At 35.0% G+C, this 72,089-nt stretch overlaps 2 protein-coding genes across 2 annotated transcripts; both read right to left on the bottom strand.

Moving 5' to 3' along the window:
- Positions 1–41,739: 41,739 nt before the first annotated feature.
- Positions 41,740–43,614, bottom strand: LOC142231481 (uncharacterized). Its single transcript, XM_075302089.1, has one exon. It carries the CDS (start codon positions 43,612–43,614, stop codon positions 41,740–41,742), a length of 1,875 nt encoding a protein of 624 aa, XP_075158204.1.
- Positions 43,615–43,676: 62 nt separating this feature from the next.
- On the bottom strand, positions 43,677–46,979 carry LOC142231482 (uncharacterized). The gene has a single exon (XM_075302090.1). The coding sequence runs from the start codon at positions 46,977–46,979 to the stop codon at positions 43,677–43,679; it is 3,303 nt and encodes a 1,100-aa protein (XP_075158205.1).
- Between the last annotated feature and the right edge of the window lie 25,110 nt (positions 46,980–72,089).

A 72,089-nucleotide genomic window follows, 5' to 3' on the forward strand; every position in this document is an offset into this window, starting at 1 on the left:
TGAAACCACTTAGAGAAGTTTTGAAACCCTCAGAAATGTCACCAGCATTACTGAGGTGGGATAAAGCACCGCTGAAAAACTTTTTGGTGTTCGGTCGTAGCAGGAATCGAACCCACGACCTTGTGTATGCAAGGCGGGCATGCTAACCATTGCACCACGGTGGCTCCCGATGATGAAACCTGAGAAAACGAATACATAGTGAAAACATGTAGCAAGTAGTCAGTTGTTACCTCTTTACAAAAGTAAAATTTTCGGAAGAAACCTATGACAAAGTATATATAAGTTTCATTGACATTCAGAAACCGGTTTTCGCGATTAACCGAAAATGCCAGATTAACCGGTGTCGGTTTTAAAGTTTTGAAAAAGTCGAATTTTCGAATTCAAAAATTCAATTAAATCTCAATCTTCCTAGTTTTCTTATTTTTTTTTTGTATGATTTTAGTATTTCTTTATGATTCGTTTTTATAAGCAATTTCTCATATAAATTAAGATGACTACGCCGTACTATCCTACATCCACTTAGATAAACATTTTCATGGTTAGAGCATAGCAGTTGGAGAAGGTTTGAATTGAATATGAACTGCACTCCACGAATAATGATTGTCATGGTCCTAATGGAATATACCAAGAAATTTTTCTGTTTATTGTTTCGAATATTTTTTTCGTACCAACATACATCCTGTGTCAATGTCACATGTGTGTGTTTTTTCGGTAGTTTTGTATGAATGCTGCCAATGTTGAACGCCAATTTTTTGCTTCTTGGGGAGGTCTGCTACTCGAAAATGATGTTATTTTGATGATGATGCTAACGATTATGACAATGGCTAGGTAACTGGCTGATGATGAGATGATATGACGACGAGATGACACACGTCATATGTCTCACGCCTCCTCCACCACCTGTTTCGTCCCCCACTACAAACGTCATTGTGTCCTTACAGCAATTGTTGGTTGTCCTTGGTGTTGTGATGCCGTGTTGAGCTTACGATTGTTGTGGAGTGCTTTCCTTGCTACAGTTGATGTTTTGTAATCCCAATAATGATGATTATTTTTTCCCCTTACAAAGGTAAAAAATGATAATGGTAAAACACGTCTGCATATGGTTGAGTCGAACCATGTTTCTTTGGTGTTGTTCGTCGATGTTTCTTTTATTAGAGAGGAACATGTCCTTGTTGTCTCGTTGTCTTTTGTGGCAACATGTCGAGCGTTGGAATTGGCATACAGGCAATATCAACGAAAACAGTAGCAGCAGCACTCGTGGCACTCGCCGTATGTTATCCTCGTTAAGCTTATTATCAGAATTGCATATTTTGCTTATGGCCCTAGTATATCAGAGGAATTTTAAGGCATTTTTATCTGGAATATTTTATGCAGGATTGGATGCAGCATGCTTGCTTGTTTTTTGGGAAAAATATCATTAATTTTAATTTTAACACAATTCCCTTTGTAATGATGTGAAAATCTCTTAAGCACTCCTGTCAACGAACTGTCGCCGTTGAACGCTACGGCCACGTACAACATCCTCCCCTTCGGAGATCCTTGCCACCGTATATCTGTGGAAAGCTGAGAGCTGAAGATGAGGTTTCATCCTCATATCATCAAAGTTGACATATGAAATTCATCAGGCATTATGGTTGACATCTGTGTAGTTTTTTTTTTTTGCTTCTATCCGTGGCTCTTTTCTTGGTCGTGGTTTTGATATTTCATCGACAAAAAAACGTGACCGAAATATCTGAACATTGGAGAGTGTGGGAGTAGAATCCTGGCGCCACAAGGAGTACTGTTTAGGTGGTGTTATTGTTTTTCATGATTTTTGACCGTTAGAAGATACCTTATTGTTTTATTTTTTTCTTGCTTGTTTCCTTTTTGTTTTGTGATTTTGGAATTTTAATTTAATTTCATATGGATGTAATGGTGAAAATGACCGGAAGTATATGGTTCAGTTAAGTTCTTAATACTAAGTGAGTTTCTGTGGGTGTGTGTTAGAAGAGAGCAACAACATTATTTTGTATGAGGTGTGGTGTATATAGAGTGGAATATATAGTGGTCTCTGGCTGATATTGACAATGTTGATAAAATACTGAAATACACATTTTTAGTTACTTACTCGATATTGTCGTTTTATTTAAAGCTACTATTTGGTGCAATTAAATCCTAAGACTCAGGGCTATACGGCATATTAAACATAGTAACATTTGTTGGTGCAAATCGGTACCAATGTCTGAATTTCCCGAATACAAATACCGTCAACCGTCGAACGAAATTAATTAAATATTTGCTTTTTTTTAATACTTTAAATAACTGTTTTTATACTCACATTTCAGTAAAGAATTTTACAGCTAAAATGTTTCAGCTTAAATTAAAAAATCCTCAAATTATTAAAATTTCGTACGGTTTTATTGGACAATATGATAAAAGGAATTTGTATTATTATGTTATTGAAAAGAAAATGTCACACTGAAAGACGAATTTTCGTTGATAAAGAAGGACATTTTAAACAGACAAAGTTTTTTTTTACCATTAAAATATATTCTTACATAAAATATGTTACTTAAAGGGGAATTTCATTTGTATAGAATTTGTTTCGGAGGAAAGTATCCTTTCTCAAATCAGAGAACTGCAACCGGTGGCTTTTTTTCGTATTGCAATCTTACCCACAAAATGTCGGTGGCAGTGAGTAAGACACCAATTACCATGCGATCTTTTACATTGATACAAATGCGAGAATAAAAACACTATTAGTATATGAAAATGTTCGTATGCAGTGTCTTGCAATCTTAATCCAATCGACATCGTAACAACGCTCGGTAAAGAAAAAACGAGTGTGGCACTTAAGAGTGATTGCACTCAACAACAACAATTACTAGCAGTTGGCATTAGCTCAAGAGAATTGAGAGAGTACCAAATAAGAGAATACCAAACTGCTGAGATATGGGTAACCCAGTGCTGCCGCTAGTGAAAAATTGAGTGAAGTAGATTTTGGAAAAAAGTGGAGTAGATTGAATAAAATTGAAGTAGCATACATTTTTGAAAACAAAACAATAGAATTCATTTTATTATACCCTCCACCATAGGATAGGGGTATATTAACTTTGTCATTCCGTTTGTAACACATCGAAATATTGCTCTAAGACCCCATAAAGTATATATATTCTGAGTCGTGGTAAAATTCTGTGTCGATCTGAGCATGTCCGTCCGTCTGATGAAATCACGCTAACTTCCGAACGAAAGAAGCTATCATCTTGAAACTTGGCACAAGTACTTGTTATTGATGTTGGCCGGATGGTATTGCAAATGGGCCATATCGGTCCACTTTTACGTATAGCTCCCATATAAACGAGAAGCAAATTTCATCCGATCCAGCTGAAATTTGGTACATGGTGTAAGTATATGGTCTCTAACAACTATGCAAAAATTGGTCGACATCGGTTAATAATTCAATGATTAAAACCGCTATGTTCATCGTAATTAAAGGAATAGGAAAAACAATTATGTAATATGGGGAACGATTTTAAAATATGAAGAAGAACAAAAAGTGAAGCAGATTTTTGGAAGAAGGAGTGACGAAGTAAATTTTGTGAAAATGAAGCAAAATACTTCGATTGAAGTAGTAGCGGCAGCACTGGGGTAACCAAATTGTGTGATTGCTTTACTACAGTGTTTTCGAGAGACCAACACTCATACTAACAAAAACACCGACAGTCGTCGGTTGCATTGGATATTGGTGGTTGAATTTTTTTTACCAATTGGTGTTTTAAGATTGCAAATATTGGTGTTTACTACGAGTAAATACACTGGTCGGTTGCGGTAGATCGCAAAAAAAAACATTGTTTTGTTGCTAATTGCATTTTCCCTCACATCTTTCTCACATCCACGAGGTTTTTTAGTTCTTAACACCTTTTCCTGTAATACCAACAATGTAGAAGAAATTATACGATTTTATAAATGTTTAAAATTTTTTTTACCTTTCGCCTGGACGGAGAATCGAACCGCGGACCATGCACTTTGTAAGCCTACACACTAACCACTGAGCTATGTACCTGTTATGGTCACCAATAGATAAATATCCATATAAGTTATATTTAGCATAGCTTGCGGCGCCCACGAACCGAATAAACAAAGTTTATATAACAGAAACAAATATTTAGTTTGGCACCGTGGAGCAGTGGTTGCTACGTCCGGCTTGCATGCCAAGGGTTATGGGTTCGATCCCTGCTTCGACCAAAGTTTTTTTTGTTTTGTTTTTTTTTACATATATTCCAGATATGTTCGGAAGATTCCGAAAAAATGTTCAACATTACATTGAAGTATATTAAATTTTGAACTGTAAAATGTGTCTTATTAAAGACCTAAATTCAGAAAAGAATAGTGTTTGATATAAACGAAATGGACTGTGTTGTTGTTTCAAAAAAAACTTTTTTATTTAAAAAATAAACATTTTGTAACAAACGAATTTTTTTGGTGTTAAAAGTTTAAAATTTTCGAAGCAATTCAAAAAACTCTAACAAAAGAAAAACGTTTTCGGTACTCGTTTTCCAAACGTTTTTTTCTTTGCGTGTGACTTTAAATTAATAAATTGTTAGTCATAACCGAGCCACATGTGACTCAAAACCTAACTCATTTCCCATGTAAAATCCTATTCAGTTTTAACACGTGTTGTCATTGGAACGAGTCAGTTGTCACTCATCCTTGCATAAGTTTCAGTTAACCAAAAGTTAACTCAAAATGAATTAGCTTTTGGATGATAATATATAAGCGCATTTAAAGTTAGCTAATAACTGATTAGTTTATGGTGAGCTCTCACCATTCATTTTATTCTGAAATAATCAAAAACATATTCAGTCTTTGTAACCATATTACAAGAAATAAAATGTAAAATATAATATAACGCAAATATAAGTTCTATTAATATAAGGCTTGATTGCTGTTGTTGTAACAGTTTGTTGTGATTTCATCCATTTTTATGCTTTTTGGTACTTAAGGAACTCTGCGTTTAAGTTGTTGATCTGGTGGTGAGTCGGGTAGGTTTAGCTTGGCAAGCGAAAAGATGTCGCGTGTCACGTGGCACTTAGCTTGAGTGTCCGATCCCACGGCGGCGGGTTCTTTGTAGCGGATTGGCCCAATGGTTCCAATTCATCGGCCAGCGGCTGCCACATCAGTGTATGAGTTTTGCCTTAATTTCTTTCGCTTTCATTTTCTTTGAGATTTTGTTGTAGACGTTGATTGCAAGTGGGTTTCATCAGGAACTCCAAAAGGCTTGAAAGCATATGTCAATAGTTTCCCTGGATCTTTACCTCCATTACAAACAATTTTATCTAATAGATAACAATAATCTACACCCAGAAAAAAGTGCCTTCGAAACTAAAGGAAAAATTTTTCATCAATATAGTTTATCCATTTTATTTCCATTAAGGTAAATTTTTGTGAGAAATAATAAAATTTACTCGTTTCAGTAAAAAAATCCTATACTGTAAGCAGTTAGGAATAGTTCATTAACTAGAATAAGGCATGGAATTTTACTCATACTATTTTCTTCGCTGGGTATAAGAATTTACTACTGAACAAGAAAATTTTATTCACCGATAACAAAGCATTCGTAAAAATAAACAAAAACCGAACTAAAACCAAGTTTCCTCAAAATTAGTAAAATTTCTTATAAAATGATAATTGCGACTTAATTTATAATAGAAAGTTTTTCATACATACGAACAACACTTGGCATAGAAAAATATTTTAGTTCATTCGTAATTCATTCGAAACACACTTGTTAGAATATAGGAAATTTTCCTATATTTCTATTGTCTACCTGTAATCGATACCTGTCATCGCAATCTATGTGTTTGCGCGTGGGTGTAATCGATATGTTTGCGCGTGGGTTGTTTTTTTAGTTGGAATCGCGTTGTTGTGGTATACGGAAAGATTGTTAAAAAATAATATTGTAAAATAATATAATAAATAACAAATAAAATATATAAAATATTTATTATTTTAAATTAGTGAGAAAAATTTTCGTTTTTTGAAAATAAATCTATCAATGTTCGTGATGGTATATAAAGAAAGAAAACACCAGCAGAATAACAACCCTTTCATTTGTCTTCATTTTGGAATCTTCAATTATCAGGTAATATTCAGTGACGCTAACCTTTTGTAACAAAAATGGTTTATGATTTTTTATATTTGTAGATATTGAAATTGTAAAAGGAGGACAAAATCGTTAGGCAGCAACTTACTAAAAGTGAAAAGTACAAGAAGAAGAAAAAGTGCGTTTTACAGTTGATAATATCACATGGAAATTGGAAACAGCGGAATAATAAACTAATATTTCAAGGAGATTCGATGCTGTTGATTCTTAATAAATATATTCAATATATTAATAAAACATGTCTTTTATTGAAGATAAAATTGTTTATATAAATAAATAAAATTGTATTTAAAAACGAAGGTAAGCAGTTCGAATTATGAAGTAAAAGTTTTACCACAAATGTGTAAGATTTGTCCAAATGAATGAAAAAATTTCAATAAAATCATTCCATATATGAATTCAAATCAGTTAAATTTTTTCATTCTGTAGTATAGTGGTACATAAATATAGGAAAATGTTAACTAATATATGGAATGCATTATACCTAATTTCTACGAAAATCACATCGTTCAAACAAATAAAAATGTCTTTGGCGCTATACGAAGTTCAACTTTCTTCACAATGAGTTCATTTTAACTTAAAGAAGGGGTCACTTTTTTCTGGGTGTATATAAGAAAATAATAAATTGATTTACTACCATACCCAATAAACATCAAACGGTCCATTAAAATTTTTGTTGGGAGTTTCCATTTATTCCTTCAATGTTACCCCAATTCTACATAAAAATTTTCAATTATTAAGTTGCATTTTAGTTATGTATTTAAGTTTTACTTACAGCAATCTATCGGAAAAAAATTTTTCTGTAATCAAAAGCTAATCTGAAATGTATATAAAAAATCCAAATGACATTTATGGCCGTAAATATATTTGTTTGTTTACTTATTTGATTTTTTCTATGACTTTAGTTTGCTTACAGAGGCATCAGTTTTGAGTGGGTAAAAAGGTAACTCATTTCTGATCGAGAAGAAGTGAGTTTACACAATATTCAATTGTCTCAAGGCTGCATAATTATTGAGTTAACTAGAAGTCACCTCAAATTAGTTAGTAATAAGTTAGTTTGTTTTTGAGTGAGTTCAGAAAATTCCTACAGGGAACCCTGTGAAAACCCCCTCACACATAAGTGTTTCTTAGAATGGGTGGTTCACTTTGATCGTTTCCCTCATCTTCACAAGTGGAAAGAGAAAGTAATAAACTTAAATATAAACACTATGCTGGAGATTATTGATATTTTGGTACATAGGACGTATTTGTTCCATATGCATTTGTTTTGATTAGAACGCCTCAGACAAAGATTATAGATTTGAGGAAGATAGGAAATTGGCTTGCATCATTCCAAATGTTGCATTTATCAGATTAGTTTAATACATGTTTGTAATCTTTCAGTTGTTTTTCGTTTTTAATTTTTAAATGAAAAATGTAATTTTCTTAATGAAACAATGTTAAATTTTAGGCAACAACAAAAAAGAATATACATTTTCCCCTTTATGGAAATTTATTTCGTGCTCTTAATTTATTTTTATTTGCATTTTAATGCTATGTCAATAACATACTTGTCGTATAAAGGGTGATACGGTCAAAATTTGGTCAAGGGAAAACGCGTGTAAATCGGTGAAATCGTTTATTTAAAAAATCAAATTAAATTTCTTTTTCAAGTTCAATTAGTATAAAATTCAGGAAAAGTATTCAGTTAGGCTTTCGCTTTTCCAAATCCGAATTGCCGGGCCTCACGCTTGACACCTGCCATCAGATTTTGTACAGCCACCTTGTCCACCTTCTTCGCCGCAGAAAGCCAGTTTGCCTTGAACTGCTGCTCGTCCTTAGCAGTTTTTTTGGTCTTCTTTAGGTTCCGTTTGACAATAGCCTAGTATTTCTCAATTGGGCGGAGCTCTGGCGTGTTGGGAGGGTTCTTGTCCTTGGGAACCACCTGCACGTTGTTGGCGGCGTACCACTCCGTGTTTCTTCAGGAAAGGCAGCAGACGTTTATTCAAACACTCTTTCACGTAAATTTCTTGGTTGACAGTCCCGGAAGCTATGAAAATGCTGCTTTTCAAGCCACAGGTACAGATGGCTTGCCAAACCAGATATTTCTTTGCGAACTTTGACAGTTTTATGTGCTTGAAAATATCTGCTACCTTTCCCCTTTATTTTGCCGTATAAAACTCCTGTCCCTGAAGCTGCTTGTAGTCGGCTTTGACGTAGGTTTCGTCGTTCATTACCACGCAGTCAAACTTCGTCAGCATCGTCGTTAACAGCCTCTGGGATCGCGCTTTGGCCGTCGTATTTTCTTTATCATCGCGATTTGGAGTCACTACCTTCTTGTAAGTCGATAGTCCGGCTCGTTTTTTGGCTCGATGCACGGTTGTAGACGATACACCCAGCTTATTTGCGGCATCTCGGAGAGAGAGGTTAGGGTTTCGCTTGAAACTATCGGCAACTCTCTTTGTCGCCTCAGCGGCTTCCGGTTTTCGATTTCCCGCCGATCCAGACTTCCTGGCTATCGACAAACGTTCCCCAAACAATTTAATTACATTTGTAACGGTTGATTTCGCAACTTTTAGCGATTTTGCCAGCTTTGCGTGCGAGTAGCTCGGATTTTCGCGATGCGCGAGCAAAATTTTGATACGCTACTCTTCTTGCTTGGACGGCATTTTGACAACTGAAGAGTGAATTCCAAAATCAAAATAGGAGCAACATTCTACACACACACCTTCAAAATGAGGGGTGTTCAGGTTTTTTAAATGCAAAATTGAAAGAAATACGTCAAGTTTATATTGACTAAATTTTGACCGTGTGGTAAATGGTTTGATGTGCTAGTAGCCAATCTCCAATCTTCTGTAATCTATAATCTTTGGCCTCAGAGATTCCATGTTCAATGCATATTTGTTTTGAACATTCGGTATTAGAGAACAAAAACAACTTTACAAACAACAACAAAAACTACTTTATTGTTTTTCAAAATAGTCCCTATTAGGATTTGTAAACGTTTGCATGCGTTTGAATAAGTTCTCGAAGCACTTTTGCCACTCTGATTGAGGTATCTCCAAAACCTGCATTCTGAACGCATCAACCGCTTCTTCCCTTTTATTTCTGGCGAATTTGTTGTTGGCGAAGTCATTGGGTATCATGTCATTACTGATTTTGGACGACCTTCGGGAAATTTATCTTGGAATGAACTACTACCTCGGTTGAATTCATCATACCATCGATTAAAACTGGTATTTGACGGAGTTTCATCGCCAAAAATTGAATTCATCGATATACTGTTGTTGAGTTTTCAAATAATGGCATGACAATTTACACGATGTAATTCCAGTTTTTGGGCGAAATGAATCGTTGCTGTAAACCACACAAATAGTGCTCGTTCTGAGTACGTATGATCTCAAAAATATTAAGCTTTACGGGCTAAAGTGAATTTGCTATATATTGGATGAAAAAAACTCATATCTACTTGAAGAAAATGGTCGATGTAAAGCTTAAAACGTGTCCTCATGTGGTGTTTGATACAAATCAAGCAAAAACAAAGTGGGCTTACTGTGGGAAAAAATGCTACAAAAGAAAGAACACAGGGAGCATTTTTTTTAAAGAACAAAGTAGAATATTGTACATTGTTTATAGAAAAAATTAGGTTTCACAAAATGAAACGGAAACGTTCACGAAAAATCAAAACTGAAGTTTCACGGTTTCGTCCAAGGGCGTTCACGATTTCATGAAGGGCTTTTGTTTTTCTGTGGCCTTGAAAAGTCTTAACATATTCGTTAGACGTTCTTATGACAACTCCGCGGGTGGTTCAATGCGGTAAGGCGACTGTTAGCGCGTGTGGTTCGGTAGCGTTTTTTTTATATATATTAACTTTGTCATTCCGTTTGTAAAACATCGAAATATTGCTCTAAGACCCCTTAAAGTATATATGTTCTGGGTCGTGGTGAAATTCTGAGTCGATCTGAGCATGTCCGTCCGTCCGTCCGTCCGTCCGTCTGTTCAAATCACGCTAACTTCCGAACGAAACAAGCTATCGACTTGAAACTTGGCACAAGTAGTAGTTATTGATGTAGGTCATAATTATATATAGCTCGGATGGTTATGCAAATGGGCCATATCGGTCCACTTTTACGTATAGCCCCCATATAAACGGACCCCCAAATTTGGCATGCGAGGCCTCTAAGAGAAGCAAATTTCATCCGATCCGGCTGAAATTCGGTACATGGTGTTAGTATATGGTCTCTAACAACCATGCAAAAATTGGTCCACATCGGTCCATAATTATATATAGCCCACATATAAACCGATCCCCCGATTTGGCTTGCGAGGCCGCTAAGAGAAGCAAATTTCATCCGATCCGGCTGAAATTTGGTACATGGTGTTAGTATATGGTCTCTCACAACCATGCAAAAATTGGTCCACATCGGTCCATAATTATATATAGCCCCCATATAAACCGATCACCAGATTTGACCTCCGGAGCCTCTTGGAAGACAAAACTGCATCTGATTCAGTTGAAATTTGGTACGTGGTGTTAATATATGGCCTCAAACTCCCATGCAAAAATTGGTCGATATCGGTCCATAATTGTATATAGGCCCCATATAAACCTATCCCCAGATTTGACCTCCAGAGCCCCTTGGAAGAGCAAAATTCTTCCCATTCTGTTGAAATTTGGTACGCGATGTTAGTATATGGTATCCAACAACCATGCAGGAATTGTTTCCTATCAGTCCATAATTATATATAGCTCCCATATAAACCGATCCCCAGATTTGACCTCCGGTGCCTTTTGGAGAAGCAAAATTCATCCGATCTGGTTGAAATTTGGTACGTGGTGGTAGTATATGATATTTAACAACCATGCCAAAAGTGGTCCATATCAGTCCATAATCATACATAGCCCCATATAAAACGATCCCGTGATTTGGTTTTGGAGCCTCTTGGAGGAGCAAATTTCATCCGAGTGAGTTGAAATTTGATACATTGTGGTAGTATATGGTCGTTAACAACCATGCGTAACTAGGTCCATATCGGTCTATAGTTATATATGGCCCTCAGATAAATCGATCCCCAATCACACAAAAATTGGTCCATATCAAGTTCATAATTTTATATAGCCCCCATATAAGCGACCCCCATATTTCAATTCTGGCTTTCTACGTACCGCGCGAAAAGTCCATATCGATTCGTAATTATTTGTAGACTTAACTATACATAACTTTTTTGTCTAATATATACCACGTATGGACTAACTTACAATTTAGAAAACGATGTTAACAAGTTTTAAGATTCAACAACCCAAGTAATTCGATTGTGGATGACAGTCTTTCGTAGAAGTTTCTACGCAATCCATGGTGGAGGGTACATAAGATTCGGCCTGGCCGAACTTACGGCCGTATGTACTTGTTTTTTTATAAATTCGTAACCATTACGTTTTCAGATCATGAACGCTAGTTGTTGTTTTGACATGATGTCTCTTTATAGACTATACATCACAGGATCATTTCTGTAGTCAGTCTTTAATTACTTTCATTGCAAAATGGTGTCAGTTTATCGTTGTCAGATTGATACCGTCTGTTCTCCGTTTGACACCATATGTGTGTTGATTCACTTTCATTGACGGATCGTTTTGAAATGAGCACTGAGAAAAGAAAACAAGAATCTTGCGATATAATAGAGATATATGCTCGTTAGTTTTTTTTTACTTTTATAAATTCTATCCAACAAACAAGAGCTCAAGGAAACTGTTCCATAATTGCGGATTTGGTAGCTAAAACAAAATTTCCTACACCCGACATAGAGAAAAACACCTCAACTTTCAAAGTAAAACCATATTTATATCTTTATATATACTATGGTTGCAGAATTAGTTCCAAAAACCGAAATTTGCAGCCGCAGTGTCAAGCAAATAAATTTACTACCCGTAATCCATAGTGATTGGTACCGCTAGATCTTTCGTAAAGAAAGCAAAAAACATAGAAAAGACCCTAAATATGTTTTGCACCAAAAGTCACGGTGGTAGTTTTGTCAATGTTTCAATTGAATGTTCAGATTTGAAATATATTGAAAAACTTATTCTGGCAGCAAAGGTTCGACAAAAACGCCGCGTGTCCATATTTCAATAGAAATATACCGAAAATGAAAAAGTCTAAAAACCGTAAAAAGGATATAAATTTTTCCCCGTTAAAAACTTTAAAAAAGCCAGATCTATCGAGAACAAAGCTAAATTGACAACTCTGGTAATGGATAATTAAGATTAAGCTCGGCCGAACTTGTACACGTAATAGACTACTGCATGTCTATTGCCTTCTCCTACAAATATTTAAATTTTAAAGTATTTAAAAAGAGATTTTAAATTAATTTTCTTTGAGTACGAACCTCATTTTTCAATCAAGGTACTTTGTTGTGCTATATTATGGATAGTTCAGCAACAATGTGTCCTTTTTGATATTAATTTATATGAGACAAGATTGCAGTCAAGAAATTCAATCACCATTTCTAAACAAATGACTCTCTAAACTCTCGTAAAACCCATATGTGGTCGCAAGCAATCAATTCAACTTTAAAGTTTTACCCAGGGACACGATGAGCATCCCAAAGACAACAAACCTTGCCTTGGCTATGAACTTCATAGTGCATCGTCAAAAATCTTTACAGGAAAATTCAATTATAAATCTTTTGTTGTTATCCTTGAGAGTACCATAATTAATTGTCCTTAGAAGCATCCCAAGGAGAGAAGAGCAAGGATACTTTCCTAGCCATAAATCCAAGACACGTAAGGTAAATAACTAAATTACCCTTTGTTGCAGAGAACAAGGAATGCATCTATATTTTGCAATAAATGCAAGGTAAACTTAATTCCATTTACTCTGTCATTTTTCCAGTAAAGTGGTTTTCTCCATTAACACATTTTTAAAGCATAAAAATGTCCACATTTAATCGAAGCTAGGATAAGCAGGACATTGTGTAAACACTCGATTTAAGAATATCGTAAAACGTTTTGTTGTGGCCAAAACCCCTCACCGAGTATCCCAGTCCAAGTTTCCCATCCTCTAATGACAGACCGTTTGTTTCATTTATTGGCTAAAATAACGACTTTTTGCAGTAAACCAAAATAAAAAATGGCCATTAGCATACTGTTAAGCCAGCTATAGCAAGCAAGTATGTTAAGACCAAACGACAAAGGACATGCATAACCTTTCGCCGCACTAGGGCAGATATCTAAAAAGGCGTGAAATTAATTTACATAATTTTACGCTCTTTGATCGCTCCAAATTGCCTTCTCCTTCATGGCCATGCATTTTGTTGGCTGCTTCGCCCTTCGTTTTGCCCTCGAATTGGCCATGAGATGATGACGATGATATTGCCCAGGGCCATGAACTGGCTTAGCCAGGCTATTGCAATCGGTTTGGGGATACTTTATGCTCTTTGGTGTTGTCGCTCTGCTTTGCATCGTTTTTGTTTTTTTTTTTTGGTTTTTGGTTTTTGGTTTGGTTTAGATTTTGCTTTGGCAATGGTGTCAAGTGAAATTTACGCCTCCCCGTACGCCAATACGTTTTATGCATGAAATGTATGCTAAATGCTGGAGCCGTTAAGCTGTGAACTCAAGTTGCACTTGAACACTTGAGATACCTAAAATGTCACTTTACAACCTCTTGGGGAGTCGAACAATGCCAAATGAACTCGAAGACAATGGGCTATTAAAAGTCGACAATTTGAGTGTTAAATATCCTTGGGTCGATTATAAATACTTCATGGGATATAATAAAAAAATGTAAATAATAAAAATTCGCACATGTATATTCCGGTACTTCTTGGGGACATAGGAAAATCCAGTAATCTTTGATTTCTATCGCAAATATCCAATGCTGAGACTATCGATATTTTTGCAGCTCCAGTATATTGTCTGTAATGGAATTATATAGTTCAACTTTAAATCAGAGAAAGTAATTTTTCTCATTAAACAGTTTAATTTTCATCTGTGAATTTATTTTTTTGAAACATTTGAAAGATATTCAAAACCTTTCTATTACACAGAAAAAAATTTTGCGAAAATTTTTCCAATTAAATTCTTACTTGACTTTAAAAAAAATATTAAATTAAAAATTTGATTGATTCAAAAAACGTTTTAATTGAAATAAAAATCAATCACACAAATTAACAGTATCAATTTTTTTTAATTGGATCAATTATTTTTTTAATTTCGTTATTGAAGACAAAAAATATTTTTTTGTTTATAGCAAAGACCACACAGAAAAAAATATCACCAAAATATTTCCAATTAAAAAGTTAATTGAAGTTGAAAATTTTTTCAATTAATAAATTAATTGATACAATTAACTTTTTAATCATGATAGAAACATTAAGTTAATTAAGTCAATGATTGAAATTTTTAAAATGTTTAATTAAAAAATTAATTGATACAATTAACTTTTTAATCAAATTCGGAAGACTAATTCAGTTAAAAAAGTGCTGATTTTTTTTTACTTTTTTAATTAAAAATGTATTTCAAACAATCATTTGTTAATCCAAATAAAAACTCTAAGCCAATCTAACTAAGTAATTAAAAATAGTTACCCTTTTTAATTAATAAATTAATTGCGTTTTGCAATCAACATCACTTAAATTTTTAATTGAATCAATTAAAAAATTTGGACAAACTTCATGTTTGCCCAAATTTTTATGAATTTAATTATTTTTTTTTATTTATGAATTTTTATGAATTACACATTAATGAATTACATTTTTGAATTAATGAATTATGAATTAAATTGTACTCTCTATTTTGCTTTGAATCATAAATGTGAATTATTTTCAATAACTTTTAGTAAAATCTTACTAAATTATTATCGATAAAAATCTATTGTGAATTTTTCCTAAATGAATTTGGTACTCTAAGCTCTCATCGGTTTAAGACGCTTTCTTTTGTATTCACTTTCCCTCCAACTTTCAAACGATGAGCATCAAAAACCATTTCTCCTCTCCTTTACTTTCTTCTCTATTTTCAATAAAACATTGTATTATCCTAAACTAAAACATCTCTGTGTTATCATTTATTTTCTTTCCGGTTGGTTACTTCCTCATAACATTGTTGATTGTTTCTCATTGCTTTGAGAAATAATCAACAAACCCACCCTCATACAGTCCACTTGCTTTCTACAGGGGTATTTCACCAAACAACAAATCACCTGGTTGCTCCACTTCTCTGCTTTGAAATCCCCCCAACCCTCTCCAAAATTAATTGAATTTTGCTGAAAAAATCAATTAATTTTTTAATCAAGAATTTTTTCTATGCCCAATTAAAACTGTGATTGATACTATCATTTTCGTGATTGAAGACATTTCAATTAAAAAATTAATTGGATCAATTAATTTGGTGATTGAATCAGAGAAAAAAATTTTTGTGTGCATAGAGAGAAGTAGATGGGAGATTGGCTGCTGAGAATATCAAACCATTTACGGTGCTAGGTCCATACTTTTCGTTTATCGAACCAAACGCGTATACGATAAGTAACATATTGGCATAGCATTAACATGCAAATACAAAGAAATTAAGTGCAGGAAATAAATTTCCATAAACGGGAAAATGCATTTTTTTGTTGTTGCCTAAAATTTAACATTGTTTCATTAAGAAAATTAAGTTTTTCATTTAAAAAATAAAAATAAAAAACAAATAAAAAAATTACAAACATGTATGGAACAGCACCGTCAATGCAACATTTGGTGTGACGTAGGTCAATTTCTTCTCATCTCTATTGTTTTTGGTGTGTAGGTAAATATTTGTATACTGTGCGCCACACTATGCAACACCGGAGACGAGATAGACATATGGTGTAATTGGCAATATTGCCATATGAATCGATATAGCCATGCCCGTTTTTCTGTGAACACATTTTTATAATCAAAGTCCAGGTCGCAGTCTTAATTCAATCGACTTCGAATTTGGCATAAGTTTCTGTTTTGGTCCCAGAATCCATAGTTTTACCATAATTTGTTTGAAATTTTGCACAAGGAGAACAACTAATACTATAGTCTAGTATGCCAAATTTTACTGAAGTCGATTCAGATTTAGATATAGCTCCCATATATATCATTCGCCTGATATGCACTTATATGGCCCCGGAAGCCAAAGTTTTACCACAATTTGGTTGAAATTTTGCACAAGGAGAACAATTAGTACTGTAAGTCAAGAGTAATAACTTTTATTGAAATTGGTTCAGATTTAGATATAGCTCCCACATATAATTCTCTCGCCCGATTTTCCGTCATATGACCACAGAAATCAAAGTTGTAATCCGATTTACGTGAAATTATGAACAGGGAGTAAAATTAATATAGCAACTATGCATGTCCAATTGGATTGAAATCGGTTCAGATTTAGATATAGCTACCATATATATCGTTTTCCGATTAGGACAAAAATGGTCCAAAATACCAACATTTTCCTTGTAAAATCGCCACTTAACAGGTTGGCTGATAAGTCCCCGGTCTGACACATAGATGGCGTCGCTAGTATTAAATGCATATTATTTTTATACAGTACCAACCTTCAAATGATTCGTGTCAAAATTTGACGCCTGTAAGTCAATTAGTTTGTGAGATAGAGCGTCTTTTGTAAAGCAACGTTTGTTATTGTTGAAAAAATGGAAAAAAAGGAATTTTGTGTTTTGATAAATACTGTTTTCTGAAGGGTAAAAATACGATGGAAGCATGCAAAATTCAAGCGTGGTGAAATGAGCACGGAGGACGGTGAAAGCAGTGGACGCCCGAAAGAGGTGGTTACCGACGAAAACATCAAAAAAATCCACAAAATGATTTTGAATGACCGTAAACTGAATTTGATCGAGATTCCAGAGACCTTAAAGATATCAAAGGAACATGTTGGTCATATCATTCATCAATATTTGGATATGCGGAAGCTCTGTGCAAAATGATTATGATTATGATTCTGAGCGGTGTTTGCAGCTGTTAACTCGTAATACACCCGAGTTTTTCCGTCGATATGTGACAATGGATGAAACATGGCTCCATCACTACACTTCATAGTCCAATCGACAGTCGGCTGAGTGGACAGCGACCGGTGAACCGTCTCCGAAGCGTGGAAAGACTCAAAAGTCCGCTGGCAAAGTAATGGCCTCTGTTTTTTGGCATGCGCATAGAATAATTTTTATCGATTATTTTGAGAAGGGAAAAATCATCAACAGTGACTATTATATGGCGTTATTGGAGCGTTTGAAGGTCGAAATCGCGGCAAAACGGTCCCATATGAAGAAGAAAAAAGTGTTGTTCCACCTAGACAACGCACCGTGCCACAAGTCATTGAGAAGGATGGCAAAAATTCATGAATTGGTCTTCGAATTGCTTCCCGACTCACCATATTCTCCAGATCCGGCCCCCAGCGACTTTTTCTTGTTCTCAGACCTCAAAAGGATGCTCTCAGGGAAAAAAAATTTGGCTGCAATGAAGAGGCGATCGCAGAAACTGATGCCTATTTTGAGACAAAACCGAGGAAGTACTACCAAAATGGTATCAAAAAATTGGAAGGTCCTTATAAAGGTCCTTATAATCTTGAAGGGAACTATGTTAAATAATAAAAATGAATTTTGACAAAAAAATGTGCTTTTCTTTGTTAGACCGGGGACTTATCAGCCAACCTGTTACTAAGTAGAAAACATTATACTTGTAATACACATTTACACCCTCAAAAAATCGCTTCTGTAATATATACCCCAAACACATTTTGCTTCAAGTATATATATTTTCAGGATTGGTCCAAACAAAATATTGTTTGTATTGTTCAAACATATTATGTTTCACCTTGGGACATACACTGGTAGAAAAAATTTTTAATGAAATTTTCTTTGTGTGGATATTTTTTTAAGGCGGCAATTGGTTACTTCCATTATTTTACTTGCAGCATACTCTCTAACATAGGTCTCTCTTTCTAAACACCTATATGTTTATAGGCTATTTTTAAATTAATATATGTTTGCATCTGAGCATATTATGTTTACAAACCTTTTATGTCCCAAACATAATATGTTCTAACATATTAACATATATGTTCCAAACATGTTATGCTAGTTTATGAACATTATATGCTTGCACTTAAAAATATTGTGTTAAAAAAATTGAGTTCCAAACATATAATTTTTACACACAACATATGGAAAACAGGCTTTTTCGTCCGTGTATCGACCAGTAAATCATAAATACACTTTTTTGAAGTTGCCTCAAAATTGGTTCAGATTTAAATGCATATTTAAATCTGAATATATTTTTAATAAAACTAAACATTTAATTTAAATTCAAGAACAATTGTCCAGATTAAGTCTGATTTAAATGTGTGTATTTGGGACATAAACCTCTATATATAGCACCAAACATATTTGACTATTTGATATTGTATCGAAAATGTGGATCTACAAAGTTGTGCAGGGTATAATATAGTCGGCCCCGCCCTACTTAAGTCTTTCCTTACTTGTTTTTGTAATATAATCCTTAAATTTTAAATTGAATATCTTTAATGTGTAGGCATTAAGTCTAAAACAAATTCCTTATTAAAAAACACACACACATACACTTTTCGGTTATTGTATGTAGTGGTTTTTTATACTTCACTTTAATTAAAACTTAACAAGGTCTTTTCACATTTTGTCCGCTTGGTCGTTACTCATATGGAATTGGGTTGAATTTTAGAAATGGAATCAACCATCAACCATCAGTACTCGCACATACGCACACACTCATCTAGAGGATGAATTTAATTTTTATTTTATTAGAACCACAACTTATGTAGGACACAAAGTGGATTTTGAGCAGGGACCTTTTGTCTGCTAAGCCGTCAACATCTTTTCGGACTCTTGGCCAGACATGGATGTACCCCCAAACATTGCCAGCTGTGGTCTGGCTGGAAGCGGGACACTTGGCGTATTATCCCCGCATTAACACCGGACAACCAACAACCCATTCGAGAACAAAGGATACAAAGTCCTTTTTCCAGTGGTACTTCATGTAGTGTGTGACTTATTTTAGCTTTGGGACATTTCCGCACTTACCAACCAAATTGAACTGAACCCCCGGCATGGAAAAAGGCAACACTCACATACAGACATGGCAATTCAAACAAACAAAAAAAACTCATCAAATTGCGTTGAAATTAACAAAAAAAATCAAGAAAGGGTGGAGAGGAAGGAAGAATGTTGACCAGAGTTGGAGTTTATTTTAAAATCGAATGCGTGTTGTGTTTAGGTGGACTATGAGAAATAGCCGAAATTACATATGCATGCTGTAAAGGACATCCTTTATATTCAAGGACACACGCACTCACACAAATTCACATTGTGTAAAAAAAAAACAAAAGGAGCCAACATGTGTTAGTCTACCGGATGATGGGAGTAGGGTTTCTGGACCATCTTCTACTTTGTATGCCGTAAATCTGATTAACATTTTTAGAATTTGCCTTTTAATGTGATTTCTGATCAAAAATGTTTTACATTCGGATGTGTCCATATGTCCCATAGAATATGGCAAAAGGGTATTACCTCGATGCCTTAACCCATTGTGTATTCTATGGGTGGTGGAGTACTGACCACCACCCACCACTATCTGCACCCACTATGGTGCGGGTAATATTCAAATAATGTTACGCATGATTCTGGTTGGGGCTACATTTGCCTCGAACAAATTTTGGGTTTGGGTTATGTGGGTCCAGTGATTCATTGTCGTTGTCATATTATTTTATTTTTGTTATTGTTTTGTTAATTAAATGAAAAATTCGCATTCATATTCAAATGCCTTCCTGTGATGGACCACCACATTCATTCATTCATTCATTACGGCTTTTGTCATTGCAAGTCTTTGATGACAAATTGAAAAAGGCCCATTAAGCAAAGTCATATCAAATAAATTCTTCCATTGCCTATGCTTCCTATATGGATGGATATTTATATTTTTTTGGAAAAAAAATTGAATATTGGGTGGTCGAAAAAGTCTTTTCGTAGTTAGTCAATAGATTTAGTTGGTCGTGATTTCTATATTTTAAAGAAATTTGTTCTTAATATTGGGCAAATTGGGTGTCCTCAAATAACAAAATATTTCATATTACGTCAGTATTTTTGTTTTCAATGAAAAATAGAACATTTGGAAAACGGATATATTTTCTGAAGAAAGAAACATTAAGAGGCGTATTTAGGTGCACTCTTAATGTTTCGTAGTAAAAATTTAATATAATATTATGCAATGCCACACGTCCTACGATGTTGTATGAAAAATTTATGTTAGTCCTCCCCAAAGTTGTATAGCATGTAAGAAAAGATGGAAAAAACGTTTGCTATTAAAGTTGTTTGTTACACCCAGAGAAGAAATACGATCACCTCAAAAAAATTTGCAGAAAATTTATTTTAGAAATAACATTTTTTATAGAAATAAATTTTTCAGATAATTTTCTATATAAATAAAAATTTCAGATAATTTTCTGTAGAAATAAAATTTTGCAGAAAATGTTCTAGAAATTAAATTTTCAGAAAATTTCCTATAAAAATAATATTATTTTTTTTACATTCAAATACGCTTTTTTGTAGTGTATAAGGATAGTGTTTAATGCTTGACCTAGCTTCCATATTAAAAGGTTGAATAAATTGCCGGCAGCTTAGTCATCATCAACGCAATCCAAGGGAGCAACATCCTCAGCCACTCCATGATTCGAATCATTGGTGAAACAAATCGTGTAACTAAACTCTCTGCATCTAAAATTTTTTATTATCAAAATGCGTACTCTGCTAAGGAAGTTCTTTATCGAAAAATTTTGTTCAGCGACGTAGCTCATTTTTTGCTTCAATATGCACATTAATAGCTAGAATTGTCGATTTTGGAGTGAAAATCAGCCAAAAGCTCTGATAAACCTACCAAGTCACAGTTTTGTTTCTCTGCCTGTATCTTTAAACGACGTTTCTTCAAATACACTTGTGTGTGCATTATACATTGGTTTATAAATAGATCTTCTTCGCTGTATTCGTTACTTGTGATGTATTGGCTTTCAACACAAATGGTCTGTGTTTCGATTCAGTGCCCGGAAAAAGGTAAAATTTAAAAAGACTTAAAAAATGGATATATGTAATGCAAGAGAGAAAATGGTAAGAGAACAAAACTGTGACTTGGGTGGTTTAGCAGAGCTTTTGTGCCCATTGAACTAAAAATAAGCTACGTCGCTGAACAAAATTGTTCAAAAAAAACTTTCTTAGCAAAGCACGCACTTTGCAAATAAAATTCAATAATTTGCAAAATATAGACAAAACTGAAGATAATTGAAAGTGAAATAAAACACGAAACGTGCGTCAGCAGTTTAAACCAGTGTTGTCACTTCGATGAGTTTGTTTAGTTCTTACCATCTTTTTCTGTAATACGAACGATATATAACAAAAAATTATCCGATTTTATAAATTGTTTCAATGAAGTCGTGTTGTCGTTATAATTAAGTGATTTGACTTAAAAATGGGTATCATAACATGAAAGAACAAATTTTTGGACTAAGGACAACTTGACTTTAATAATTCAGAAAAATTCTTTAAAATTAATGAAACTATCTTTAAATTTGTTGCATTTTTGCATCTTGACTACAAGGCAAAAATCATTAAAAAATAGGATATGTTTTTCAATACTTTATTTTAAAGACATTTTTTACTTGAAACATAGCATAATTTCTACTGGAAGTCTTGTTTTTAACGGACATTTTATAGCATATGAAAAAAAGCTGAAAAAGCGAAAAATTGAAATGTGCTTCGTAAAGTCAAGTACACAAAACCCCATTTAAAAGAGAATTGTGTCTTAAAAGCATCCTTACTTGTATTCTCCGCTTCTTTGGTTCGGAATCAATACCAAAATTGTTAAAGTGAAGACACAATCTTTGGAACCGGACATGCTTTTTGTTCAGTGTATAGTGCCCTTTCGTTAGTTCTTCTTTTGTAAGAGTTTTGCCGCTGGTTTGTAAGCCAACACACTACACCCTCACAAAAAATCGCTTCTGTAACATATACTCCCAAACATATTTTGCTTCAAGCATATACATTTTTGGGTATTGCCCAAACATTTATATGTTTGATCTCTTCCAAAATATAATATGTTTGAAAGCATATTGGTCTAAGCAATATATGTTTGGGTAGTCTAAGTTCCAAACATTTTGTATTTTTGCATCCAAATTCAATAATGTTGTCTTCCAAAAAACAATATGTTATTATGTGAACATATAATATGTTTGGAAGCATTTTGCACCCAAAAATACTATATGCTTAAAAAAATTCTCCCAAACAAAAAATTTTCAAAATTTTATTTATTTATTTATATATTTACAATCATAATGAATTATGAAAATAAACAGGTAATATAGGTGTTAACAACATAGGTTTTCGACCTGAATGCTCAAAATTTTGTTTCTGCCCAATTGTATATTCCCCCACATCTTTCTCACTTCCACGACATTTTTTAGTTCTTAGCACCTTTTTCTGTAATACAAACATTGTAGAAGAAATTATTCAATTGTATGATTTTTTTTTATTTTAATTTTACCTTTTGCCGGACGGGGATTCGAACAGCGGACCACACAGTTTGTAAGGATCAAAGAAGTAGCTGATCAATTGCCCAAGGAAAAATAAAATGTTAATTTTGTAATAACAAGCAACAACCACCAACTTAATTCAATATCGCTCCCTGTTAAATAGCGCTCCAAGCTACTAAACACATATATATTTATAGGCTATTTCTAAATTAATATAGCATATTATATTTACAAACATTTTATGTCCCAAACATAATATGTTCTAACATATTAACATATATGTCCCAAACATGTTATGCTAGTTTATGAACATTATATGCTTGCACTCAAAAATATTGTGTTTAAAAATTTGTGTTCCAAACATATAATGTTTATAGCCAAACATATGAAAAACAGTCTTCTCAGTCCATTTCGTTTATATCAAGCATTTTTCTTTTCTGACTTTAAGTCTTTTATAAAACACACTTTACAATTTCGTAGTAAAAATTTAATATAATAGAATGTAATGCTGAACACCTTTTCGGGAACTTCCGAACGAATCTGGAATATATGTTAAAAAATATATTAAAAAAAAAATGGTGTTGTTCGAAGCAGGGATCGAACCCAGGACCCCTGTCAATTAATGCGGACGACAAACCACTGCTCCACGCTGCCAACAAATGTATGTTAAGCATGTAACAATATCTGACCTGTGTAGACCAAAAGTGATTCCTTTTATTAATACCGGTAATCAAAATCATATCTTGAGGTCCGGGTTCGAATCCTGCTGGGTTCCAAAAGTGGTCGGAAGATTCCGGAAAGATGTTCGACATTACATTTTTATTATGACACTTCAAAATGTGCCTTATTAAAGATGTATAGTGAGAAAAGAACAGTGCTTGATATAAACGAAATGGACAAATTGATACAAATTTTGTATCAAAAAATTTCTTGGTGATAAAAGTTTGAAATTTTGAAGAAATTCGAAATATTTGGTTTTCATATACAAATGAAAACTATTAACAAAAATCTTCTAAAGAGAATATCTGTAATCAATTAAACTGTACTAGAAACTGTATAAAAAATAAATCTCTTCCCATTGAATGTTATTCCTTTTCCTTTTTTATCATTTATATATGGGATTTAATTTTGGCATTTTGAAAAGTCACTGAAGCAAACATTAATGCTAATTAAGAGTGTCCAGGACATACTTACAGTGGGATGGTAAATTATTTTTTATGAAAGCCTTGGAGAGAGGAGATTGTGGCATTGGCGGGTAGTGCGTGCTCATTATAAACAACACCGAAAATGTTAATGAAGGTTTCCATTGGATAGGAAAGGACCTCTGCGTGAACCAAGCATCAAGAAAAAAACTGAACATCTGCAAATAAAGGGAACATAAAAAATAGACATCATCAGTCAGGCAAATGGCAAGCTAGTCAATTCATCCTCCAGTCATTCAGTCAGCCAGTCAGTTAACAAGTGGTCACTTTGATGTGGTGCAGTCTGTGGTAAACGCGTAATTTATTTTCATCTGACTGGTGGCCGGCTATGGACTGGAAGCTTATGATGTTGTTTTTATTGCTCGGACTTAATTCTTGACTAATTTCAATTATGTTCCTTTGGCAATCATTTTGAAAATATGCTTTCAATTTGTTTCCTTAAGAAATTAGAAAAAAAACCAAGAAAACTGCAAATAAACGACATCACACACACGCACACATCAGAAGACCCAACAAATGTTGGTGAAGTCTTCTTTGATGATACGCATGTTTGTGACTTTGATATGGAAATTTGTTTGCATTCACTTTGAGAGAATTTAGAGAGGTGGCCACAGTAATGTCCAGTCCAGGCAGCATATTACCATTCCTCTACCCCAGGACACTTGGCAAATGTTAATTTCTTTAAAATCTTCTCATTGACTTACCACGATTTAGTTTGGAGGATGAGTAAACTTATGTGTTGTAAGTTTTCTTTTTTGGGGGGGAAAATTTTAAGAATCTGACCAAATGCAGTCATGCATGGATAACACATTCAAATGAATGCCACTCACATGAATCCTTTGCTATTCGCATTCATATGTGTGTGTGGTTTGTGTAACTGGTAATTTGGTCCTTGTGACCATAAAAACAAAATGAATATAACCCAAGAATTCATTTTAATGGTCATAGTACCAAATAATTGAGTAAAACCTTTTCCTCTTCACATGCCTTAAGCTTGGGCCACGTTCTGGTCGAAATGATTCAAGTGAGTGATTTTGTCTAAGATTTGCCATATTTTTGTTTTTGAAGCTAAGACCCCTTGACTAATGGCTGATAATGCCGGTATTAGAGAGGGAAATCTTATAAATGTTTGTTATTCTTAAAAAGAGTCAGTTCCTTTCTTTACACGCACACATACTCACACGCAGGCACTCGCACATTAAGATCCTTGTGTAGTCTGCCATTGAGTTTCAATCAAGCAGTCCAGATACCGTCTTGAATTTATGTGTAGTTGGATAGTTTGTCCTTGCTATGTGTGTACTTTCTACGAAATATTTGTGAATTCCATCGTTGGTCCTTATAAGTATGTGTATGTGTAAATTTGTGTTTAGCAAAACATATGTGTATGTATTTGTAGTTAAAGTTTTTATAACCCTTGAATGCACATGCAAACAAATAGCCAAAGCGTTCATCTGACAACCAGGAAACATGTTCTATAGTCCGATACATGGAAAAATGTTGGATAATATCCATTTAAGAGGATAACCGAAATTCTATTTCTTTTATTGTTATACTAGGGAGATACGAAGATTTTAGTATTACCTTAAAAAACATCAATCTTTGAAAACGAAATTCAAGTCAAATAAGATTTACTCCAAAACAATTTTAGGAGAACTTAAAACCCCGGGACATTCTGCGTACGTCCCTGCCCTTCACCATGGATGAAATATAACAAATTTTTTGGATTTGGTGAAACATCCTTAAAAAATCGTTTCAAATTTTACGGTTTTTCATGTTAAATTTAAAGTTTCCACATATGGAGACAACATCATACTCTGCATTTACAAACATTGTTTTATTTTGAATTCTAGAGGTATCTAAGCTGATGAAATTCCGAATACGGTTGCCTTTTCTAATTCGGTATTGGGTAACCCTAGTGTTACAATCTTCCAACCAGAGATGGTGTGAGTAGCTATTTTTTGGGTTCTCTACTGTCAAAAAGTTGTAAACGTCATATACCTTTAGATTTGATTTCTAACTCTTTTTATTAAGAAAATATTTTGAAAGAATGACAACGCCATATTGAATTTTAGAAATTTTTAAATAATATTTTGAAATTCTAACTCAAAAGTAAATTGTAATTTTTTCCAGAATCAGGGATTTGAAAAAAAATGTAACCCATTTTAAAATTTTTGAAACTGTGAAAAATTGTTGTAGCAAAATACAAACCACCTGGATATAGATTTATATACAACCCCGATTTTCATATAAGTTTCGACCAAAAACCCAAAAGTTTTTCAACAATGGATTATCCCCTTTCAGTAATGCTAGTTATATTTCAGAATGTTTCAAAGGTTCTCTAAAATGTAGCTCGTTTGTCATTGAGATAAACCAAGAATCGGGCACCACTCAGTGGTAAGAGAGAAGTTTACCACTGTGGTGTCACAATGGACTGAATAGTCTAAGTGAGCCTGAAATTTCGGTTGCCACTATACCTAACTTAAAGTGATCATATTATACTCCTTTTCTATAAGAAAAGGACATTTGTAAATAGAAAAATTTTAAAAAATTTTAAATAAGTGGTTCTAATATGCTATACTACGTATTTTACGAAGTTTGACGACGTACATGTAAAATACGTCGTAAATGTATGTCAACTTGGAGCTTTAAACTATAAAGTTTACGTAGACAATAAGCGTATACACTGAAAAAACAGTGAACCCACCAGAAGAAAACACTTAGTTTGTTTTTTGAAATTTTTTAATATTTTTAGAAAATTTTAACTAAACAGTATTACAAACACATCGCGCCGATATCACAAAATTAGTGACATACGAAGTTCATGATGGGCACATTTGTAATAAAATTTACAAATTTAAGGAAATAATAAACTATTTTGTGAGATGTACGAATTTTGTAAAACTTTTTAATTCATTTGTATATAATTTTTTCCCGTTTTTTAGTTAATTTAACTAACGTACGCAAAAAATTATTATAGTAAAGAAAACTTTCTCCACACGGAGGAAATAGTGTGTTTTTTATATGTTTGGATACAAAAATAAGATGTTTGGGACAAAACAAATTTAACACAATATGTGTGGGTACAAGAATATTGTGTTTGAAAACTGGTATACTATGTTTGCAATAGATATGTTAATATGTTACAACATAATATGTTTACGTGAATACATTTTTTATACCCTTCACCACTACTGTGGTACAGGGTATAATAAGTTTGTGCATTTGTATGTAACGCCAAGAAGGAAAAGTCTGAGACCCATCGTTTAGTATACCGATCGTCTTAGAATTAAATTCTGAGTCGATTTAGCGATGTCCGTCTGTCTGTCTGTCCGTCTGTCTGTCTGTTGATGTATTTTTGTGTGCAAAGTACAGCTCGCAGTTTTAGTCCGATTGTCCTAAAATTTGGTATAAGGTCCTGTTTCGGCTCAAAGACGATCCCTATTGCTTTTGGAAAAAATCGGTTGAGATTTAGATATAGCTGCCATATATATTTTTCACCGATCTGGTCATAATTGGCGTGTATATCAACCGATCTTCCTCAAATTCCGTACATCCGAATATTTTATGAGTCTCGAAAAACTTGCAAAATATAAGCCAAATCGGTTCAGATTTAGATATAGCTCCCATATATAGCTTTCGCCCGATTTACACTCATTTGCCCACAGAGGCCAATTTTTTGCTCCGATTTAGTTGAAATTTTGCACAGGGAGTAGAATTAGCATTGTAGCTATGCCTGTCAAATTTGGTTGAAATCGGTTCAGATTTAGATATATCTCCCATATATATGTTTTTCTGATTTCGACAAAAATGGTCAAAATACCAACATTTCCCTTGTAAAATCGCCACAGCTTAGTCGAAAAGTTGTAAAAATGACTCTAATTTTCCTAAACTTCTAATGCATATATATCGAGCGATAAATCATAAATAAACTTTTGCGAAGTTTTCTTAAAATTGCTCCAGATTTAAATGTTTCCCATATTTTTTTACTAACATTGTGTTCCACCCTAGTGCATTAGCCGACTTAAATTTTGAGTCTATTGATTTTGTAAAAGTCTATCAAATTCTGTCCAAATCGAGTGATATTTAAATGTATGTGTTTGGGACAAACCTTTAAATATAGCCCCCAACACATTTGACGGATGTATTATGGTATCGAAAATTTGGATATACAAAGTGGTGCAGGGTATAATATAGTCGGCCCCGCCCGACTTTAGTCTTTCCTTACTTGTTTTTTACTAACATTGTGTTCCACCCTAGTCCATTAGCCGACTTAAATTTTGAGTCTATAGATTTTGTAAAAGTCTATTAAAATCTGTCCAAATCGAGTTATATTTAAATGTATGTATTTGGAACAAACCTTTATATATACCACCCAACACATTTGACAGATGTGATATGGTATCGAAAATTTAGATCTATAAAGTGGTGCAGGGTATAATATAGTCGGCCCCTCCCGACTTTAGACTTTCCTTACTTGTTAATACAAAAAATGTTTGCACAGAAGCATATAAATCTTACAACGAACGTCCAAACACGATAATAATTTGAATATTAAAATGAGTATTCGGAGAGAATATCCATTCGGAACCAAGATAAAATACATTTAAAAAACAAGTAAGGAAAGTCTACAGTCGGGCGGGGCCGACTATATTATACCCTACACCACTTTTTAGATCTAAATCTTCGATACCACATCACATCCGTCAAATGTGTTGGGGGCTATATATAAAGGTTTGTCCCAAATACATACATTTAAATATCACTCGATCTGGACAGAATTTTATACACTTCTACAAAATCTACAGAGTCAAAATTTAAGTCGGTTAGTAAAAAAATATGGGAAACATTTAAATCTGAAGCAATTTTAAGGAAAACTTCGCAAAAGTTTATTATTGATTTATCGCTCGATATACATGTATTAGATGTTTAGAAAATTAGAGTAAATTTTACAACTTTTCGACTAAGAAGTGGCGATTTTACAAGGAAAATGTTGGTATTTTGACCATTTTTGTCGAAATCAGAAAAACATATATATGGGAGCTATATCTAAATCTGAACCGATTTCAATCAAATTTGGCACACATGACTATATTACTAATTGTACTCCTAGTGCAAAATTTCAACCAAATTGGGCCAAAACTCTGGCTTCTGGGGCCATATAAGCCCATATCGGGCGAAAAATATATATGGAAGCTATATCTAAATCTGAACTGATTTCAATCACATTTAGCACACATGACTATACTACCAATTGTACTCCTTGTGCAAAATTTCAAGCTAATCGGGATAAAACTCTGGCTTCTTGGTCCATATAAGTGCATATCGGGCGAAAGATATATATGGGAGCTATATCTAAATCTGAATCGATTTCAATAAAATTTGGCATACTTGACAACACTACTAATTCTACTCCCTGTGCAAAATTTCAACCAAATTGGGGTAGTACACTGGCTTCTGGGACCGTATTAGTCCATATCGGGCGAAAGATATATATGGGAGTTATATCTAAATCTGAACCGATTTCTTCCAAAAACAATAGGGATTTTTTCTGAGCCAAAACACATACTTGTGCCAAATTTGAAGTCGAGTGGACTAAAACTGCGACCTAGACTTTGATTACATAAATGTGTTCACGGACAGACGGACATGGCAATATCGACTTAGGAGCCCACCCTGAGCATTTTTGTCAAATACACCATGTACACTCTGGTTCATATGGATAAAGGCAGGGTAGTTTTTGTACATTTCGGTAATTTGACCTCAAAATTCTGCACATATTTTTTTAAAATCACTTTTTTAGAACTTTTTGGATAGTTTCCAAAGCGATATGGCAACTACCAACTGTTCTGTTTTAAGGTAGCGGTACTTCGAAAGACAAAAGAAAGACAATGTCAAAAACAGACGCTATATAAGCGGTTCAGTTGAATGCAGTGGTTATTTCAGCTAGTTTAAAGTTTTTTGTGAAAAAAAAATAATTTTAAGACTGTTTTTAAGTTAATAAAGTCAGTAGGACAAGCTTTTGTTAAAAATGGGCAAAGGAAAAGCCTTGACAGTGGTGGAGAAAACCAAAATTGATGTGCTTCATTCAGAGGGGTACTCAAATCGTCAAATCGAAAAAAAAATGTCCATCTTGTGTTGACAATTACATAAAAAATCCAAGTGACTATGGGAAAAATTATAAAGGATCAATCAAAAGCAACATCAGCAGCAGAAAGACGGCGTATCATCCGATGTGCTTCTAATTCGGGAAAAAAAAAATTCCAAAAATTAAACACGAAGTCGGCGTTCAAGCTAGCAAATCCGCCGTTCGTCGAGTAATTTTGAGTGCCCGACACTTGAAACGTTTGAAATTGGTCAAAAATAGAGGTCTGCACAATTCCATTTGTAAATGCAGAGTACACGTGTACTTGCTAAATGAGTACATCTATTTGATAGAGTCGCAAAACAATTGGTACACATTTTAATGTACACCAAAAGCCACGAGTAACTTCTTGTTGCTACTCTGATGTCTTCACTACCAACAAACACATATTCCTCTTTCTCTCTTATTGAAGTGTACTTAGAGTGATCACGTCGAGTATGTTGCGAGAACAAAACTTCATAGAGTACTCCATGTACCACGTGCAGTTTCAGAAATACAAGAAAACAGTTACTCTTCATAATATATGTTTTCGGATTGATATAAAGAACGGCAAACGTTAAGGTAAGTGTGTGACATACATAAATATATGAAATATGTGACATACATACATATCTATGATTAATAATAATGGAAAGTTTTGCTTCGCACATAACTTAGAAATACTTGTGGTACCACGTGAAGCGAAGAGAATCCATGTTGTACTTTTTCTCAAGTACTTACATTTTTATTGTTCCTTTTTTTCGGAACACATATTGTTTCGGATAAGTACTTGGTAGTATTTGACAAGCAAGTGTTCTCTTCACTTCACTACTTGCGCTCTGAGAGAAGGATAGTGTATGTACTATATTCGACAGCGAATTGCATACATGTAGTGAAAAGTTATTCGATGCAGACCTCTAGTCAAAAAGCCTCCATTAAATTTTGCACGAAAAAACCAACGACTCGAGTTTTCAAGAGATCACATGGCATGGACGGTAGGCCAATGACAATTGCAAACTGACTGGAAAATGGTGATATTTACCGACGAAAAAAAGTTTAATCTTGACGGTCCTGATGGATATAATTATTATTTCCATGATTTAAGAAAAGAAAAACGTTATTTGACCCGTCATCATAGCAGACAAGGAGGTGTTATGGTGTGGGGGGCAATCAGCTACTTTGGAACCATCGAATTAAGCTTCCAGAGCACAAAAATGAATGGAAATACTTACAAAGAAATATTAGAAACAGCTTTTCCAAAGTTTAGCGATTTGTTTGAACCTCTTCCTTGGATTCTACAACAAGATAATGCACCAATACATACCGCCCGACAAGTAAAATCATTCATTGAAAGCCAAAATGTGCAGTTATTGAAATGGCCGCCTTATTCCCCAGACCTAAATATAATTGAAAATGCTTGGGGATGGCTTTCACGGAAAGTATATGAAGGAGGAAAACAATAAAGATAAAGAATCGCTCATTATAGGCATAAAATCTGCTTGGGAGGAAATATCCCTGGATTACCTAAAGGCATTATACACCTCTCTTCCGAACCGAATTTTCGAAACAATTTCCCAACATGGAGGCTACACACATTATTAAATATAATATTTAGTTTCTAATTAAACTCATCTTTATGAATAAGTCATAAAAACGTTAATAAAATTAACGTTTCAACCAATTTTCTGTATTGCCTTTATTTATATGAGCCAATATTTTCCTTTATTTAATTCATAAATTTGATCTAACTTAAGTTATTGGGTAAGTAAAAAGATATTTTGAATTGAATTGAACATTGTCGAATAGAAAAATATCCATATCACACATTTTCGGATATGTTCCTTGCGTTTAGAAGGGTTTTCGTAAGCACAAACAATTTATTTCAAAAATTTTAGCATGCCTTTATTAAAGTGAACCGCAGTGTATCTATCTCGTCTCCTTCTGGGTGTTGCAAACATATGCTAACTTATATTACCCTTATATTACCTAACTTATAATACCCTGTTCCACAGTGTGGCGTAGGGTATAAAGAGCATGAGTTTTGTTTATCATTTTTGTATTATGGGCACAATTTTTTTCTTGTTTCGTCACAACAAATCGAAACGTAGGACCTTAGTCCAAATTATTTTTCATGTTATGGTACCCATTTTGAAGTAAAATCACTTAATTATAAGGACAACACTACTTCATGGAAAAGTTTATCGACTTTTGAAGAAGGAAAAAAAAATTGACATTAGAGAAATGCGTCTTCTAAGCTAAGCAAAATTTGTATTCTTAATTTAAGGACATGAAATCACGACAATATTTTTTTCAGTTGTGACAGTAAAATGAAAACAGTGGGAAACAGTGAATAATTAAACAGTAAGATCTATAAAAACAAAGTTTAGTTCCTCTTTATTATTAAGTAGTCTAAGAGGAGTTGACGGATACTTTCGAAAATAAAGGTGGACATTGAGTTCGAGTTTTGCCACTAAAATTATTTCTCATTTTAGCGGAAAAACTCGAATCGGTATAAATTTTTTCGGCAAATTGTATTATAACTTGGTGGGGAATGATCCAAAGCAACAATTTAATAAGTTTATTTCCTTTAAAATAAATTATTAAAGAAAGCAAACAATTAATTGTTCACACCTAAATACATTTATGTGTTGGTTGTAAAATTATTGTTTAGAATTTAAATATAATATGCCTTTGAATGGTTATCGTAACTTTAGGATTCGATGGAAAAATATTTATATATACTCGACTTCACGTTCTTCTTTTGTAAGAGTTTTCGAATTTCTTCGAAAATTCAAACTTGTATACAAAAACCTTTTTTGTTACAAAATTTTTATTTTTGCAATAAAAAAATAATATTTGATTTGAACTCAGTCCATTTCGTTTATATCAAGCACTGTTCTTTTCTGACTTTAAGTCTTTTATAAGACACACTTTACAGTTTCGTAGTAAAAATTGAATATAGTATTATGTAATGTTGAACGCCTTTTCGGGATCTTCTGAACGTATCTGGAATATATGTAAAAAAATGAAAAAAAAAATAAAATTTTGGTGTTCAGTCGAAGCAGGGATCGAACCCAGGACCCTTGGCATCCAAGGCGGACGTAACAACCATTGCTCCACGTCACCAACAAATGTATGTTTCTGTTAAACAATATTATGTTTGCATCGGCTCGTGGGCGCCGCAAGCTATGCTATATAAATTTAACTTATAACGATGGTTTGGTTAGGTTAGGTGGCAGCCCGATGTATCAGGCTCACTTAGACTATTCAGTCCATTGTCATACCACATTGCTGAACTTCTCTCTTATCACTGAGTGCTGCCCGATTCCATGTTAAGCTCAGTGACAAGGGACCTCATTTTTATAGCGAGTTCGAACGGCGTTCCACATTGCAGTGAAACCACTTAGAGAAGCTTTGAAACCCTCAGAAATGTCACCAGCATTACTGAGGTGGGATAATCCACCGCTGAAAAACGTTTTCGTGTTCGGTCGAAGCAGGAACAGCTACGTAGCCCAGTCGAAAGTGTGCTGGCTTACAAACTGTGGTCCGCTGTTCGAATCCCCGTCCGGCAATAGGTAAAATTTAAAAAAAATTATAAAACTTAATAATTTCTTCTACAATATTTGTATTACAGAAAAAGGCGTGAAGAACTAAAAAAATTGGTGGAAGTGAGAAAGATGTGTGGGAATGTACAATTTACGCAGAAAAAAATTTTTGAGCACGATCTTCGTTGGGAGAAAATTATTCTAAGCATACACCCAGAAAAAAGTGCCTTCGAAACTAAAGGAAAAATTTTTCATCAATATAGTTTATCCATTTTATTTCCATTAAGGTAAAATTTTGTGAGAAATAATAAAATTTACTGGTTTCAGTAAAAAAATCCTACACTGTAAGCAGTTAGGAATAGTTCATTAACTAGAATAAGGCATGGAATTTTACTCATACTGTTTTCTTCGCTGGGTATAAGAATTTACTACTGAACAAGAAAATTTTATTCACCGATAACAAAGCATTCGTAAAAATAAACAAAACCCGAACTAAAACCAAGTTTCCTCAAAATTAGTAAAATTTCTTATAAAATGATAATTGCGACTTCCTTTATAATAGAAAGGTTTTCATACATACGAACAACACTTGGCATAGAAAAATATTTTAGTTCATTCGTACTAAGAAGTATGCAATCCTTTCAAAACTTAAGGAAACACACTTGTTAGAATATAGGAAATTTTCCTAAATTTCTATTGTCTACCTGTAATCGATACCTGTCATCGTAATCGATGTGTTTGCGCGTGGGTGTAATCGATATGTTTGCGCGTGGGTTGTTTTTTTAGTTTGAATCGCGTTGTTGTGGTATACGGAGAGATTTTTAAAAAATAATATAATAAATAACAAATAAAATATATAAAATATTTGTTATTTTAAATTAGTGAGGAAAATTTTCGTTTTTTGAAAATAAATCTATCAATGTTCGTGATGGTGTATAAAGAAAGAAAACACCAGCAGAATAACAACCTTTTCATTTGTCTTCATTTTGGAATCTTCAATTATTTGGAATAATTTGGAATTCAATTATCAGGTAATATTCAGTGACGCTAACCTTTTGTAACAAAAATGGTTTATGATTTTTTATATTTGTAGGTATTGAAATTGTAAAAGGAGGACAAAATCGTTAGGCAGCAACTTATTAAAAGTGAAAAGTACAAGAAGAAGAAAAAGTGCGTTTTACAGTTGATAATATCACATGGTTGATTCTTAATAAATATATTCAATATATTAATAAAACATGTCTTTTATTGAAGATAAAATTGCTTATATAAATAAATAAAATTGTATTTAAAAACGAAGGTAAGCAGTTCTAATTATGAAGTAAAAGTTTTACCACAAATGTGTAAGATTTGTCCAAATGAATGAAATATTTCAATAAAATCATTTCATATATGAATTCAAATCAGTTAAATTTTTTCATTCTGTAGTATAGTGGTACATAAATATAGGAAAATGTTAACTAATATATGGAATGCATTATACCTAATTTCTACGATAATCACATCGTTCAAACAAATAAAAATGTCTTTGGCGCTATACGAAGTTCAACTTTCTTCACAATGAGTTCATTTTAAATTAAAGAAGGGGTCACTTTTTTCTGGGTGTATAATATGTTTGGTTCAAAATGCTTCCAAACACATTATATGTTCACATAATAACATATAGCTTTTTGGAAGACAACATTATTGAATTTGGATGGAAAAATACAAAATGTTTGGAACATAGACTACCCAAGGTTAGGTTAGGTTAGGTGGCAGCCCGATGTATCGGGCTCACATAGACAATTCAGTCCATTGTGATACCACATTGGTGAACTTCTCTCTTATCACTGAGTGCTGCCCGATCCCATGACAAGGGACCCCCTTTTTATAGCCGACAAGGGACCCCCTTTTTATAGCCGAGTGCGAACGGCGTTTCACATTATAGTGAAACCACTTAGAGAAGCTTTGAAACCCTCAGAAATGTCACCAGCATTACTGAGGTGGGATAATCCACCGCTGAAAAACTTTTTGGTGTTCGGTCGAAGCAGGAATCGAACCCACAATCTTGTGTATGCAAGGCGGGCATGCTAACCATTGCACCACGGTGGCTCCCTACCCAAACATATTATATTGTTTAGACCAATATGCTTTCAAACATATTATATATTGGAAGAAATCAAATATATAAATGTTTGGGCAATACACAAAAATGTACATGCTTGAAGCAAAATGTGTTTGGGAGTATATGTTACAGAAGCGATTTTTTTTTGAGGGTGCATATATAATAATTCCATGAACTAAAATAAAGTTAAATTGGCTTTAGTGAAATAGATAGTTCACTTTTTTTTTTGAGTGTAGACTCGTGATTGCACATGCAGCTCTTGTATACACGCCCAAAATTTTTTAAACAAACAAATGTCGTTTATCATTTGCTTTTCGCAAAATACATTTAGTTTGAAGAAAAGTACAGATTTTTTTATCATACATGTTGCCTTTTTGAAAGGATGTGAAAACAATTTAATAAACTCTTACTTAAATTTTCTAACAAATTTTAATACGATCTTTTTGGACATGAAATTTGTAACAATTTTTTTGGTGATAAAGGTTTAAACGTTTCGGATAAATTCAAAGATTGTAAAAAGGAACAACATTTTCGATATCAATTTTTCCACCGTTTTTTTTTTCTTTGCGTGTCCCATGGTTAGGACACGCCAAATTGAGCCTGTTCACCGTAAATACCGTATATGCCGAATTAACACAACTTTTAGATCTTGAATTATTGTAGCTTATCGCCGAATCCAAAACCAAAGGTGTCAAATCATATTATCTTGGCGACCACCTTATATCGCAACCACATGAGATAACACGGCCATTGAATTTTTCGCCCACGAGAGTCAGGTTTTCGTTAAGCTTTGACTTTAATTCATTGTGCTTGAAAAATTGAGAAATGGCAACTGAAATGTCGAAAACACCATGATTTTTTGGTATAGTTCACATTCAATATGGGCCATAAAAATGTAATATTGTGGTTAGACAAAAGATTTGATGTCCTTAAAATACGAATGCGTTTTTTGCTTAGCATAGAAGACTCATTTCTCTGATATAAAGTTTGTCCGAACGACGATGAACTTTTCTACAAAGTCGTTTTTTTCCTTTCAATTAGGTGATCCAAATTAAAAATGGGTATCTTAAAATGAAAGAAAATTTTAACGTTTTTCAAAACTTTATTTTAAAGACGATTTTTACTTGTGACATAGCATAATTTCGACTTGAAGTCGAGTCTGAATTTGAAAATTGAAGTTGTCGTTAACACGTTTTTAAAGGACTTTAATTGCGCATAAAGAAAACACAAAAAACAAGTATATACAGCACTAAGTTCGGCCGGGCCGAATCTTAAATACCCACCACCATGAACCAAATATTAGGGTTTCGTTTGAAATTTCAGGAGGGCTTGAGGACTTGAGGACACTTCCCGAAGATAAATTTAAAGATTTCACCTATGAGGACTATATCAGATTCTGGATTTATAAGAACCATTTTTGTTTGAGTTTTAGAGGAATCATTAACATCTCTTGTAAGTGTGCAAGAAAATTATAAAATAATGTCTTGATTTGAAATCTTAAATCTGTAGAAGTAAAATCTGGAAATTTTACATTGAGTTTCAAGCAATTTTCATGATCACTGCGCCTTCTACACCCTCAAGAAGTGAAGTCGATCTATATGGAGGCATTACCAAATGGACCGATAAAAACTTAATCCGATACATGTTTTTGTGAGCCTAAAATACCAGAATATTTACAATTTAAGGCAAATCAGATAAAAACTACGGTTTCTAGAAACCCAAGGAGTTAAATCGGGAGATCGTTCTTATGGGGGCTATACTAAAATATGGACCGATACTCACCATTTTCGGCACACCTCTTTATGACCCGAAAATACCTCTAGATTTACAATTTCAGGCAAATAGGATAAAAACTTCGGATTCTAGAAGCTCAAGAAGTAAAATCGGGAAATCGGTCTATATGGGGGCTATACCAGAATATGGACCGATACTCACCATTTTCGGCACATCTCTTTATGGTCCTAAAATACCTCTAAATTTCCAATTTCAGACAAATTGAATAAAAACTACGGTTTCTATAAGCCCAAGACCTCAAATCGGGAGGTCGTTTTATATGGGGACGATACCAAAACATGGACCGATACTCACAATTTTTGGCACACGTATTTGTTGTCCTACAGTACCTCTAGATTTCCAATTTCAGGTAAATTGAATAAAAACTGCGGTTTTTATAAGCCCAAGAAGTAAAATCGGGAGATCGATCTATATGGGGGCTATACCAAAACATGGACCGATACTCACCATTTTTGGCACACCTCTTGATGGTCATAAAATACCTCTAGATTTCAAATTTCAGGAAATTGGATAAAAACTACGATTTCTATAAGCCCAAGACCCCAAATCGGGAGGTCGGTTTATATGGGGACTATATCAAAACCTCGACCGATATAGCCCATCTTCGAACTTGACCTGCCTGCAGACAAAAGACGAGTTTGTGCAAAATTTCAGCACGATAGCTTCATTATTGAAGACTGTAGCGTGATTACAACAGACAGACAGACAGACAGACGGACAGACGGACATCGTTATATCGTCTTAGAATTTCTCCCTGATCAAGAATATATATACTTTATATAGTCGGAAATCGATATTTCGAAGTGTTACAAACGGAATGACAAACATATTATACCCCCGTCACCATTCTATGGTGGTGGGTATAAAAACGAATAAATTACAATTTGCTGCCTAGAATCAAGTACGCAAAACTTAAATTTAAAAGACAATTCTGTCTTAAAAGTATCCTTACGTCAATTCTCCGCATATTTGGCTTGGAGTCAACACCAAAATCCCGCGCATGCTTTTTTTAAGTGTACATACTATAGCTACAAACTAATCCTAATTTTCGACATTCTAGTATTCTTTCTATAGAAAGGATAGTTGTTGTTCAAATCTATATAGTTGACTTTTTTATACAAATTCATTTTTACAAACACCTTAAACACAAGAATTGCCTTACCAAAGTGTAGAACTATTAGTATTTATGTGTTTTCGTATTGGATAAATCCCTGATGGTGTTATTTGTGCAATTTGTATGCTTGAAAGCATTTTACGACTTTCTAAAAACTTTCCTTAGCCCAACATCGGAGAGGAGGACACAACAAAGCAACTAAACTATATTAAGGATCTCGTGTCAAACTATCCAAGAATTTAGTGTTATTCCATACCCATCTCCATCCTTCCCACTGCGTCCAATGAAACCTTTGTGCCGTTATCATGGTTTTGAAGTCTTAGGAATTTTCAATTTTCTTAAATCGTGTTTCCTTGAAGTCTTGGGTTTTGTGGTTTCATTTGTGAATGCGATGCCCAGTGCAGGTGAAGGAAATGGTCCAAGTTATTCTTGGCCAAGAAATCGGACCTTAGTCATGTTCCAATTGAAATACGATTACATGACCAAAACACGCAATAAGTGAAGGCTTAAGAGGTCAGCTTAACAATGGTATTCCTTGGTATTCCTATGTATTCTGGGGCATTTGACTATATTTGTTTGGGATTTTGAGGAACCATTTGGCCATTGGCATGTATGAATCTTGATACTTAATTTGTTATTGCTTGTGCATATTACATTTTGAGAAACCTTTGGAGTATAAATTGAAGTATTGTTTATTTTCACCATTGCTTAAGGATAGTTTGTGTGTGTAAATTCTAACAGAAACCAACTTCTTGCAATAAGGTTTGGATCACATATGCGGTATGAGGAATTAGTCTGGTATGAATGCTATAAATTCTATAAATCAAGACGATTTATCAAGGGTTTTGATAAAAATTAAATACAAACTAGAAATTAATATATAAAATCAACTAAAAACTAAGTTTATAGTTTGTAGGATAAGAGTTAACTGGTAGTTAATTTCGTTAGTAAAATATCGACATATTGTTGTGAAATCTCATGGAATATATTTATTATTATCACCCAACACTCAAACAAGTTTATACAGCAGTAAGTACGGCCAGACCGGGTCTTAAATACCCACCACCATGAATAAAATATAACAATTACCTTTGAAACCTCTTCTTCGTAGCGTGTTACTTGATAATATATAGCTGGTTACTTGATAATGTATAGAATGATAATATACAGAAATGATTTCAAATCTAAAATCTATAGATTTGGAAATTGTACTTTCAGTTTCAAGCAACTTTCATAACACTAGGTCACAAATAATAAAATTTTCTCTGTTATTTGTTTCATACTTTTTCCCATTGATTTTGACCCACTAAACATGAAAATGAGTTTTAAAAAATTTTCTGTCGATTGGTTTTCGCGATACAAATTTTTGAACTTTTTTTTTTTAATTTTTGGAGGAACACTTACAATTTTGAGCATATCTTTCGTCTTCTTTGACCTATTTGATCCAACTACTACTCAAATTAAAGAAAATTGAGCCGTCTACAACTCATTCTCAGCCGCCAACATCCAAACTACTTACCCGATTTGAAAATTTTCTGAGAATGAGTTGTAGACGGCTCGATTTTCTTTAATTTGTGTAGTAGTAGGACCAAATAGGTCAAAGAAGACGAAAGATATGCTCAAAGTTGTAAGTGTACTCCCAAAAATTAAAAAAAAATAAAAAAAATTTTATCTCGAAAACCAATCGACAGAAAATTTTTTAAAACTCATTTTCGTGTTTAGTAGGTCAAAAACAATGAGAAAATTATTCTAGAACCAATTCACAAAACGACTGTTGGCTAGTGTAATCAGTGCGCCTTCTATACCCTGGAGCGATAAAAACTAAATCCGTTACATTTTCCGGCAAATCGGATAAAGCCTACGGTTTATATAAGCCCAAGGAGTTAAATAGGAAAATCAGTCTATATGGGTGCTATGCAAAAAATATGCACCGATTGTGGTTCTGAAACCCCTACAGAATTTAGAACCCAAATCGGAGGGGGGTATATCAAAATTTACAGGAGATCGGTCAATGGACCCATAACCCCATTTTTGACACACCTATTTGTGGTTCTAATACATCTAGATTTCAGGTAAATCGGATAGAAAATAAGGTTTCTAGAAGCCCAAGACCCCAAATCGGGGGGTTGGTTTATATGGGGGTGAAAAGGCGGGGAGTTAAATAAAATAATTTATCAATGAGGGGGGAAATAAATAAAAACACAATTAAATTTCGGGTTTTAAAAAGAAATAAATTAAAATTTAATTTATTGGCGGGGGTATTCGTACCTTCGGGTATTTGAGCGAGAGAGTAAGTAAGTGAAAGTTTCGATAAGTCATTTGTCATTTTTTCAGATATCGTTATAATTCCGGGGTGTATTTTACAATTCATGAAACTTAAATCTAACAGGGTGTCAACCTGAACATCCCGCCCCCCTTGCAGGAATGCAACATAGGGGCAAGCAGGAGCTAGGGGACAATAAAAAAACGAGAATTCAATCTACATATCAATGGACATACAAATACAAAAAACATAAATAAATAAATTCAATGGGACCCAGAATGGACGTGTATCACAATCGTAGCAGGTCCACTGCCGGTGTTGGGGCTAACAGTGGAAGTGTTGACCGGATTGTGACCACAAGTGCATCGTCCGCCGGCGGCTCGAGGTTGATGCGATTCCGGATTTGTCGACATCCTATTGGCTGCATTGGTGTTGCTACGAGCATCTAGCGAGCGCCTTTGGTGGGTGTCTCGTCGTGGGGTTTTCTTCCTAGGTTTAGCTTTTTCCGTGGCCTTCCTAGAATTCTGGGGTCGGCTAGCGACGGCACTGGGGGGATTTTCACGCTTCCCAACAAACCTCGGGTGGAGCATCGTATGGTGCTCACCACAGCATTCCATACATCTTTCACGGCTCTTGCAATTCAAGCGTTTATGGGACTCCGCCAAGCAGTTGAAGCAAAAGCCGAGCTTCATCACTGTTCTCCGACGTTTCGCCGAATCCATCGCACGGAAACGAGGACAGAGACGAAGTACGTGAGGCTGCAAACATATCTTACACCGCACCTCACTACCCTTCTTCGTGCGTTGGGTGACGTCTTTATCTGCCTCAGGGCGTTCATTTGTGAGACGACGTGATGGGCCAGACATGTCTGGAAATACGAAAAATGGGGACAGCACACACACAAAGAAAATACAATGTTATTAATTTTGTCCATCAACAGGTAGTAGTACGAGTTTGACAACGGGCCTTGTAATAGTACAATTTCCAACCCTGATGTCAACAACTCGCACTTTGTTGTCGGGGCCTAAGTAGATCTTTTCGATTCTACCTACTTTCCACTCTGGTGGAGGCAAATTATCTTTCCTGATTACTACCAGGTCACCAACGGCAAAATCTCTTTGAGGAAATTTCCACTTATTTCGCTTATGGAGTTCAACGAGATATTCCTCTTTCCACCGTTTGGCGAAAGAGTGATAAAGGACCTTAAGTTTCTGCCATCTATTCACATAACTTAACGACTCAATTGTCGTGTCGGGCTCCGGTGGGGAGAGAAGGGCAGAACCTATAAGGAAGTGTCCTGGGGTCAAAGGAGCCAAATCGTTTGGATTATCGCTCATAGGACTAAGGGCCCTAGAATTAAGGCATGCCTCGATTCTAGCTAGCATTGTGCTGAACTCTTCAAAAGTAAACTTCTGAGCGTGAGACACTTTCTTAAGATGAGTCTTGAAACTCTTAACTCCTGCCTCCCAAAGACCACCCATATGTGGCGCACCAGGGGGAATAAATTTCCATTCTAATAATTGGAAGGCGTTAAGCGAAATAAGATTTTGCTTCACTTCAGCGAGAAATCGGGCTTGGTCTCTACCAAGAACATTAGAAGCTCCTACAAAAGATGTCCCATTATCCGAAAACATCTTAGAAGGGCAGCCTCTTCGGGAGAAAAATCGGGTGAATGCAGCAATAAAACAATCAGTCGACATGTCATTTGTCGCTTCCAAATGAATTGCCTTAGTCGCAAAGCAGACAAACACAAGCACATATCCCTTAGTGATACGGCAACCTCTACCAATGTAGGTCTTTATATCAAAGGGGCCTGCAAAGTCGACTCCAGTACATGTAAACGGGCGAGACAGCGTAGTTCTCTCAGGGGGAAGAGCGGCCATAATTTGGTCTACAGTTTTCTTCCGAAACAATACACATGTACGGCAATTATGGATGATTGTTCTGACGAGATTCTTCAGTCTGGGAACCCAAAATTCTAATCTCATCAATCTCAACATTAATGAATTTTCACCATGTACCGTATTCCTGTGAATATACTCCAGGTACAATTTGGTAAACCGGGCATCATAGGGTAGAATTTTGGGGAATCTCTCGTCATAGGTGAGAGTAGGGGAACGCGCAAGTCTACCATTCATCCGCATAAATCCAACAGAATCTATAAACGGATTGAAATTCAACAGAGGGCTCTTTCGAGATAACTGCGCATTGTTCTCCAGCGCCACATATTCAGGGAAATGTCGACGCTGGCAGAGGACAACAAGACGACCTTTCACAAAGTTGATCTCACCCTGTTCCAAGTTGAAGGATGAATGCGTCTGTGTCGATTTAAACTTCGGGTGTATTCGATGAAAGAATCTGAATACATATGACAAAACTCTTAGGGCTCTGGATAAATCAGAGAAACGGGCCAAAATATCCTCAGGAGGGGATAATTGGTTCAAATTGACTTGAATCGGTTTAGTTTCAAGATTCGTCATGATTCTAAACGTAGATTTTGGCCATTCGGAGCGAGGGCGACATAACCAAGCGGGACCTTTCCACCAAAGGTTATTCGTTAGAAGATCGCGCGCTGACGAACCTCTCGAGGCTATATCGGCGGGATTATCGTGTGATAGAACATGATGCCAATTACTAGTACCGATTTTCGTAGAGATGTTAGCTACTCGATTCGCAACAAACGTAGGCCAGTGGCACGGGGGCTTCTGAAGCCACGACAAAACTATCGTCGAATCAGTCCAATAGAATGTCTCAATTTCTGGGAGACTCAGCTCGGAGCGAATAGTCTCAACCATATCAGCCAATAGAGTTGCACCGCAGAGCTCTAAACGGGGCAAGGATTCAACCTTGATTGGCGCTACCTTAGTTCGTGCTGCGAGCAGATGCGTGACATAATCACCAGGGGCGTTTTAATTCGGACGTATAGTGAAGCCGCATATGCTTTCTCAGAAGCATCACAAAATGCATGAAGCTGAACTTCATGGTCTGGGCTGAAACCAACCCATCGGGGGATCTCTATCCGTTCGATTTCACTATAATCGTCCAAAAACGCAAACCATCTATTCAGAGTCATGGGTTTCAAACATTCGTCCCAATCTGTTTTGTCCTTCCAAATTTGTTGCATTATAATCTTAGCAACTATTATCTTAGGGGCCAGCCAACCTGCTGGATCGAACAATTTAGCTATCTCAGACAAAACAGCTCGTTTGGTGACGGAAGATCTAGTAGGGGCTGAAACCAACTTGAAAAAGAAAACATCTTTTCCAGCGTTCCAACGTAAACCCAGAGTCTTGGCGGTACTTTCATTGGAAATATTCAAAAAGTCATTATCCAATAAATATTCGGGGGGTAAATCTAACAAAAGACCCTGCACATTAGAAGTCCATTTTCTTAGATTAAACCCAGCAGAACCTAGAACTTCCATAAGTTCATCACGGCTCTTCATGGCATCATCTAAACTGTGAGCTCCTGCCAAAATGTCATCGACATACATCTGCGAACGTATTATCTCCGCAGCAGTCGGGAACTCACCCTCGACGTCATCAGCAAGTCTAAGTAGGGTCCGAATAGCAAGATATGGGGCACAGTTCACACCAAATGTGACCGTGTTCAATTCGAACTCTTGGATTATATCATCAGGGGCTAGACGGAAAACAATTCGCTGATATGACGCCTGATCGGGATGAATCAGAATTTGTCTATACATCTTCTCGATGTCGGCATTGAAGACAAATCTAAATAATCTCCATCGGAGAATCAAAACAATTAGATTTGCTTGTAGAACGGGTCCAGTATACAATACGTTATTAAGACTAACGCCATTAGAAGTGACACTGGAAGCATTAAACACCACACGTAATTTAGTGGTGGCGCTGTCAGGCTTGAAAACAGCGTGATGGGGTAAATAATACACAGTATTAGAAGAATTTACCTTATTCTCATCAATCATGGTCATATGTCCCAAATCAGCGTACTCTTGTAGTACCCTGTCATACTGAATCTTCAGCTCGGGATTTCTCATTAACCGCGACTCATTTCGCTTAAATTGAGAAATGGCATTATTCCGGGACAAACCAAGTTGCAAATTCTTGGGGTATTCACGCTTAAAAGGCAGTGAAACAACATATCGACCATTATCATTACGATAAGTCGTTCGTAGGTATAATTCCTCACACCATCTATCCTCTTCTGACATAGTGCATACTTTCGGTACATCTTCGATTTCCCAAAACCTAGCAAGTTGATCATTCAACTCTATGTGGCTGTAAAATGATACCACCGACTGTAGGGGCTTGGTTTGGGAGACTTTGCTAGTCACGATCCAACCGAAAACTGATTTCTGGGCAATAAGATCACCATTAGGGTGCTTATGAACATCAGTATGCATTATCCGAGAATATATATCACCACCCAGTAAAAGGTCCATATGAGAACACTTTAGATCACACATCGTGACTTCGGGCAGATCTACATCTAGTAGCTGTGACAATGAATAAGTAGGCAAACGACCAGTTAACTTGTCAACCACATACGCATCTGTCGACAACTCAAAAGTTGGGTCAATAGGGGAGCACAAAGAGATCCTACAAACATTAGTAGACTTCGCCGATATCGTGCCGTTTAGGCCAACAATATTCGCAGAAGTAACTGGGAATATCGGCAAAGCAAGTTTCCTTTGCAACTTTCGGGAAATAAAAGTTGCTTGCGAGGCAGGATCGATCAATGCTCTAGCAGAACACTTCACGCCATGACAACACAAATCTACCACAGTAGTTCCCAAAAGAACTGTAGAAAACTGTGATGTTTCCATAGCAGTTGCAAAAGTTTGCAACGAACGGGCAGCCTCTGATGTAGAAGGAACATCGTCAGAAGCTGATCGGGCTGGATTTCCCATATTGCGGGTCATTCCAGGTCGTGAGCTCGAATCTCGACTTACTTGTGCTGAGGATTCCCTTCTATGCAAGTGAGAATGATGTTTTTGTTTGCAGAAGAAACATATATTTGAGCTCTTACAATTGCTAAAAGTGTGCGACGAAGCTAGACAATTTGTGCAACATTTGAGTCGCTTGACTGTTTCCAATCGATTGTTAACCGACATTTGAAGAAATTCTTCGCATAATCGTAGGGGATGCGATTCGGAACAAGGAGGACATTTCTGCTGAGAATTAGATGGTATAATCGTAGAGAAGCTCTTAAAACTTCTATTACCATTATTATTAGTAATTGACTTTCTCTTTGGGCTAGTAGGTTTTCTTACATAACTCGGACCAGAAGACGTCGAAATATTATGGGCGCCTTTAATGTCAAAGACGGACTCAAGGGTCTGATACCGAGCAGTCAAAAACTTATCCATTGTTTCCCATTTAGGTAGGTCAGAACTTGACCCTTGAGATTGCTCCCAATGTCCTAGGGTAACTTCAGGAAGACGGGTGGAACATATGAAAACAAATATAACGTCCCAATTCTTCGTATCAATGCCCAAAAGAGACAAATTAGTTATGCAGTCGCTCATAGTACGCTGCAATTGCTTAATAGAGGGTCCAGATTCCTTTAAAACGGGTGCAAGATTGAATAAAATCTTGAGTTGGGCGTTTACAAGAACCCTTTTGTTCTCATAACGATCGACTAAATTTTGCCAAGCCATCTGAAAACCCTCATTAGTAATCGGACATGTTTTGATAATATCGCGGGCTTCACCTTCCGTCTTTTGCATCAGATAATACATTTTCTGAATATTACTGATATGTTCATTATCTTTATATAGGGCAGAGAACATGTCTCTGAACGTAGGCCAAGATTTATAATCACCAGAAAAAATCTCAGTATCACAAGGGGGAAGGTGAATTGGAAGGGATGAACTAGAAGACTTCTTCTTCGCATTGAGCTTTTCAATTAAAGACTCAATAAGGGCTAGTCCACGCACATACGTCTTATATGTTGCGATATATTTTGCCTTAACTTTGGCAATATCATCACTAGAACCCATAGTGTCACACAATTCCTCATAAATTTCACGGAAATTCTCCCAAAGTCGAATAATTTCCTGTTTATGAATGTTGAGGCTGTGGACGGTGTGATCATCCTCCTTGAGCGAAGTCACGAACATATCCAAATCAATTAAGCGGTCTGCACTTTTAATCAAATTCTTGATATCAGACATTATTATTTTCAATAAAATTCAAATTTTGAGTAAAAAGTTTAATTTGGTATGAAAACGGGGTTGCAGAACTCAATTCCAACAACAAACGTAAATAGGGTTCAAAAAAATTCAAAAAAGTTATGATTTTTTTTTATTATTGGCAATAAACAAATATTTAATGCCTTTGAATATTTTTCGTAAATTAAAAAATATTTAAATTTTGGTCTTACCAACACCACTGTGCAACAAAACTACGTATTAGTATACGATACAATGTGCAAGAATCAAAAATATTTCAAACGGGCGAAACTACGGGGTTAGTTCGATATCAATTTAATTTATTATACAAAATAGTCACAATTGCCTCTTACTTGCAATATTTTTCAATAATTAATTAATTAAAATAATTAATTTTAATATTTGTTTTTCAATGTAAAATAATTTTCAAAATTATTTAATGAACAACTTTTGTTCCTATCGAGCCCACTGTGCAATGTTCAGTTACAACCAGAGAATGAAGCCGACCCTATTTTGTCGGCGGCGGCTAACACTCAATTTTTTCCTCCGGCGGCGGCGGCTTGACGGCTAAGCCGATAAAAAATTGTTTGTTCGGCGGCGCAAGATTATCTATTATAAAATCAATTTGAAGTTTTCCGAATTGTAATGAGATTAGTTGTACAACCAATCCTACAATCAAATTTACATATCATTCAAATTTTTTGAGCTAAATTTTTGTAAAACTATTATAGCAACTTGATACTAATTGATTGAAGGTGGAAAGTTAAAAATTTTGGCAAAAACTATAACAAATATTATTAAATTTTTCTGATATAAATCAATATTTTAGATTAATTGGCGGCTAAATTTGAGTCGAGATGAGTCGACATATTCGGCGGCGGCGTCGACTGCTAAAAACGGGTCGGCGACGGCTAAAATCGGCGGCGCGACTCGGCGGCTTCATTCTCTGGTTACAACTCACTCGAACATGTAATGCAACCTGTAGTACAATTGAATGCAACACACACGTATGTACGTATAACAGTCAACCACACTACTGGATATGAGAGACGGGAGTGGGGGTAATAAAGCAAGCTGTTGGTTTTGTTTGGTTGTTAGAAACCAAAGCTTATGGGCAAATGAAACACAACAACAACACACAGGCAAAGGAAAGAGTGACTTTGTATTTATTATTTCGTTTATTTCTTTTGTTATTCTTGCACTTTTGTTTACTTTATTTTCACCACTAATAAATGTCAACAACCTTACCTTGGTATGATGAATATTATAGGGGAAAACAATGGTGATAGCCAATAATTTAGGGGGTAAAAAATACCAAAATAACCAATCGATTTTCGGGCTCTAAAAAGAGAAGCTCAATGATAAATTATTTTATTTTAAATCTCGGGCGGTTTTATCCGGTTCGAAGGACCAATGAAAAGGCGGGGAGTTAAATAAAATAATTTATCAATGAGGGGGGAAATAAATAAAAACACAATTAAATTTCGGGTTTTAAAAAGAAATAAATTAAAATTTAATTTATTGGCGGGGGTATTCGTACCTTCGGGTATTTGAGCGAGAGAGTAAGTAAGTGAAAGTTTCGATAAGTCATTTGTCATTTTTTCAGATATCGTTATAATTCAGGGGTGTATTTTACAATTCATGAAACTTAAATCTAACAGGGTGTCAACCTGAACAGGGGGCTATACGAAAACATGGACCGATATAGCCCATCTTCGAACTTGACCTGCTTGGAGACAAAAAACGAGTTTGTGCAATAATTAAGCAAGATAGATTTATTATTGAAGGCTGTAGCGTCATGACAACAAATATCCAGACAGACGTTATATCGCTTTAGAATTTCTCCCTGATCGAGAATATATATACTTTATATAGTCGGAAATCGATATTTCGATGTGTTACAAACGGAATGACCATCTTATTATACCCCCACCACCCTACTATGGTGGTGGGTACCAAAAAGTGAACCCTTCAACGGGATCGGATGATGGTTAGGTTAGGTTAGGTGGCAGCCCGATGTATCAGGCTCACTTAGACTATTCAGTCCATTGTGATACCACATTGGTAAACTTCTCTCTTATCACTGAGTGCTGCCCGATTCCATGTTAAGCTCAATGACAAGGGACCTCCTTTTTATAGCCGAGTCCGAACGGCGTTCCACATTACAGTGAAACCATTTAGAGAAGCTTTGAAACCCTCAGAAATGTCACCAGCATTACTGAGGTGGGATAATCCACCGCTGAAAAACTTTTTGGTGTTCGGTCGAAGCAGGAATCGAACCCACGACCTCGTGTATGCAAGGCGGGCATGCTAACCATTGCACCACGGTGGGTCGGATGATAACAGGCGCCGGAAGTCAAATCTGACCGTCGGTATTTATTGAAGCTATACCTTAAAGTGGTCCGATATGGTCAATTTGCAATACCATCCAAACTACATCAATAAATCAATTTAATTAAATTCAAGATAAATATTGTGGACTTCTGGCCTTGTAAACTTTAAAGGGTGATACGGTCAAAATTTGGACAATATAAACTTGACGTATTTCTTTCAATTTTGCATTTAAAAAACCTGAACACCCCTCATTTTGAAGGTGTGTGTGTGTAGAATGTTGCTCCTATTTTGATTTTGGAATTCACTCTTCAGTTGTCAAAATGCCGTCCAAGCAAGAAGAGCAGCGTATCAAAATTTTGCTCGCGCATGGCGAAAATCCGAGCTACTCGCACGCAAAGCTGGAAAAATCGCTAAAAGTTGCCAAATCAACCGTTACAAATGTAATTAAAGTGTTTGGGGAACGTTTGTCGACAGCCAGGAAGTCTGGATCGGGGGGAAATCGAAAACCGGAAGCCGCTGAGACGACAAAGAGAGTTGCCGGTAGTTTCAAGCGAAATCCTAACCTCTCTCTCCGAGATGCCGCAAATAAGCTGGGTGTATCGTCTACAACCGTGCATCGAGCCAAAAAACGAGCCAGACTATCGACTTACAAGAAGGTAGTGACTCCAAATCGCGGTGGTAAACAAAATACGACGGCCAAAGCGCGATCCCGGAGGCTGTACACGACGATGCTGACGAAGTTTGACTGCGTGGTAATGGACGACGAAACCTACGTCAAAGCCGACTACAAACAGCTTCCGGGACAGGAGTTTTATACGGCAAAAGGAAGGGCAAAGGTAGCAGATATTTTCAAGCACATAAAACTGTCAAAGTTCGCAAAGAAATATCTGGTTGGGCAAGCCATCTGTACCTGTGGCTTGAAAAGCAGCATTTTCATAGCTTCCGGGACTGTCAACCAAGAAATTTACGTGAAAGAGTGTTTGAATAAACGTCTGCTGCCTTTCCTGAAGAAACACGGTTGTTCCGTACTGTTTTGGCCGGATTTGGCATCTTGCCATTACGGTAAAAAGGCCATGTAGTGGTACGCCGCCAACAACGTGCAGGTGGTTCCCAAGGACAAGAACCCTCCCAACACGCCAGAGCTCCGCCCAATTGAGAAATACTGGGCTATCGTCAAGCGGAACCTAAAGAAGACAAAAAACGGCTAAGGACGAGCAGCAGTTCAAAGCAAACTGGCTTTCTGCGGCGAAGAAGGTGGACAAGGTGGCTGTACAAAATCTGATGGCAGGTGTCAAGCTTGAGGCCCGGCAATTCGGATTTGGAAAAGCGAAAGCCTAACTGAACCTTTTTCCTGAATTGTATACTAATTGAACTTGAAAAAGAAATTTAATTTGATTTTTTAAATAAGCGATTTCACCGATTTACACGCGTATTCCCTTGACCAAATTTTGACCATATCACCCTTTATTGTCATCAGCCTAATCTTTATAAAATTATAAAAAATACAAACCAAGAAATCCCTAACATATGCCGATACATGATCATGTATACGCAGTCCATAAACGTACATATTGAAATACTTCTTTAACCCCATTCTGTTCGTCGTACGGGTTCCTGTATACACCTCTAACCCGTACAAAATTTTAGGCATTGAATAGCTATGGACCAACATCTTGCGTAGCTTCAACGGAATAGTGCAATTAATACTGTAAAGTCTTTGAAGTCCAAATGTCAATTGGGTTAGGTTAGGTTAGGTTATGATATGTTCATCAAAGCTCAATTTGTTTTCTATAAGAAATCCCAAGGCGGTCATACTTGGCACATATTACAAATAGTGATGACCAATTAACAAATTAGGTAGAGTAACTCCAAAAGCATTAAAAACCATAGCTTTGGACTTAAAGTGGCAGCCCGATGGACTATTCAGTCCATTGTGATAAGCTTTGGACTTAGTCGCATTGACAAGTATAACATTTTCCCTACACCAATCCTCAATTGTTCTGAACCCTACCATATCAGACTCTCCAAATTATTCCTACACGCTCACAAAAAATCGCTTCTGTAACATATACTCCCAAACATATTTTGCTTCAAGCATATACATTTTTGGGTATTGCCCAAACATTTATATGTTTGATCTCTTCCAATATATAATATGTTTGAAAGCATATTGGTCTAAACAATATATGTTTGGGTAGTCTAAGTTCCAAACATTTTGTATTTTTGCATCCAAATTCAATAATGTTGTCTTCCAAAAAACAATATGTTATTATGTGAACATATAATATGTTTGGAAGCATTTTGCACCCAAAAATATTATATGCTTAAAAAAAATTCTCCCAAACAATATTGTGCTCAAAATTTTATTTATTTATTTATATATTTACAATCACAATGAATTATGAAAATAAACAGGTAATATAGGTGCTAACAACATAGGTTTTCGACCTGAATGCTCAAAATTTTGTTTCTGCCCAACTGTATATTCCCCGACATCTTTCTCACTTCCACGAGATTTTTTAGTTCTTAGCACCTTTTTCTGTAATACAAACATTGTAGAAGAAATTATTCAATTGTATGATTTTTTTTTATTTTAATTTTACCTTTTGCCGGACGGGGATTCGAACAGCGGACCACACAGTTTGTAAGGATCAAAGAAGTAGCTGATCAATTGGAAAAATAAAATGTTAATTTTGTAATAACAAGCAACAACCACCAACTTAATTCAATATCGCTCCCTGTTAAATAGCGCTCCAAGCTACTAAACACATATATGTTTATAGGCTATTTCTAAATTAATATATGTTTGCATTCAAGCATATTATATTTACAAACATTTTATGTCCCAAACATAATATGTTCTAACATATTAACATATATGTCCCAAACATGTTATGCTAGTTTATGAACATTATATGCTTGCACTCAAAAATATTGTGTTTAAAAATTTGTGTTCCAAACATATAATGTTTATAGCCAAACATATGAAAAACAGTCTTTTTCAACCGTGTATCCGAAGAAGCAAGCAATTGTAAATCGTCAGCATATAAGTGGGCACTTATGCCGTTCAGTATATGGAATATATCATTTACGGACATATTGAAGAAAAACAACCCAATACCGACCCTTGCGGAACTCCTCTGGATACTATCGTCGTACTAAAAATCGTCCCTGCAAATTGTACGAACAACTACTTATGTCAAAATTTCAAGTCGATTGCTTATTTCGTTTGGAGTTTTGCAATCGCAGGAGCCGTAATATCTTCGCAATCAGAAAACACCAAGTTTTTGCTACTTCGAATGCCGAATCTGAATAAATTCCTGAGTTTTTCAAAACTTATCTGGACTGATCTATAAAAATTATCTATCATCGACCTAAACCTGAGCTGAAATATCACTTATTAAAAACGAAATAATGTCTTTAGTAATATTCTGCCTAGCACCTAGCATAACATAGGCAGCTTCAGTATAATTTCTTCGAAAAATGAATTGCAAAATGCTATAAATTAAATGAATCTTGGCCAAATTCAAATGAAATTGATTCTCATTTTGGGACATGAAATCAATGAGGCATATCACATCAAGATTTCTCAATTTTATTGATTTCCACAACATTGCCAACATCGAATAGATTTAAACTAATAAAGAAATGAAAATAACCATTCCTTATCCAATTTTACAATTTAACAACTAGCAAAACAGCCAATAAAGCCTGCAAATAAATAAAACGTAGAATCATCATAAAATGGAATGCCGATATCGATCGAAGTGAAGGTAAAGAAGACAATCCTTTTACAAAGACCAACATTAAAGATGATGTCAAATTCGTTTGATGGGAAATTTCTTGAATTGTGCGCCAGAGACTAATAAAATCAACGATGTGGAACTATAAAGCAATGAGCCTCGAATAATCCAGCGAAAGGATACAATAACAGGATACCGAGGGTAAATAGGAAATAGCAAAGGGATTCTTCAGATACACATATTACATTTAGAGACTATATATGTTTGGTAGACATTTGCATAGCATTGAATGAGTCAACAGCCTTATTACTTTCCTTGAGGATTATGCTGGCAGGAACAGGATGTTGTGTACGAAAATAAAATTGTTACAAAAGGAATTGTTTTCTGCTCGAAAAAGCTGAAAGAGAAGAAATTCTTGGCGAAAAGTGATTGTATGGGGGACCCGTATACTCAGCGAAAGGGTTACACAAAGGTGGGGGTGATTTTATTTCTCGACATTAATGAGTTTGCTAGGCTAGGCTGTGATTTGTTTTTTTTTTTTCGTCCTTGCAATTATGTATTAATCACTTTTGGTAGTATTTGGTGCTTTGAAGCGGGAACAAGTGGTGTTGGTTTTTGGGACAATCCGGTCAAGGGATTAGCTTTAATGCAGGGTTATAAGTTTTAAAGAATTTCGAGGGGGTGTGTAACAACATCAATTCGAATTGAATCTCCCTTAGTCTTTTGTCGGTTTGTCTTAATGTGGTAGATTCACTCCCAATTTTTAATTGATTACCCTGGAATAAAAGCTCTTTTGTTTTTTGGTAAAAAATTCCAATGATTTTTTTTCTTGGCCTTCAAAGGAAACGATACCCAATTTTATGGTCTGCATTAAGGCATTTTCTTGTTCATTTTTTTAATTTGTTTTTTTTTTCTGTCGCCTTCTTCAGTTTCTTGGTCGGTAGGATTTTCTTAATCATCTTGTCGCCATTAATAAATCTCAGTCATTAAAAATGCAAAAATCCAGCTGTGTTAAAAAGAGAAAAAAAAAGTAAATGAGGAAGGTTTTTGTTTGTTTTCCATACAAAACACCAAACAGCAGAGTGTTGGTCGCATCAAATACAAAAATCAGATGAGCTAACGGCTGGCCAGGACATCTTTAAGGAAGGAACTGTAACAATTCATTATTCTTTCAATCGAGATGGGGACCAAAGACATCACAGCCAGTGGCCTTAGTTCCGGGACCCAATCCTAGATGAATGGCCAAAGTGTGAAAAGACACAATGAATAGAGGACGAAAAAGGGACACTTTACAACTGAATGAATCTAATTAAAATGTAATTATAAATCTAACCATTGAACGGAAGTAACCACGGGATACTATCTCATAATCGCCAAAGACACAACCAAATGATACTTTTTTTTTAATTTTTTAATATTTTTTGTCTCATGTTTCTTGTACCAAAGGACTGCAAAAGACGAGAAAGCAAAGGAAAATTAAATCATGGTAAGATAACGCAAATTATAAAAACACTCGGTCCTATTTTATAGGAAATTGGACCTCTGGGGTCATTGTTAGGTAGAACATATAATGAGAGCATTAAAGAATATAAGAAAATATTAAAGACATAAATTTCAGTACAAATGAAGGGTTTAAAAATCCAGCATAAATAAAAATCGGAATTAAAAGTTGAATATTAATACTAAAAAAATAACCCATATAAACAATACGCAGATGAATTTGACCATTTTGGTAACACACAATGGATTGGATTGTCTAAGGAAGCCAAATACACACAAAGAAAATTTCATTAAAATTGAGCCAACGAAAATTTGTCATTGATATGATGAAAAATGTTCATTAATACAATGAAAATATTACGTTGATAAACAAAAAATTCGTCATAATAAAGAAAAATTTCATTGTATTAATGAATTTGCTTCATTGGCTCACTTTTAATGACACATTTCGTTTGTATAACGAAACTTTTTCTATTAGTGTATAGTATCAGAGACCATATAGTATGTATCTAAATGCGACTCGGTATGCTGACATATCGAATTAACCACTAAGTTCTAAATTCGATGAAATCGTATAATTTCAATATGAATGAAGGATCTCCACCTTTTCAAATTACTTTGGTATTGATTAATTTTATTCCAAATTTCTGTTTTCTACACGACTTCAGGAAGAAATTATAGAAAGTTGATTTTAGTTACTTTATATTTTTTTTGTCAGGTAGGAAACTGACGTATGTCATGTCAAAAAAGTGAAAACAGTGTTAACATTTGAAAGAGCGAATCACAGGAAAAACTTTCAAAAATAGAGATACCCAAAAATCACAATTAACTGTTAAATGCCTAACGTACAGTGGTTCCAAATCACTATTGTTTGGAAATAATTCTATAACGTCATCATAATTTTTTCTTTGTGTGAAAGCTGAGGTGTTTTCCTCTAAGATTGCAAGTTTGTGGGGACCTAGTGGGTCCATGGGCTGGCCTGAAGCCATTGAAAGTTGGACACCTCGAGGGTAAGAACTTTCATTTTAGCTGTCAAATCCGCAATTATGAACCTATTTCCATGATTTTTATACCCTCCACCATAGGATGGGGGTATATTAACTTTGTCAATCCGTTTGTAACACATCGAAATATTGTTCTAAGACCCCATAAAGTATATATATATATATATATATATATATATATATATATATATATATATATATATATATATATATATATATATATATATATATATATATATATATATATATATATATATATATATATATATATATATATATATATATATATATATATATATATATATATATATATATATATATATATATATATATATATATATATATATATATATATATATATATATATATATATATATATATATATATATATATATATATATATATATATATATATATATATATATATATATATATATATATATATATATATATATATTCTGGGTCGTAGTGAAATTCTGAGTCGATCTGAGCATGCCCGTTCGTCTGTTGAAATCAGCTAACTTCTGAACGAAACAAGCTATCGACTTGAAACTTGGCACAAGTAGTTGTTATTGATGTAGGTCGGATAGTATTGCAAATGGGCCAAATCGGTACACTTTTACATATAGCCTCCATATAAACCGGTCCCCCGATTTGGCTTGCGGAGCCTCTAAGAGAAGCTAATTTCATCCGATCTGTCTGAAATTTGGTACATGGTGTTAGTATATGGTCTCTAACAACCATGCAACAATTGGTCCACATCGGTCCATAATTATATATAGCCCCCATATAAACCGATCTCCCGATTTGGCTTGCCGAGCCCCTAAGAGAAGCAAATTTCATCCGATCCGGCTGAAATTTGGTACACGGTGTTGGTATATGGTCTCTAACAACCATGCAAAAATTCGTCCACATCGGTCCATAATTATATATAGCCCCCATATAAACCGATCACCAGATTTGACCTCCGGACCCTCTTGGAAGACCAAAATCCATCTGATTCAGTTAAAATTTGGTACGTGGCCTCAACTACCCATGCAAAAATTGATTGAAATCGGTCCATAATTATATATAAGCCCCATATAAACCGAACCCCAGATTTGACCTCCGGAGCCCCTTGGAAGACCAAAATTCATCCAATTCGGTGAAATTTGGTACGTGATGTTAGTATATGGTATCCAACAACCATGCAGGAATTGGTTCATATCAGGCCATAATTATATGTAGCTCCATATAAACCGATCCCTAGATTTGACCTCCGGTGCCTTTTGGAGATGCAAAATTCATCCGATCTGGTTGAAATTTGGTACGTGATGTTAGTATATGGTATCTAACAACCATGCATGAATTGGTTCATATCAGTCCATAATTTGACCTTCGGTGCCTTTTGGTTGGTCCGAGTCAATTGAAATTTGGTACATTGTGCTAGTATATTATAGTTAACAACCATGCCTAACTAGGTCCATATCGGTCTATAGTTATATATAGCCCTCAGGTAAGTCGATCCCCAATCACACGAAAATTGCTCCATATCATAATTGTAATATATATAGCCCCCATATAAGCGACCCCCATATTTCAATCATACACGCAAAGAAAAAAAAACGTTTGGAAAACGTGTACAGAAAACGTTTTTCTTTTGTTAGAGTTTTTTGAATTGCTTCGAAAATTTTAAACTTTTATCACCAAAAAAATTCGTTTGTTACAAAATTTTTATTTTTTCAATAAAAAAAGTTATTTTTGAAACAACAACACAGTCCATTTCGTTTATATCAAACACTGTTCTTTTCTGACTTTAGGTCTTTAATAAGACACATTTTACAGTTCAAAATTTAATATACTACAATGTAATGTTGAACATTTTTTTCGGAATCTTCCGAACATATCTGGAATATATGTAAAAAAAAAAAACAAAAAAAAATTTGGTCGAAGCAAGGATCGAACCCACGACCCTTGGCACGCAAGTCGGACGTAGCAACCACTGCTCCACGGTGCCAAACTAAATATTTGTTCTGTTAAATAAACTTTGTTTATTCGGTTCGTGGGCGCCGCAAGCTATGCTATATTAATATAACTTATATGGATATTTATCTATTGATGACCATAACAGGTACATAGCTCAGTGGTTAGAGTGTTGGCTTACAAAGTACATGGTCCGCGGTTCGATTCTCCGTCCAGGCGAAAGGTAAAAAAAAATAAAAATTTATAAAATCGTATAATTTCTTCAACATTATTGGTATTACACTAAAAGGTGTTAAGAACTAAAAAACCTCGTGGATGTGAGAAAGATGTGAAGGAAAATGCAATCAGCAAGAAAACAATGTTTTTTTTTTGAGTTAGTCTTTATGAAATTATTTTTACATCCTGGAAAAGAATAAACGTTTATCACAAAAAGTATATACTTTTCTTCCAAATACACTTCCTTTCAGCGAAAAGCAAATGAGAAACGAACTTTGTTTGTCTAAAATTTCGTTTGGGAGGAAATAATTATTTTTTTGCGTGTAGCTCTCTACGTACCGTGCAAAAGTCCATATTTTGTGGGAGACCCGAATTTAGTTAATCTTCATACTTCATTTGTGTATAATTTTTTCCTCTATTTGAGTTTTATTAACTAACGTACGCAAAAAATTAACTTCATGGAAACTTTATTAAAACGTAATAATTCCACACGCAAAGAAAAAAAACGTTTGGAAAACGTGTACCGAAAACGTTTTTCTTTTGTTAGAGTTTTTTGAATTGCTTCGAAAATTTTAAACTTTTATCACCAACAAAATTCGTTTGTTACAAAATTTTTATTTTTTCAATAAAAAAAGTTATTTTTGAAATAACAACACAGTCCATTTCGTTTATATCAAACACTGTTCTTTTCTGACTTTAGGTCTTTAATAAGACACATTTTACAGTTCAAAATTTAATATAGTACAATGTAATGTTGAACATTTTTTCGGAATCTTCCGAATATATCTGGAATATATGTAAAAAAAAAAACAAAAGCAAAAAAAAAACTTTGGCCGAAGCAGGGATCGAACCCATGACCCTTGGCATGAGAGTCGGACGTAGCTACCACTGCTCCACGGTGCCAAACTAAATGTTTGTTTCTGTTAAATAAACTTTGTTTATTCGGTTCGTGGGCGCCGCAAGCTATGCTATATAAATATAACTTATATGGATATTTATCTATTGATGACCATAACAGGTACATAGCTCAGTGGTTAGTGTGTTGGCTTACAATGTGCATGGTCCGCGGTTCGATTCTCCGTCCAGGCGAAAGGTAAAAAAAATTTTAAAAATTTATAAAATCGTATAATTTCTTCTACATTGTTGGTATTACAGGAAAAGGTGTTAAGAACTAAAAATCCTCGTGGATGTGAGAAAGGTGTGAGGGACAATGCAATTAGCAAGAAAATAATGTTTTTTTTTTGAGCTAGTCTTTATGAAATTGTTTTTACATCCTGGAAAAGAATAAACGTTTATCACAAAAAGTATATACTTTTCTTCCAAAGACACTTCCTTACAGCGAAAAGCAAATGAGAAACGAACTTTGTTTGTCTAAAATTTCGTTTGGGAGGAAAGAATTATTTTTTTGCGTGCATGAACTAAAATAGAATTAAATCAGCTTTAGTGAAATATAGGGTTCAATTTTTTTGAGTGTAGTTACATTAATACCAAATTGAACTGAAAATTTCGCCTATCTCTGCAAAAATATTTTTTAATGTACATTAAAACTAATAACGTGGGACGAACTTTTTGCTGGGAGTATATACTATAATTGAGGGAGCTTAATTTTTTTTTCCATATGCAAAAAATTTAATTAACCAGAGTTTGCTATTTCCACTTAATGCATGTTACTACGTTAGTTTTAATTGATAACATTTTAAGAATTTAAATATAGATACATAAATATTTTCCTCTGTTGCTGTTGGATATTAAAGAATATTGAACATCTACTTGTTTGTATACACTACCACAGTACACACACACAATAGAGCTATATTAAATAGTTTGGTTTTGTGTTCGTTAGTAATCAATGTGTTATTATTGGTGGTTGTGAACGTGAGGATGTGTGAGAATGGATCCTGATGAGCAAGGAGTGCAAATGAACATTTGCCCTTTGGAGTTACATGGCACAAATATCTCCCCTCTAATCAAACCAAGAACAAATCAATGGGTTGTAAATTCGAAATGTGTATGTGTGCGTGTGTGCATGGTCTAAAGTGAAAGACAAACTTTCAAAGCCCGCTGGCCTTAAAGTTGCCCTTTTCATTTCGAATCGAAAGAGAATGAGTTTCTCGCAAAATACAAAATTTAGACAAACAACAATTTCGTCTTTTTGAGATAAACATGGACCATACTTTAACTTAAAATCTCTACAAAGACAACAAATCAACTCACCCAAAATAGTCTGACTTTAATATCAGCAGACACAAAAAGCCCAAACAGGTTCATCCAATTACACGAATAGTTCTTTCGATTCCATTGAAGTTTCCTATATCAAACGAGGGGGTGGAAGCGGACATGAATGAATGTGAAGTCCATTCGGCTTCATTATCAAAGCGCTAATTTCTCGTTTTGTCTTTTTCTTATTTACTTTTCATTATGGTATTCTTGGTGTATCCTTTCGGGGGGAGAATTCATTGATGGCAAAGACGCTTAGAATGTCTTTTGGAGTTGTGATTTTAAAAGGAGTCCCTTTTCAAGGATTTCCAACGCAAGTTCATTTGTAAGTTAGTTGGTACTTTAACACTTGAGATCTTTTACAAAGGATATTTGGTTGGATGATACTCTCAATGCTCTTTGTGAAAGATGAAACAAAAGTTGGTATTTGGACGGCTTTCTGTCAACACATCAACAATGTAAAGCCAGTGTCATCCTTAAGGGAATGAACTGGTCATACAACCTGAAAGGCATCGTTGAGCTATTTAAAAAGAGTTGCGGCTACAATAGCCCTGGCATTTGAGATTACTTAAAATCTATTATCACATTAAATATCCAATTTAGAGTAATTAAATTTTCAGTGTAAGTAACTTTAAGAGTTATGGTATTAAAGATCTTCTAAAATTGGCTGTCATGGCCTGGAGTATATGGACAAAGATGTATACGAATGTCGTTGTTAATAACATCATCTATCATTAAGTGCCAAAAAAATATGAAGGCAGTTGAGAATTTATTAAAAGTGGCACAATAAGTGCACTGAAAAAAAGCATGCCCGGTTCCAAAGATTTTGTCTTTACTTTAAAAAATTTGGTATTGATTCCGAGCCAAAGAAGCGGAGAATACAAGTAAGGATACTTTTAAGACACAATTCTCTTTTAAATTTGGGTTTTGTGTACTTGCTTCTAGGAAGCAAATTTTAATTTTTCGCTTTCTCATCTTTTTTTCTTCATATGCTATCAAAGTCCTTTAAAAACGAGTTAACGACAACTTTATTTTTCAAATTAAGACTCGACTTCCAGTAGAAATTATGCTATGTTTCAAGTAAAAAACTTCTTTAAAATAAAGTTTTGAAAAACATGTCCTATATTTGAACGATTTTTTGCTTTGGTGTCAAGATGCAAAAACACAACCAATTTGAAGACAATTTCATTAAATTTAAAAAATTTTTCTGAATTATTAAAGTCAAGTTGACCTTAGCGCAAACATTTTTTCTTTCATGTTATGATACCCATTTTTAATTCAAATCACTTAATTATAAGGACAATACGACTTCATTGAAAAGTTTATCGACTTTTGGACAAGGAAAAAAACTTTATATTAGAGAAATGCGTCTTCTATGCTAAGCAAAATTTGCATTCGTATTTTAAAGACACGAAATCTTTGACCTCACGACAATATTTTTTTCAGTGTGTGGTTCATCCTGGCTTTGGTACACTTTCTTCCAATAAAAAAAAAATTGTTTAATTTTCAAATCAGATCTACATCAGAAAAAGAATATGATCACGCCCTCGAGCAAAATGTTATTTTTGGACGGTGCACTTCATTGAAAAGTTTATCAACTTTTGGTCAATATTTTGTTCAGTATATGTAAGCCGGACATGCTACCATTGCACCACGGTTTACGAGAACTTTAACAAACATTACACTGACAAAAAAGCATGCCCAGTTCCAAAGTTTTTTCTTTGTTTTTTGCCTAAGAAGCGGAGAATTGAGTATGGACACTTTTAAAACACAAACCTATTTTAAATTTCAGTTTTGCATATTTGATTCTAAGAAATACATTTGAATTCGTTCCGTTACGTTTTTAAGCTTTTTTCTTCATATTCTCTCAAAGTATTTGAAAACGTGTTAAGGAAAACTCAAACTTCCAATTTCGAACTCGACTTGAATTAGATATAAAGGTTGAGCTACATATCATGCGTTAATCCGTGCGTCAATGGAAAGGTTGATTTTTTCAGTTTGAAGCACTCTAACCAAACTGTTGATTTAAAAGAGAAAATTCAACTCTTCAATCAACTGACGCATTAACGCATGGTATGTGTAACACAACCTTAATGCTATGTTTCAAGTAAAAATCGTCTTTAATCGTGTTTAATGACATTTTCTGTTTTTGAAGCCTTTTGTACTTTGTAATTAATTTCATTAATTTTGAAGAATTTTTCTGTATTATTAAATCCAAGTTAATCTTAGTAAAACTAAATGTTCGTCCATGCCAAGATACCTATTTTTAAGTCTAATCATTTAACTATAAGGACATAATGATTTCATTGAAAACTTGATCGACTTTTGGACAAGGAAAAGACTTGCCCTTACGGCAATATTTTTTTCAGTGTAGGATTTAACAAATATGAGAAATTGTTTATTATTGCTATATCAGACACCAAGATTTATAGGCCCATAATTGCGGCCAATTTTTACAAATGGCTTCACGCTTCAATATTAACTTTTTTGTACTTCGAAATAATCTTTTTGAATTGCTTACACTTATCCCTCGATATTCCAAGTAGAGGTGTGTACGTGAGTAATACTTTACTAACGCACACTCACGACGAAAAAAAACTTACACACGCACGATATAGTATGGTAGGACTCACGCACACTCACATAAAGAAAATTTGTACTCATGCACATTCACGCACGAAAATGTCGCAACTTTGGAAAAAAAACTGTGACTCACGAAATATATAGTGACTCACGAATAATTTTATGGGTAATTCACCTTAGCGACGTGTCTGAAAACATGAGCATTATTAAAATCGTGAGCGTTGTAAAATTCTTAACATCCGAGGTGTCACTAAAATTGTAAATAAATTTAGCTCTTAGCGTTTTATGTTGGTGAGCGGGATTATTCTCGAGAGCGTTATTCCTTACTCACGCACACTCACGCCGTTGCCATGAGCGTGAGTCACGATAATTTCAACGATACATAGTTTTTTTGAATTAATTCTGTAACTTTTGAACGGATAAAGATATCAATATAATTTTTTCTTTGTGTGAAAGCCAAGTTGTTTTCCTCTAAGTTTGCACTAAACCTCACTAACTCGGGTGAAATAGTGCATTTCTGTAAATGTACGTTTATATTTGGCACACTTAACGTGGTTTCACTGCAATGTGGAACGCCGTTCGGACTCGTCTATAAAAAGGAGGTCCCTTGTCATTGAGCTTAACATGGAATAGGGCAGCACAATGGACTGAATAGTCTAAGTGAGCCTGATACATCGGGCTGCCACCTAACTTAACCTAACCTACTATGTTACACTGAAAGAAGAGTTTTCTTTTCTGAGAAACGAAATTTTAGGAAAGGAATTTTTTTAAAAACAAAGGAAAATGTTTAGAGACAATCGTTGGATCATATGCCATAAAATTGGATTTTTGCGCTCTTAAAGAAAATACTTCAGAAGAAAAGGATTTCATCAATATCAACGCTTTTTTTGCTGTGATTTAAAAATTGGGATAAATGGGAATTTGCACCTATTTCCCATAGGACAGTTTTAATATTCTTCGAGAAACTGGAAGGTCACATTATTCTTAAAAAAACCAAAAATTTTTTGAAAATATTTTCGTTTTTGATGTATAGAATTTTAAGTGAGTCATGTTTTCAGTCAGGTCCCCCAGGTAAATTACTTTTCTAATCGTGATTGTGAGCCTTTTGAAAGTTTTTCGTGTGTGAGAGTAAGTGTACATGTATTTCCTTTTCGTGAGTATGTGTGAGCGTGAGTAAAGCATTACTCACGTGCACGCCTCTAGAATGAACCGCTCATATCCTTAATATTAAAAGGTTTCAGAATGAAACTTTACGTAACCTATTACATTATTACCTATTACATTATTTATTAAAAATTACACAACATGACAAAAAACGTGGCACCAACATGTAAACTGTCACAATGTTAGCACTGTTTGGAAGCATATGTGTTAGAAACTTTTTTCCGAGTGTGTACACGGACGAAAAAGACTTTTTTACATATGTTTGGTTGTAAGAATTGTATGTTTGGAACTCAAATTTTTTAACGCAATATTTTTAAGTGCAAGCATATAATGTTCATAAACTAGCATAACATTTTTGGGACATATATGTTAGAACATATTATGTTTGGGACAATAAATATAATATGCTTGGATGCAAACATATATTAATTTAGAAACAGCCTATAAACATATATGTGTTTAGAAAGAGAGACCTAGAGAATATGCTGCAAGTAAAATAATGGATGTAACCAATTGACGCCTTAAAAATATATCCAAACAAAGAAAATTTCATTAAATTTTTTTTCTACCAGTGTATGCCCTAATGTGAAACATAATATGTTTGAACAATACAAACAATATTTTGTTTGGACAAATCCTGAAAATATATACGCTTGAAGCAAAATGAGTTTGGAGTATATTTTACAGAAGCGATTTTTTTTTTTGGTGTAAACAAATTTATGTATAGGTAACTTTAATGTTAATGTATTTACCTTTTATTGTTAAATAAATTTAAAAATTGAAGTAAATTTGGACAACGATTTAAGGTTTTCATATGACCTACCCTACTACAGAAAGCCAACATGCAAACCAAATGTCTTGCTATCCATTATGATTTAATGTTCTTCCATTCGCTTCAATAAACCCAAAATATTTTATGATAAAATCTAGCGAGTAACCTCCATCAAGAAAAATATGCAATAAACGCCTTTCGTTTCGCTACTGCTGCACTTTTCTTCAGCCAAATAATTTGGTAAAGTGCTTTTAACCCAGTGCTAGACTGACTATTTGGTCTCATGGTTCAGCTTTATGGCAGTGATAAACCATCGCATTGGGAGTACTGACTGGCTGGCTGACACCGACTGGTACCGGCCAGAACAGAACCAAATATCAAAGTTAATATTTGACTTTGGCTAATTTCGTTTTTCACAGGATACGCGCTGATTTGGCGGTTTCTTTTCGATGTTGATGGTTTGTTTTTTTGTTGATGGTCTAAACTACCAAAGGGAGGAGGCCATGGAGGTGCATGGAGACTAGAATATTTGAAATCAGCCAACTGATAAATTACAATACGCTTAAATGGTATGGTTCTGCATGCAGCTACTAATAATATTTAACCATGTTCACCATGAATAGCAGACTAATTTAAAATCGTTAAGATAAAATGCAAATGAAATGCCACAACAACAACACAACAAAAAGTATGGCCACCCGAATGGGGCAGGTGAATTTGAGGAGTCTTAAAAAGCCTCATTTTTTAACTGCCTTTCTCATTCACTTCTCGTATAAGGCTGCATTTAGAAAGAGAAGAATTTTCTGAAGTTGGCGCTAATCCTCATTTAATTTTAAAGTTCGAAGGTGTTGAAGATAATTTCGGCTTCTTCTCTACGTCTTTGTATGAATAACTAAAACGGAAGTAGACGAAAGGATTGTGTGCGTGTTTCCTGGTAACACACACACGCAGGCAAAATTGCGCGCTTATGCTCTCACCCATACATTTTCATTCGGGGGGGACTAAGGGCAATAACTAAGTAAGGAAGAAGCTATCTTCAGAAGCTCATAAAAATATTTTATGTACCTCAAGGATATAGGATGCAGTCGGTCTCGCATGAGGCAGCTCCAAACAACAAAAGCAGCTTTTGTGGAATCCACAACACTGCCACAAAACATATCTTTTGCCTGTAGCAAACCCGGAAGGGTGGCATGTGGCAAGAGCCCCAGTCTGATTGAGAAGAGAGGTGCAATGCAACCTAATGTTACCAGAGATAATGTAATGGTGGCAGGCAGACATTGTCTTATGAATAAATTGTTATGGAAATCGAATTAATGAATACTGAGCTCTAGACACATCCTAAGATGTTCGTCGCATCCGGAATTATGATGACGGTGGAGACGGCAGGGGTGATTGGAATTCGTTGTCCTCATCTATCTATGGTTGGGTGATTGCTTTCGAGATGATGCCAGGCAGGCAGGGTTAATACCTGAGCTTATTTGCTCAACTCTTTCGTTTGTTCGTGTAATTTAATTATATGCTATACCCAATGTGCTTGTCTGCCGTTTTATGGGCTAGAGATTTTGTGCATTTCAGGTTATGGGTTTACACTTATGTCACATGCAATAGCAAGGGTGGACGCGGTTTTACATACTCACTAACTTTTTTGTCCTTACAAGGCAGAGGAAGTAAATGCAAATGTATGGACATCCTTGCTACACTGCCACTTAGCTGTGGTTTAAAAAGTGTTGATGGTTTAAAAAGTGTTGCAGGGTATAATATAGTCGCCACCGCCCGACTTTCAACCTTTCTTACATGTTTTTGAATGAGTCTCTTTAGCCAAACGATAGCCCGAGCCCATAAGTTTTTATCAAAATAGCCATATTTAAATATTAGCAATAAAAGAGGTGGCGTATTGACTGAGAAGTAATGTTCCAACAAATGTTGACATATACATATATGACAAATATATTCTCAGACAGCCAACCTGCAATAAAATTCTTGGACTTTGTGTTCCTAAACTCGAAAACGGCCATCGACTGCCGAAAATCTCTCAACGAGAGGCTGAGCAGTTCAATATGTTATTCACCTTATATGGGTGCCTGGCAACATGGACATACCAGGGAAACTGCGAAGCGGATGCGTTAGCAAGGCTAGGAACTACCTTACATATTCTAGGGGAAGTATAATTTGTTGGTATGCCTCTGGCTACCTGCAAGCTCTTACTTTGCGAGAAGGCTCTTATGATGGCAAATTTCCGATGGGAGAATTACAAAGGTTGTAGCAACACCAAGCAAATATGGCCACATTTAAACTTTAACCGCACACTAGATATGGTATAACTCCTGATATCTGCTATGACGGGTCATAATGGACTGAATAGTCTAAAGTGTCTGAAACCAGGATAATTTAGTTAAAGTGTCAGTCCAATATGTTAGGCTCGTTAAGATTATGAAATCCATTGTTATAGAAAAGTTGGTGAAATTCTCTCCTATCAATGAGAGCTGTCCGTTTCGATGTTCAGTGGCAAGAGACCTCATTTTTATAGACGAATCCGAGTCCGAATGTCATTTAATATTACGGTTATATTTTTATTTCACTACGATAGTTATAGTGCTTCAAGAGCTAGCTACACACAGAGAACATGTTCCAAGAGCAAAATGTTATTTTTAGACAGGGGACATGTAAAGGGTGATACGGTCAAAATTTGGTCAATATAAACTTGACGTATTTCTTTCAATTTTGCATTTAAAAAACCTGAACAACCCTCATTTTGAAGGTGTGTGTGTGTAGAATATTGCTCCTATTTTGATTTTGGAATTCACTCTTCAGTTGTCAAAATGCCGTCCAAGCAAGAAGAGCAGCGTATCAAAATTTTGCTCGCGCATCGCGAAAATCCGAGCTACTCACACGCAAAGCTGGCAAAATCGCTAAAAGTTGCCAAATCAACCGTTACAAATGTAATTAAAGTGTTAGGGGAACGTTTGTCGACAGCCAGGAAGTCTGTATCGGGGGGAAATCGAAAACCGGAAGCAGCTGAGACGACAAAGAGAGTTGCCGGTAGTTTCAAGCGAAACCCTAACCACTCTCTCCGAGATGCCGCAAATAAGCTGGGTGTATCGTCTACAACCGTGCATCGAGCCAAAAAAACGAGCCGGACTATCGACTTACAAGAAGGTAGTGACTCCAAATCGCGATGATAAACAAAATACGACGGCCAAAGCGCGATCCCAGAGGCTGTTAACGACGATGCTGACGAAGTTTGACTGCGTGGTAATGGACGACGAAACCTACGTCAAAGCCGACTACAAGCAGCTTCCGGGACAGGAGTTTTATACGGAAAAAGGAAGGGGAAAGGTAGCAGATACTTTCAAGCACATAAAACTGTCAAAGTTCGCAAAGAAATATCTGGTTTGGCAAGCCATCTGTACCTGTGGCTTGAAAAGCAGCATTTTCATAGCTTCCGGGACTGTCAACCAAGAAATTTACGTGAAAGAGTGTTTGAATAAACGTCTGCTGCCTTTCCTGAAGAAACACGGTTGTTCCGTACTGTTTTGGCCGGATTTGGCATCTTGCCATTACGGTAAAAAGGCCATGGAGTGGTACGCCGTCAACAACGTGCAGGTGGTTCCCAAGGACAAGAACCCTCCCAACACGCCAGAGCTCCGCCCAATTGAGAAATACTGGGCTATTGTCAAGCGGAACCTAAAGAAGACCAAAAAAACTGCTAAGGACGAGCAGCAGTTCAAGACAAACTGGCTTTCTGCGGCGAAGAAGGTGGCTGTACAAAATCTGATAGCAGGTGTCAAGCGTGAGGCCCGGCAATTCGGATTTGGAAAAGCGAAAGCCTAACTGCCTATTTTTTCCTGAATTTTATACTAATTGAACTTGAAAAAGAAATTTAATTTGATTTTTTAAATAAACGATTTCACCGATTTACACGCGTTTTCCCTTGACCAAATTTTGACCGTATCACCCTTTATGTCGACACCAGCAGATTTGTTTTTATTCACTTTTACGACAAATATGTTCCTTCTTCCCCACCCAAAAATTACATATTGCTTTGACTCGAAACATGCTTGAGAAGATCATATTCTCTCTCTGCATGTAATATAGATATATTTTTGGTAGTCCTTCAGACCACTGCGAAAACAGTGGTCTGAAGGACGATCTAACTTTCATTTTCTCTAACATCAGTTAGTGTTGTGCTATTATTGTGCACATCACTGTACTTGTGCACTGTTCATTTACTTGCCCTGCCATAAACCAGAAAATGAGAGCTTTTTTTTGTGTTGTGTCTTGGAATATTTTGGTTTTTTACTTGATTGCGTATGAGTGTTGAGGTTTTAGGTCTCACATTCACTTTTCGTCATCTGGAATAAATTAATATAATTAAAGTTATGCGTGGTTATGGATTAGAAGATGTCTTTGCCTTAAATACTTGGCTATAAGATTTTAAAGAATTTCAGTGTATGCCATTCAAGAGTTGTGTGGATTTTTTGCTGAAAATGGAGAAGATATTTTCTTTGAAGTTTAAAAGAGGTTTTATTTAGTACTATTCAAGAAAAAGATATTTGTACAATTGGATTCAACACAAAATAAAAATTTTTACTTTTAGTTAATGTGAGACAAATTTCGTTCGTTGTATTTTACTCACTTTAGGTATATACAAAATATTGGCAGAAAATAATAAAAATGCGGGATATTTTCAAATGTTTGAGAATTTATTCCGAAAAAACTTGTTCAAACAATCGAAGAATTATCTATCGCTAACCACTATTTATTCCCACTTTTCGGGCAACATCCGAATATCGTGATGTTTATTAAAACAAGGACTCTCCTTTTGAATCAATCCACAAATCGACCCAATTCTTGACTTCGTCATAAGAACTAAAAAGCTGACTGCCAGGTCATGCGTCATCAATCGGTCTAAGTGGTATTCGTAATCGGAAGGAGGATGGATGGTGTAAGACTTCCAATTTGAGTTCGATATAAAGTTTCTGTGATATTTTTACATAGTTGCTGCAGCTCATAGTACACCACACCTGCTCATAGTACACCACCCAGCTAGTCTCACCCAATGCTCAGCATAAGCTTTTTTACCATAGATATTCGGCTTTACCTGTTAGGTTAAAGTGGCAACCCGATTAAAATTCAGGCTCACTTAGACTATTCAGTCCATTGTGATACAAAATTGTTCTTTTTGCAATAAAAAAAAATATTTTTCGATCCAAAAACCAAGTCCATTTCGCTTATATAAATCCCCGTTCTTTTCTGACTTTAAGTCTTTAATAAGACACACACTGTTAAATAAAGTTTCTGTACATCAGCTTGTGTGCGCCCAAAACTATGCTCTACACGTTGATGGCTATAGTAATAATTGTCTGTTGATGACAATAAAAGCTACGTGGCCCAGTGGATAGTGTGTAGTAGTTGTATTAAGATTTATGAAATTGTTTTTACATCCTGTAAAATAATCAACGTTTGTCACAAAAAATACATACTTTTCTTACAAACAACCTTCCTTACAGCGAAAAGCAAATGGGAAACCATATTCGTTCGGCTAATTTTATTTTGCTATTCTACTTCACGCACAATAGTGAAGTAGAATAGCAAAAATTTACCCATTTCTAAAGATTATGTCGATACCTTTATTTTTATTTCCCAATTTAAGCAAAAAATTTCTGGGTACGACAATCGGTACGATAAACTAAGGGCGTTTTCGTTTCGCAAAAAATATGTTGCCTTGGTGTTACACTACTTTTTTCGTCATTATATTTTCACTGAAATGATAGTGTCATTCCAAAATTATTGTTAATTCATAATATTGTGAGGGATACAGGACCCCAAAGCTATAACAGTGCCCTTCATATTTTGCAAACAATTTCGAGAATGTTGCACCTTTCTTACCAATCGAAATCTCCATAAGATTCATACCAATAAAATCTAAAATTGTATTTCGGAGAAAACTTTTTTGTGTGTAGGCTTTAATGACAAATAAAATATCACGAGAAATGTGTTTTATAAGAGAAAGTCTATTTAGCATTATTATATAGGAAAAATAAAAAATACGCATCTATTATTTAATAAAATACCATAAAATCGAAAAATAATTAATGAACATTTTGTCAGCTCAAAACTTTGCATGTATGTAAATGAAAATCTTTAGCAAAATACCCTTTCTCATCAACGATGGTAATGTGAATATAAATGGGTATAAAGGCGGATATACGCATAAATAAAAATCCATTCGTGAGTTTCGGCAAGTGAATCTAGAGGATTATTGCCAAGTGGTTCACATACTCAGTATTCATTAGCATAAATTCGCATTTAACATAAAGGAAGGTGGAATTGTTTAAGCTCTCTCTAGCTCCACGTGAATGTCCTTTGAACTTTTTTTCGAAAGAGTTTTTTTCTTATTAAAGTCAAGGGGAGAAGGAAGGCAAAAAGTTTTAAAAATAATAACAATTAAACTTGACTTTAATCACTTTATTTAAGGCTTTTAATTAATTTAGCACGGACAGCATGACCAACCGTTTGGTAGATATATTTCAGTGCCCTTTTTTGTGTTTGGATGGATTTGCTGTGCAAATAATCCTCGACTTGAGTTGTCATAAAATATGTCAATTTTCCTGAATAAATGTTATTCTTACATGAAAACATTACCAGGATTTTTTTTCCGGAAAACTCCTTTATTTTGCAGCATCCCTCTTTGCTTTTGTGTTTATTTAGGTCTGGCCAATAAAAGACTTATCATCTCAATAAAAGTATTTAACACAAGCGTTTACTGTTTAAAACATTCCTTCAGAAACCCCTTTTTTACTTCAGCCCACGAAAAATAGTCAGTATTTTCATGTTCTCATGCATATTTGGGGATATTTGAAACCAAGGATGGTCGTCATGGGATGATGGAAAGGGAGATAGAAAAAAAAAACAACAGAGAAAAATGGGTAAGGAATGTAAAAAATCCCTTAATCTTTGAGAATGGCATACAATTACCAAATACAAAGTGGTTGAAGCTACCCAACCGCCCCTCCATAGAAAAAGAAGGACACGAACGCTATATGATACTTAAGTGAAAGTGACCTTTCCCTCAAAGGATTTAAACAAGTGAGAAAAAAAGGATTCAACAAGAAAAAAATAACCCCTGTATAAAGGATGTTCTCCTTTGGCAGTTTCTTATATTCTTTGGTAGTTCTACGGGTATAACATAGTCAAGGTCCATGATACGTGTTGTTAAGAAAAGGCTCAAATTTAATCATAAAAAAACAGCAGTGGCTCCTTGCTCACTGGAGTAAGTTATAAGAGATAGAGAAGTAATGTTAAACATGCACGTCCATTCACCTACCAACAAATCACCTTCCAAAAGGCTTAAGAAGATGCCTTCGTTGTTTCAAAGAAATTGGTTACAAATCAAATTTGCATCTTATTACCGATGTTATCTTAGTTGATATTCATCAGATCAATTGTCCCTGCAAACAGTGACCCATTTAACGAACTGACAATTTGAATATTGAGGATTATGTTTGTTCTGAAGCTGAGGGCAGGTTGGGATGGAATGGATGGACTACTGCCTGGTGGTGGGTTAGGGTACATGCAATGGACGTTAAACCCTTTAACTCATGGAAATCCCATTTAA

Source organism: Haematobia irritans, chromosome 3, assembly GCF_050003625.1.
Source record: "Haematobia irritans isolate KBUSLIRL chromosome 3, ASM5000362v1, whole genome shotgun sequence".
NCBI lineage: Eukaryota > Metazoa > Arthropoda > Insecta > Diptera > Muscidae > Haematobia > Haematobia irritans.

Bases quoted from the DNA above. Each gene is read 5' to 3' on its own strand.
- LOC142231481 (XM_075302089.1), bottom strand. From the start codon at position 43,614: ATGGTTGAGACTATTCGCTCCGAGCTGAGTCTCCCAGAAATTGAGACA.
- LOC142231482 (XM_075302090.1), bottom strand. From the start codon at position 46,979: ATGTCTGATATCAAGAATTTGATTAAAAGTGCAGACCGCTTAATTGAT.